Source organism: Schistocerca americana, chromosome 11 (assembly GCF_021461395.2).
Source record: "Schistocerca americana isolate TAMUIC-IGC-003095 chromosome 11, iqSchAmer2.1, whole genome shotgun sequence".
NCBI classification, from domain to species: Eukaryota; Metazoa; Arthropoda; class Insecta; order Orthoptera; family Acrididae; genus Schistocerca; species Schistocerca americana.
Genome location: NC_060129.1, coordinates 156,477,151 through 156,549,239, shown reverse-complemented (window position 1 = coordinate 156,549,239; position 72,089 = coordinate 156,477,151). Strand labels below are relative to the sequence as shown.

At 42.8% G+C, this 72,089-nt stretch overlaps 1 protein-coding gene across 1 annotated transcript; it reads right to left on the bottom strand.

Annotated features, from left to right (window-relative positions):
• Nucleotides 1-28,889: 28,889 nt before the first annotated feature.
• On the bottom strand, nucleotides 28,890-71,572 carry LOC124553421 (zinc finger protein 239-like). The gene is made up of 2 exons (XM_047127284.1): nucleotides 70,520-71,572; nucleotides 28,890-28,978 (listed from the first exon to the last, which is right to left on the bottom strand). Exons 1-2 carry the CDS (start codon nucleotides 71,439-71,441, stop codon nucleotides 28,890-28,892), a joined length of 1,011 nt encoding a protein of 336 aa, XP_046983240.1. The 5' UTR covers nucleotides 71,442-71,572.
• Nucleotides 71,573-72,089: the final 517 nt, after the last annotated feature.

Here is a 72,089-nt window from a genome sequence, read left to right as displayed (position 1 = left end):
CTGGTATGTCCGCCAGTGTCTGGTACACTGAACAACTCGTCTCCCTCCCGTAGGAGGCACGCAACACCTCTAAAACAGGGCCCATCCCACAGCACTTTGAACTCCGTCTCTGAACGCCAGTGCAGATAAAACCTTCATACATGTGCGACACGTGCCTCATATAAAAAGAGTGTTCCTTCTTATGTTCTATAAACGCTCTAAAATTCTGTACACGTAGTTTTTTTTCAGACCTAGTCTAAGGCTTGTTTTGAAAATGGCGAATGGTTTCTGCAACTTAACGGCTACAGACAAGCTAATGTTTTGTCAGTACTGTAACTTGTGTAGTGTTCTACATTTCTCATCTATGATCCTGGCATGATACTGTTCGTATTTACTAATTTTCTTTGACGAATAATATTTCGATTTGTAACTGAACAGTTAATTGTACGAAATACACAGTTAATATTAAACTTAGAAATGTTGATACTATGAACTGTAGTAGGACTGAAGAAACACAGCTATCGCACCTGTCTGCTAAACAACTCTATTTGTTCGAATCACTATATTTTTTAAATTTATTATTTTATTCTCGTTGCTGGACTTTATCTCTTACTCGATCATCTATCTATCGTGCACCAGACATGAAACGAGTTGCAGGGTTTTCATTGGTAGTAAGCTGACTAATTAAGAAACTAAGGTGGTCGAAAAGGGTTACAACAGATAAGGAAGTAAGTTATCACAAAAATATCCGTATAGTAGAACCAGGAACTGTAATACTGAGAAGAAAGGCCTTTCCAAAATTTCGGCTGTCGCCGATAATTTACAGCAGACACTCACAAGAATAATACTGGCACATAAAAGGAAATACGCATTGTTAGCAAGTTACTAAACAAGCAGACTTTTACCCCATCTGTTGCTAGACTGAGCTGCACTCTGCAGCATGTCTATAATCATGACTGAAACTGTTATGGACACCGAGAACAAACGTGTGAGCTGTAGTTGATGTTTCAATTCCTCACGAGTGGCGACAAGATATTAAAGAATGAGCAGCGACAAGACCTTACAGAGTTGTGGACAACTAGCCGTTTGTCTGGAAGCTAACTTTAAGCCCAACATTGAAGATATCTTCAGGGGAAAGTTCTCGTGAAAATCCAGAGAGATCGGAGAGGACGTGGCAGTTAGGTCGAGATGGTGGTGGGAGGAGGGGGAGGGGGAGCGAAAGAAGAAACTGGTGCGAATCTCTTCTGAGCACGTGGCGATGTTCGAAATGGTTTGCACCATTCAGCAGGCTGCTACAACGCCCCTGTCTGAAAGAGTTGCTCTCGCCTCTATTAAAACCGTGGCGCTTCTCTGCCGGCTTCTTTACGCATCACTGTCCAGCAGAACTAGATGCTTGCCCACAACAGACCAACGTATCAAGAACTGAGCCCTGATCTGTTGTCGCTGCCATTGTGTAACATCACCTAAATCGCAAATCCAAGCCTACACATCTCACAAATACTTCCTGTGTGACGACTATATGACCCAGTATCGCAGAACCACCTGACCTATCCCACTTACAAACGAAACCACCCATCAGTAGGACGAAAAACCAGTCCAAGTTGCAAATTTTTATTTTTTATTCATTCGATGATTTGTTTCGGACCGAGACCCATTTCCAAATCACCATAACATAGTCAAAAACGTGCAATGAACATTTACAGTGCATAGAGATAACTCACCGAATGAAGTTCTGTTCTGTCTACGAGGGTATCAACAGTTCCATGACGACTGCAGAGAAACGACGAATTTCTGCCTTCAGAGTGCAGTGTCGGCGTAACGTCACTCAGTCAAGCCTAGGCCAAGCATGCACATACAGAGCGTCGAGGGCCAACAACAGACACATATTTGGCACAGTTGTAGTAAACGTTCAGTGCTCATCATCTGCAGACCTGTACTGTAATGCCGCTCAGTGTTTTCAGCAGCTCCTGTGTATTTGGACCCCAATTAATACCACACGTGCTCACGCAGCCACAGCCACGAGGAGCTAAAGATAAGTGTATTGCTTTCCAAACAATAAGGCGTTCTGATCATTGACTCATTTATCGCAAATTTATTAAAAGCATGACACAACAACATGTGTGTCAGATGTCGATGTTAAGCTCTTAACGCATCCATTACAGTCATGTACAATCAACAGATAACTTCGAGTCACAGTTCTCTCACAATGCAAGGACAGTGCCCAATTACGTGGAGGAAGATAAGCGCTCGCAGTAAGGCCGCGGATCTGTTGCTCCATTTCTCTCTGCTGACATTGGCAGAGGACTCTCACTTTCTCATATCTTGGAATAATCACGGAACACCAGCTTACAACAAACTCAAATTAAGAAAACAGCAAACTCGACAATGTGGGGATTCCATCATCCAGCCATCCTCTGTACTTGGAAAAAACCCACTGAACGAGGCGATGCTGTGGTAAGCTGGTGGCTACAAACTTGATTTTCGACCAAATTTAGTTTCTCTGCGATGTCCCTACTCAGCGTAGGGTGAATGACACGACGGTTCCTATGGATGGACGCAGCTGTCCTGCTTCCCCGTTCTTCCCAATTCTGGGTTATGCTCTAATAGCTGTTTCACCAACAGGACGTTAACCCCTGATCTTGTTTCTTCCTTCGTCTTTCCAAAAGCCTTAGTGGCCCCAGTGTTACTTTCTGCCAATATAGCTTGGATCTCAGCACTCTCAAAAATTTACCATTCCTTACAGTCTTAGAACACCTTGCAGTCTGTATCATATCTGCAGTCTCAGACGCAACCTCTACCAGCTGATTAGATTGCCCTCTCTTCTGAAGTTCCTCAGACTTTGTCACAAATTGCAAACGTTCCATAAACGTGGGAAACAAAAGCAATTTTTCTCACCTATCCTCTGGATACCTAGGCTTCTGGTGCGCCTATACCAACATGTCATACCCACCCTCCACTTGCCACCCTTCTGTATCCTATTCGAGCGGAACTTCAGCTGGCTGGTTCTTCCTGTTCCAGAATAGTATGTAGACACTTACTCCTCCAACCAGCTATAATCCTAGCGTCTACGCTTCAATATGTAGATGATCCCGCTTCCAGCCTCCTGACCACTGCCATCCCTCCCTCACGCCTCCCTCTACACACATCAACTTGTCAATCATACTTCCCAGCCCACTCCAACACCTTGAATACATACCCCCTTTCTGGCTGGCACCTGCATCATACTGTATTACCCTCGTAGTAGTTATTGGGAACTGACTGCCAGTGACTTGCCAGAAGAAAGAGCCTTATCTTCACCATAGCACCATCATCAGCTTCAATGTACATGTGTTTATGTAGAGACGCTATGGCTTTCATTTTTTTGGAAACCTTTTATTCATTCTCCCATAAAAGCTCTACTGGCCTAACTTCGATAGGCTGAAGAGCAGCAAAGTGTCCGAACCTTGCGCACCACACGATAATGTGGTGGGAGTGGAATGAATAACAAAGAAAATGGAGTGTTTACGACAAAGTCGTGCATTGGGCCTTTCACAGAATGTGGGTATACATTTGCGCTCAACACGCCAATGAGGTATAGATTGGATGACCTGTAGCATATCAGTATCATTCTCCTTTGATTTGTACTCTGAACAGGAATAGTGCTCGAGGAAAACGACCATCAGGACTTCTCAGAATGCAGTAGGTAAAGCCGTCATCAAGCTGAAGCCTGGTTTGCTCACCACAGTGCTGTCCTACTGCAGGTTGTCGTCACTCGCCGTCTTCCTACTTCTGAGCTAACTTACCCAGTTAATAATTGTGGGACACAGTTAATTATTGGGTCTCCGAACAATTCTACAGTTCCAACATTTTCGATTTCCATAAATCAATGTCAGAGGTGAAAGAAGAGATAAGTGACAGAAGGAATATCGGGAGCAATGCCTGAATCCCAAATCTCTGGAGTTGTAATCCCACATTCATCCACTCAGCAGCTGAGGTATATATGTCCCAATTGCATTTATTGCTGCATTATCATCATTACTCTAGGTACAAGTGAGACGAAGTAATTACATTTTTCTGCGTGTTTTGAATGTATGCAAACAGACTATTAACAGTAAATCGTTCATTGTGGTAAAGCTACTTCCAAAATTGTCATTTACTGTATTTTGTTGTGCTTTTTCTCTACAATCTCGTGCTAACGAAACAAACTGGTGACAAATATGCTCCATCACTTTTTTTTACGCTGCGTGATGGGATCACTGAGTTCATGGAAGAAAGTGAAATATCACAAAGACGAGAATTCAGCCTGCATCCTATTTCTTTGTACAGGACGCCTATGGAGTTATGTCAAAAGAGTATATTCTATATGGACGTAGTTAGATATAAAAAAAAATACGTATCCAACGGATCAGTGTATGGACGATCACACCTTCCTCAGATATCTATGTGTCTCGCTGTCCCCCTTGCTTTATTGCGGATCGTTCTAGTAATTCTGCTTAGAAAGACTTCTTCAACACTTGTGTCAATTTTCCATTATCTTTCAACGTTGAGCCACATGAGGCTTTATTATTCTTCATATTCAGTTATTTGCGTGGTAAGATCAAAAGTTTGTCATGACGATTTCAAAAGGTTGTTGAGGTGGTAATGTTGGGATTTCGTGGTAACCACTTTAATGTGGCTTTAAATGCTGCAGAACCAAATAATCCGAGAATAAGTTGTTCATTAAGAAACAAACACATCTGAACAACAAAACGAGACTCAAGCTCCTTCCTTCTACAACCACACAAGATCCGTGATTGCCTTGTCATGGAGCTGAGATACTGAAAACTTCTGTTGTACAGAGAAATGGAAGTTCCCATTCATGTAAGCTTCAAAAGAATGTGGTCCTAACAGGTATTCTGATCACACAATGGCCCACATAAGGTGAGGTAGGTTCCTTTCCAACTCTTGGTAATATGGGTACTTTCCTTAGACAAGAAAACAATTTTTTCCTGATCAAACAGTGGTATATGGCACATTTATACGTAAACAACACTCTTGAGCGAGACATGGCAGAAGTCACCACAACAAAGTACGGTAGGTTACAAATCGTTGCTCCACACCATTGTCAGATAATTCAGTAACAACATGGGCTTAAATCCTTTCGTATTCATATTTTTTCAGTGTGGTCGTGCATTGTTGAAGAAGATGCTTGAAGTCCAACTACTTTTTTGCAAATGATTTTCATTGGAGACTGCTGATCTGATTAAGTGTGGGTGACACACGTTTCCTGTCACTTTTTATTGCTTCCAATACGTGGTCTGTCTTTGAGACAGCCTGAAAATACAGGACATTTATCTCAATCAGGCATGGCTACTTTACGAGGGGGACTGAGGCAAATGGTCTCATCATGCGTTACATACTTTTTCCTATCTGCGGACGTTCATGAACCCACGAATCCTCCACTAATCCCTCCTTTACAAGATGGATTCGGAACTCAAAGACTGCAGTGCTGAAACAAAAATATAATTCTGATAACGTTGTTTTTTTCCATGCAGGACTATCAATAAAACCTATTTACTTCCTTATTTTTACTATGTCAAGAGCGATGCAGGGACTTCTTGGGCACCCTGTAGATGAAATAGACGTGCATAGTAACAATGATACCTGTCTTTGTTAATACTCTTACTTTGTGTTGACATGCCGCCTCACATAGTTCCGGGTAACTGAACCAGGGTAATGCGGGTAAACGACGCCCAGGCTCGTCACCCAGAGAAGACTTTGGATTCAGCTGCCTGCAGTGTACGGCCACCACCTACTTGCTGTCGTTTTCTTGCAGACGAGGAGTGGCAGCTGGAGGACAGAAGCCACGATACGCTCTACGTGGACACTGACTGCGTGCAGCTGTTGGTGAACGCCCTGGACCACCCCACGTGTCCGCTGGAAGACCTGCCACTGGAAGCCGTGAAGCAGCGCGAGCAGTGCCGCGAGCAGCTGTGGGACGAAGTGGTGCAGAGGTCGCCCCACATACCCGTCACCAGCTACCTGGCCTACACGCAGAGGGCAAACGTCAACCTCTGTCTGCTGGCCTGGATGGCTGTCAACTCGTACGGCATTTGTCAGGACGTCCCGTTCAGTATGATACAGTCCGTGCACGATGCTCGCTGCTATTTCGATAGTCCTGATGATCAATCATGTCTGCAGTCGAACGCTACAGACGCCATCTGCTCTGTTTCCAGAGCTATTTTGTTGCTAAAGTGTCGCGACTTTTCCTCCATTAAGACTTCCCATAATTGTACGTACACTACGTTGGGATCTCTATGGGTCTATAGGAGGAAAAGTATACTGGATCAAAAGCTAACAGAACAAACACTGAACTACAAAAACAGTTTAACCAACGCCACCTTGAAATACAAGGATTTCAAAATTGACAGCTTGAAGCCTTTAGAAATGTCATTTATACTGATAAATATCATTTTCCGTTTTTCGACTGCCGGAGTATATATGTACCTTCCCCAGTTACGCAACTTGCCTGGAAAGATACTCTTGTCCTTTCAGATCACGTGCATAACCCAGATCCTGTGTTCTGAGGTCGTGTATCGTATGGCAGGCGTCCCTGACTTACCAACAGCAGTGCTGATAGACAGCGCCCTCACACTTCTCAGCTGTTTCTGGCTGAACTCATTCTGCTACCACATGTATTCTTGTGTTCGCCATCTCAGGCTTCCTAACCAGCTACTACCTGCTGAAGTAAGCCAGTTATTCCGTCGTGAGGTGCTGTGTGTGCTTATACCGTGGAGTATAGCATGTGTGGCAGCTGTTGCTTTGGAAAAGACGAGTAAATATTACCTGATCTACAGTCGTATAGTAGTCCTTGCAGGGATTTCAGTGTCTGTGACATTCAATTTGGTTTGTCTCGGACTGCTTGGATACATGTACCTACGTAATCGGTGCTCCATGCGGCAACTCGAAATTGTTGATAACAAGAAATTTGCCTCAAAGAAGGAATGTCTTTTTATGTCAGTTAAGGCCGTTATATTAAGTGGAACAGGAATTATTATTAGAATTGGGTTCCACCAGGCTCAGGGAATAGCGCAGTTAGTGTACTATATGCATCTAGTTACGATGGTGCAAGGACCAGTGCTCTTCGTCTGTTTCGTTTGCAATGGAACGACGCTCCCCATACTGAAGAACAGGATACTTCTTTGGTGGAACCCAACCAACATCCCTGCAGGTCTAGAGCTGTGTTCGGCAGCCGAGAGGAATCTGGCCAGGAGAAACAATGAACAGTCTCCCTTTTCAGAATCCTCGCTGTAGCCTCCTTCAGTATTTTTCGCAAATAACTGTCTCCACACTACACTGCATTAAACCCAGCAATAAAATGGACTCTACCTGGTATGACAATATTAAATGTCATTAAATCTGATATCGTACAGCCAGTACTTCTCTTTCCTAACGTCTCCTTCATTTATAGCTGTGTGCTTATTTGTGAGTGGTAGCCTCTGTCTACCTATTCTAATGCACTGAGACTACTCACTAAAATTGTTGGGAAATGCTTTGTGTATACAATAGGCTGCGTTAATCACACGGCCTGTTATATACAAGGAAAACGCAGCACGTTGTCGGAGGAATTCCCTTCGTCAGTGTCATCTACCGTGGCGATGATGCATTTCTGGACATATGTTCGTATGACGTTTTTTCTCCGTTTTCCGTCGAGGATCTCTCTTTGCAGTTTGTCGATTTTATTAATGTATAATGTATGATATTAGTATATATCATATTATGTCTGAAACAGAAAAATTTTCCATATGTGTGTGAAAGATGTACTTTTACATGATTTGTAATTCAAGTACCATGACAAGAGACATTCAGATACTTATAAAATGAAAAGAGAAGGGCCAATGACTGAAGTGATGTGTGCATGAAAGTGTAAATGGGTTTGTTGAGCTTATTAGTGGTTTGATTACATAGAGTGGCTCAAACAGGTATAGTAAGAAAGTAACACATGACTTGTTGTGCGAAATGTGGCTTGAAGTGAACGCAAAGTGTCGAATGGCAGAGTTATATGAGATTAGCATTATTGGGTTTGTGAGACAAGACGGTGATTTGTTAAGCTAGAGGTTTTGTAAGGGTACTATGGCAGATGTTAAAAGTTAATGTTCCATGTGCCACTCTTGGGCAAGGAAGAACATTACTTAAAGGCGTATTTACTGAAACAGTACTGTGGAAGGATAAACTTGTGCAAGTACTGTGAGTCCTGGAAAACATGTGCCATAGTAGCTTCACTAGAAGTACACAGTACGCAGAAATTGTTGTGATTCGTAATCAATAGACGATCTCCCATTTGTTCAAATAAAACCTGAGTGAGCAAAGTAAAGGAGTGTCTGTGTGAATTTAGTATCCAGCCCAACTGAAAATCCTGTGATAAATAGTACTACGTGGAGTGATTTTCGTGAATTTTGCACTTACCAGGCACCCGCAGTGTTAACCGCGATTTCCGTGCTGGACGCAGTGGAACCAGAGGCCGCAGCGCCACGAGGGAGGCAGGTGCCGGGTGCAGCCCGGCTGGCCACAGGGGGGCGCCGGCAGCTCAACACGTTCTGTAAAACCGTTTGACGGAGATTTGCAGGCCGTGCGCCTCGATTCTGTCAGCGCAGCGCCAAGCCAACCCTGGCCCGCTCTGCGTGACGTCACGAGAGCGCGCCGCGGCCTTCTCTTTAGGTGGTGGCGGCCAGAGCCGACACGGGGCGCACTGGGGCGCTTAGCGGCAGACAAGCGTCCTGCACCACCGGGACACGCGTAAAGTCGGTCCGACACAGTGGTCGCCAGCCGAGCCTCGACCCGCTGGAAAGTATCGAACCTCATCGCTCGAAAGCCAGTAGGTAACGGCCCTCGTGCTACCTACTTACCCCCAGGCAGGATCCCGAGTCCCGACCGCAGTACTGGGAACATTCACAGCCAAGTCCAGGAAATTACTTTCGACTGGCTGTACGAAATACACAGTTCAAACTCAACAGGAGGACGGTCACTCAAAAAACATTACTCCCAGATTTGGATAACAAACTGAGATTATCGCTATCCGAACGCGTTTTGAAACTCGAGAACACTGTGCGTCGCGACACAGAACTCCGCTCCAGAGCGCCCGCGACCCGCCACGTCGGCCACACGGGCGCCGACGGCCAGCTTTCGATTCCCCGAGCTCCGAGCCTCTCCACGAAATCCTTCTACACGTGGGCCTTTCAGCCAATCAGGAGCAGCAGAGGACTGCAAGCCCCAGTACTGGCCACTCCCTGCTGCTGCTTACAGCCGCTGCTGTCACGTTCTGGTCTTCAAAAAGGCGAACCAGCGAGCAGATATGGGTGGTCAGGGAATCACCTGTTACAACCCTTTCACTCGTGGGGTATCAAGCATTAACTTCTGCAACCGACATACCTATTAAGGGCTTTCCTCTGATATATCTGGAGACAAGCATTCTCGCAGCCGAAACTGCTTGAACTGTTGTTACATGTACGTAGATGTTCGACAGCACACGTGTTACTCAGACGATGTCCCCTGCAAAGTGCATCATGCGTAACTCGCGCCACTGCCGTCAAATGCAGCATTGTCAGAGCGACTCAGACTTGGGATCGGCAGTCTGCACAACCGCCACACTTGAAACAGGGACGACCAACTCGCATCTGCCGAGGCTAAAGGCACAGGACTCAACGCTGACTGTGAGCGCTCTCAAGCAGGGCGGGGGGACTATGGATCGCCCTGTTTCCGATATGCAACGTTTTCAGCGCACCAGACTGAAGCAGGGAACTCTGTCTCCACCAGATCTCCAGAAACGCAACGCTACGCGAACTAGCCGAAAACCCGGACAAGAAACCCGAAGTAAACAGGCAAAGCCACCACAAACACGATACTCCAATTACAAAAACTTTACACTCATCCAAATACATCTCACGAAGAACAAGGTTTACAACTGGTTGGATGCAGATTGAATTAAAGCACATCTAACACAACTTATGGTACTTTAGCAAACCCTGCAATAAACTATAAACTAAGAAGGTGGCAAAGAAACCGCCAAATCGTTGTAACCTGCACTAAAACAGTTCCCTGGGCCACCAAGTCGTTCATAAAAAAATCCGAAAAAATTTGCCAACATCACAACATACCCATCAGATATCGAAACCCGAGAGAACAGTTTGAGTTACTTACCGATCTGAAGCAACAGTAACAGAAATCACATCGCACGCCAAACAGAAAGCAAGAGAGAAACCACACAGACTCACGCTCGCCTATGTGATAACCAATTTTGACCGTGATACAACAAACGAAAAAACTGAAGGGGACCTAAAGGTACCGGGAAACTAAATCAAAATTCCCCGCTATTCCTTCCAGTCATCTATAGTTACAAAGAACCAACAAACAAGCTACTTGTTCACCATTTCAGAATGCACTGTGTACCTCACAAGGTTGGACTATTTAAACACTACCTCCTCAATAACAGCTACGTCCATATTGCAACACTTTCCCATAAGCCATGAAAAGCTGCGATATAAAATGAAATGAGGAGAACAGAGTCGAGCACATCGAATTTTTAATGGCAAAATAGACCCGAAACAAGAAGCACCAAACTACAGCAGCTGCAACACTGATAACGTTAATAGTGATGAGAGTTGCAAAGAAAGACCAAAACAGCCTGTCTCAGCAGACAAAACTGAAAACATTAAGCGCATTGATGAAACTATCACGGTCTTCGTCCAAGAATGTCACGAAAACAATCAAACGGAAAACATACTCTGAGTCTTCACTACAGCCCCTCCCAACATGATATTTGTAAGAAGGGATATAATAACAGCAGCTTCTAAAAAGCTCCTACTATGTTCTTTGGCGAACACGGATCCACGTCTATATCGCCATATTGATAGACAAGGAGGCCTATGCCCAACCTAGCCTGAGACACCAGGAAACAAGAATTAACCTTTACATTCAAGCCTAAGAAAGATGTTGCCAATATCTGCATTGTCAACACACTGGGTTTCTGCTCTAAAAACAAACTCCCTAAAGGCATAGTAAGAGAAAAAGAAGTTGGTATTATAGTCGCAGCACATACCTCATGAGCAGGTAGAGAAATCAATCTAGATAACTGTATCTGTCACGCAAACCAGACCGTAGTAGAAGCTGAGAGAGATGCTTCATAGTCTTTCATATAAAACACCACAACGATGTATCCTGCCGAGGAACCGCCAACTGATCTCGTTAATTATATACCCTCATTGTGCCCAGCTAAAGGAACAGGAGACTCAGGTTAGATCTGCGATATTTGCTGAAAAATTGAACAAGAAAGATATTAAACTTGTTGTAGCCATTTTGAATCACGCTAGACTCAGAAATGACTCGCCGCATTTTATCAATCACTATGGCACTTCTATCTTAGAACATATACTACGTACAACATAGCTATCCAGATTCTGAAGGTACACTGATTTTGGCGACTGTATAGCTAACGAATACCTCACATTTATTATGCTGTGAATCACAAAAACTAGGAAAAAACTTAAAACGATCATAAACTCACGAAATCGGATAGTCGAAAAATTCAGATTGATACGTTTTAACACAAAACCTAACGAATCAACTATTCAAACCACTCCTTAACACTCCTGACGTACATGTTGTTGTTGTTCTGGTCTTCAGTCCTGAGACTGGTTTGATGCAGCTCTCCATGCTACTCTATCCTGTGCAAGCTTTTTCATCTCCCAGTACCTACTGCAACCTACATCCTTCTGAATCTGCTTAGTGTATTCATCTCTTGGTCTCCTTCTACGATTTTTACCCTCCACGCTGCCCTCCAATACTAAATTGGTGATCCCTTGATGCCTCAGAACATGTCCTACCAACCGATCCCTTCTTCTGGTCAAGTTGTGCCACAAACTTCTCTCCCCCCCAATCCTATTCAATACCTCCTCATTAGTTATGTGATCTACCCATCTAATCTTCAGCATTCTTCTGCAGCACCACATTTCGAAAGCTTCTATTCTCTTCTTGTCCAAACTATTTATCGTCCATGTTTCACTTCCATACATGGCTACACTCCATACGAATACTTTCAGAAATGACTTCCTGACACTTAAATCTATATTCGATGTTAACAAATTTCTCTTCTTCAGAAACGCTTTCCTTGCCATTGCCAGCCTACATTTTATATCCTCTCTACTTCGACCATCATCAGTTATTTTGCTCCCCAAATAGCAAAACTCCTTTACTACTTTAAGTGCCTCATTTCCTAATCTAATTCCGTCAGCATCACCCGACTTAATTAGACTACATTCCATTATCCTTGTTTTGCTTTTGTTGATGTTCATCTTATATCCTTCTTTCAAGACACTGTCCATTCCATTCAACTGCTCTTCCAAGTCCTTTGCCGTCTCTGACAGAACTACAATGTCATCGGCGAACCTCAAAGTTTTTATTTCTTCTCCATGAATTTTAATACCTACCCCGAATTTTTCTTTTGTTTCCTTTACTGCTTGCTCAATATACAGATTGAATAACATCGGGGAGAGGCTACAACCCTGTCTTACTCCCTTCCCAACCACTGCTTCCCTTTCATGTCCCTCGACTCTTATAACTGCCATCTGGCTTCTGTACAAGTTGTAAATAGCCTTTCGCTCCCTGTATTTTACCCCTGCCACCTTTAGAATTTGAAATAGAGTATTCCAGTCAACATTGTCAAAAGCTTTCTCTAAGTCTACAAATGCTAGAAACGTAGGTCTGCCTTTCCTCAATCTCTCTTCCAAGATAAGTCGTAAGGTCAGTATTGCCTCACGTGTTCCAGTGTTTCTACGGAATCCAAACTGATCTTCCTCGAGGTTGGCTTCTACCAGTTTTTCCATTCGTCTGTAAAGAATTCGTGTTAGTATTTTGCAGCTGTGACTTATTAAGCTGATAGTTCGGTAATTTTCACATCTGTCAACACCTGCTTTCTTTGGGATTGGAATTATTATATTCTTCTTGAAGTCTGAGGGTATTTCACCTGTTTCATACATCTTGCTCACCAGATGGTAGAGTTTTGTCATTACTGGCTCTCCCACGGCCGTCAGTAGTTCCAATGGAATATTGTCTACTCCGGGGGCCTTGTTTCGACTCAGGTCTTTCAGCGCTCTGTCAAACTCTTCACGCAGTATCGTATCTCCCATTTCATCTTCATCTACATCCTCTTCCATTTCCATAATATTGTCCTCAAGTACATCGCCCTTGTATAGACCCTCTATATACTCCTTCCACCTTTCTGCTTTCCCTTCTTTGCTTAGAACTGGGTTTCCATCTGAGCTCTTGATATTCATACAAGTCGTTCTCTTATCTCCAAAGGTCTCTTTAATTTTCCTGTAGGCGGTATCTATCTTACCCCTAGTGAGATAGGCCTCTACATCCTTACATTTGTCCTCTAGCCATCCCTGCTTAGCCATTTTGCACTTCCTGTTGATCTCATTTTTGAGACGTTTGTATTCCTTTTTGCCTGTTTCACTTACTGCATTTTTATATTTTCTCCTTTCATCAATTAAATTCAATATTTCTTCTGTTACCCAAGGATTTCTACTAGCCCTCGTCTTTTTACCTACTTGATCCTCTGCTGCCTTCACTACTTCATCCCTCAAAGCTACCCATTCTTCTTCTACTGTATTTATTTCCCCCATTCCTGTCAATTGCTCCCTTATGCTCTCCCTGAATCTCTGTACAACCTCTGGTTCTTTTAGTTTATCCAGGTCCCATCTCCTTAAATTCCCACCTTTTTGCAGTTTCTTCAGTTTTAATCTACAGGTCATAACCAATAGATTGTGGTCAGAGTCCACATCTGCCCCTGGAAATGTCTTACAATTTAAAACCTGGTTCCTAAATCTCTGTCTTACCATTATATAATCTATCTGATACCTTTTAGTATCTCCAGGGTTCTTCCATGTATACAACCTTCTTTCATGATTCTTAAACCAAGTGTTAGTTATGATTATGTTGTGCTCTGTGCAAAATTCTACCAGGCGGCTTCCTCTTTCATTTCTGTCCCCCAATCCATATTCACCTACTATGTTTCCCTCTCTCCCTTTTCCTACACTCGAATTCCAGTCACCCATGACTATTAAATTTTCGTCTCCCTTCACAATCTGAATAATTTCTTTTATTTCATCATACATTTCTTCAATTTCTTCGTCATCTGCAGAGCTAGTTGGCATATAAACTTGTACTACTGTAGTAGGTGTGGGCTTCGTATCTATCTTGGCCACAATAATGCGTTCACTATGCTGTTTGTAGTAGCTTACCCGCATTCCTATTTTTTTATTCATTGTGAAACCTACTCCTGCATTACCCCTATTTGATTTTGTGTTTATAACCCGGTAGTCACCTGACCAGAAGTCTTGTTCCTCCTGCCACCGAACTTCACTAATTCCCACTATATCTAACTTCAACCTATCCATTTCCCTTTTTAAATTTTCTAACCTACCTGCCCGATTAAGGGATCTGACATTCCACGCTCCGATCCGTAGAACGCCAGTTTTCTTTCTCCTGATAACGACATCCTCTTGAGTAGTCCCCGCCCGGAGATCCGAATGGGGGACTATTTTACCTCCGGAATATTTTACCCAAGAGGACGCCATCATCATGTAATCATACAGTAAAGCTGCATGCCCTCGGGAAAAATTACGGCTGTAGTTTCCCCTTGCTTTAAGCCGTTCGCAGTACCAGCACAGCAAGGCCGTTTTGGTTATTGTTACAAGGCCAGATCAGTCAATCATCCAGACTGTCGCCCTTGCAACTACTGAAAAGGCTGCTGCCCCTCTTCAGGAACCACACGTTTGTCTGGCCTCTCAACAGACACCCCTCCGTTGTGGTTGCACCTACGGTACGGCTATCTGTATCGCTGAGGCACGCAAGCCTCCCCACCAACGGCAAGGTCCATGGTTCATGGGGGGGCCTGACGTACATAAGAAACAAAATTAAACAGTAGGGAAATTCTGTAGACCATACGGCACTAACCAAATGGATATGCTACGATTGGCTTCAACGTTTTCAATGACCTAATAAGAAGAGAAACCCACCAAATGATGCGCGAAGTAATCACAAGAATTAGGTCCCACAATAGCAGTAGTTTTTGGAAAGAAGTTCCAACAGGCTTCCAACAGGCCATAGCACACCATTTGCGAACAGCCATCCTTAATAGCAGATGAGAATGTCATTCATTACTCACGACCTCAAAAAAGTTCCTCAAAGTGCTAGAAAAACATTCATGGTCATCCATGGTATCCAAAATTCGATGAAACCGACGAAGAAATAATACTCGAAAATCCGAATGCAACCACTTAACATTCACTACTTTATAAGATTGGCGAATATGAAATGGAAAGAAAGCAGCTCAGAGACTGGAGGCACTGGAAGATAACAAAATAAATCACTCCCTTCACAAGACACCTGCCTCAAACACATCAGACGTTTCTTCATCGCGGCCATGAAACTGAAAATAGTCTCTCTAAAATAGAAGCAAGCTAAAATCAAGATGATTTCCCAACCCGAAAGACCAAAAAACAACACCAAATCATATGTTACCGTGCTCACAGTGACAGGGAAAGCTTTCGAGACAGACTAAAATTAATCAAGGAATAGAGCAACATAATGGCACAAGAACAAGCCGGGTTCAGCGGCAACCACAGCACAGGTGACCCGGTCCCAGGACTGAGCAGCAGAGCGACGCAGGCTGAACGCAACACGGCAGGCGCGACGCCGGCACGCTTTCTAGTGGACGGCGAACGCGCCTTCCATTGGTTGTGGCATGCTGGACTGCTCTTTGAAACGTTACTTTTGAACTTGGCATCCCAAAGTGTGCAACTTAATGAAAACGTTGCTGGAAACAGGTAAGTACAAGCGCTGCTTGGTGATCACCATTCGACAAGTATTACGCCAGCCGCAGAGACGCCACGTGGGACAGTCACGTCTCCACTGCTACACACCAACAACACGGCTGACATCGCTAAAGGTCGAGGATCGAAACAACAGCCCTGTACACAGACGACACTGCGTACTGTTGTCGCGGCCCGACATGCGGCAGAATTAACGAGCAGGTCAGCCCCTTCACAGACAAGCAGGAATCATCGCTAAACAAGTCGAGTAGGTTAAAATACAGTGGATCCACGAAATCTATACTTCAGCACCAACCTCTGATCTTCAAATACCCCTACTTTAAATAAATACGTATTCCTCACGTCATCTTCAGAGGTACTCTGACAGTTATCAACAATGAAGAAATACGCCAACCGGAAAATAAGATGTTATAACACAGAGAGATGTTGTTGCGCTCCTTAGTGTGAACACTGGTTTAAAAAATAGCTCTCCATTCTACTGTATAACTTGCAGGCCTCTTCATCTCCAAGTACATACCGCAGCCCACATCCATCCCAATCTCCTTGCTGTATTCACCAGCTGGTCTTCCTCTACGATTTTCACCCACACTTCACTTCAAAACTAAATTGGTTACCTGTCGACGTCTCGGAACGTGTCTTACCAACTTACCCTCCATTTGGTCAGGTTGCGCCTCGCATGTTCCCACGTTTCTCGGGAATACAAACTTATCTTCCATGAGGTCGGCGTCTACCAGTTTTTAGAGTCTTCTGTAAATAATTTGTGTTAGTATTTTACAACGACGAGTTATTAAACCGATAGTTCAGTAATTTTCACACCTACCAGCAACTGCTTTCTTTGGAATTGATAACATTACATTCTTCGCCTGTCTCATACGCCGGGCACAACAGGTGGGAGAGCTCCGCCGTGGCCGGCTCTCCCGAGGCTGCCTGTAATCCTGCCAGAAGACTGTTTACTCCCTGGACCTCGTTTCGACTTAGATATTTCAGAACACTGTCAAATTTGATCTCGTACTGTTACATCTCCCACCTCATTTACATCCATGACCACTTCCCCATCTGTAATATTACCTTCAGTGAGATATAACTGACATAACTACATTTGCTGAAAACAAAACCTATGTAATGTCATGACAGCAGAAATTCTAAATATGATGTAGCTATGCTATTGACTATACAAAGACATAGATCACTACACCATTCAGACAGCAGTTTCTCCCACATAACATAGCACTTACCTCCGACCTACAAAGTTATCTTACAAATCCCTTCGTATCATACTAGAGTTTAGTTCCTAAGCATTTGTCTTAAAGACTACCAATACAATGTAACAGGAAACAAAATGCCTTAACGATGGACAAATAAACGCAGGTGCTGCTTTTTTAAAGTAAGGTTCTAACCCACTCATAAGGCGAATGCCAGGACTCAGCTGTAAGAGTAACATCGTTCTCCAACCCGCCAGGATTACACGCTGCGTCAAAACCAAAGAAGAGCGTCAGATTAAAGATGAACACCGTCACCACATCTTTAAGTGCATTTCCGTTCAAAGAGTAACACGTTTGGTAAGGCACATTGCTGCTTGTACTAAACTTAAACATTTTCATTTTCACCTCTCCCCTGTCAACAGTGACTGTAATTTGGATCAGCAACTCAGAAACAGACATTCTTTGACAAAGTCAGTCTGAAGTAGTCGACGAATGATCTTGACATTAATCACATTTTATTAAGACCTGACTTATCAGGAGCTGCATTAAGTGATCTTATGTATTTCTAAAACATTAAAACTTAATTACGAAACCTTTTAATTTTCTTGATCGCAAAAACACATTGCTTTACCATTCATTACACGTTTTGGTTGCCAATCAACTATTGTTAGCTTGTAAAAGAAACAATAAACAGGGAATTGCCTTAGATTTAACCAAATTTAAGGAAGTTACGTAGTATTGCGTGATGGTATGCCAATCATGGTAAATACAATGTGGTTATGAATTCTGTAGGCTTGAACGCCATCATCTAATAGCATATCTTGGAACTGTGTAAGTAATTGGAAAGTACCTATCGGGTGAATGTGAATAGTAAACTGTTTTCAGATATTAAAGAAATAATAGAAATAATGAAAACGTACCATGCTGACTAATGAACTACATTTTGCATAGACTATTGGTTACACCGACAAAGTTACAGAGTGCAACTCTCAACATATAGTAACAATCGAAACACACTCTTTCGTTAAGAATAAAGGCGCTAGCCCAGCTTAAGAAGCGAAAGTAATTTAAGGAAGAGAGACTCTCTCTAGTTACTTATATCGAAAATGAGTATGAGCAGAAATTAGTAAGTGTAGCTGCCTTTTTGGCCCTATCAGCTGTTGTCGACATTGCTTGGTGAGAAGCACTTCTTTAGAAATTCACGATTGTGTCGTAAATTTAAGGTCTTACTTAACAACATGCTAAACAATAGAGCGTTTCATATCCATTCTCACAATGACAGATGCAGGGTACTTAAACGAAATGATAGTTTACTTCAAATGTCTGTTCTGAGTCACCAGCCACTGTTTGTGAACAAGTAATAATGAAGTTGACAGCATCATCTGTTTTTTATCGATGCGAAATCTAAACTCAGAGTGAGAACTTGTTTTAGTTCGTGGCAATGTATCCAGCTGTTCACCTTCTGTTTGTACAAATTGCATTCGTTAAACGGTAACAGATAAAAAACGATTCGTCGAGGGTCTTTACACACTCCACATGAGAGGAGGAGGGCCACATTCGAGCCAACAATTAATTTCTCCGAAAAGGCGATGAACAGGGAAAAGCTTGTTTCAGTGGTATTATTTTGTCGTGTCGCAGGGCGGCGCCGATCGAGAGAACGAAGATCACCAAAGCTTTATTTTACGGCGCCTGATTGCGTTATAGGCCGCTCGTTGGCGCATGTGGACTCACACCAAGTTTCATGCGTTCGACCACAGAGGTACACATATAGACAGCGGGTGCATCTATCCTTGCCGTGTTGACATTCGAAACCAAATGGATTAGACAGTTACATTATCTACACCTGGAATCAATTACTGATTTCAAAACTGATCTCGTTGTATTAGTGTCACACATGTAGTAAGTGAACTAACCTACTTTCTCCAACAGTCGCAATGTTAATGCGACAACTGTCCTTGTTACGTTTGGCCACGTAGAGCGACAGAAAACGTTTAAAAAACTGTCCTGACAATTCTTTATTTACACAAACTACAGAATTGCAGTAATTTGAGAATCCCTGTTCTTGTTGACTGTGGCTAATTTAGCTGGCCGCTTCCACAGAAGGCTAAATATTAGTTTCACGGGAAGCACATATTTTTCTGGCCATTTCCTCAGGAATGCGTGTCATTATGCTTTAAGAAGAAACATCCGTAGTATCCTGTTTTTATACGGAATGAAACGCTATGGCTTCTGATTAATCCAGTACATTACTTGAAGAGTAAATTCATGATAGTGGGTTGGAGAGAAACGTTCTGTCGTGTCAAAAATTTTCGCCATTCGTAGAGTTTTCGATCTGACGACCGACATAGCCTAGATCCGTACATTCATCCAACCCATGGATTTTGGAAAGTGTTTGCTGCGTAGCTTGTGCTATTCTGTTTTAACATATAAATGGCGTATAACTAACAGCTCGTTTGGAACAGTGTGGGCTACAAGTGCCAAACGCACAAATTTCCAGCGGTTTCACTTCTGTCTCGATACTCGAAACGCGCAACTTCTGTTGCCAAAGTCTTAACGATGTAGTTGCATCTTTCTCTGCAAAGTAGTTCTGCGACATCTTACACACTCCGGCCACGTATCACATCAGCATCAAAGATGCCTTGATGACGACAGAGAATAAATTTATGATTAATATCTGCTTCTACCAAATGTGCTGTGCACTCTCCGTCGTGTTTAAATAGTCCTTACTAGAAAACTGTAGTAGAAATTGGCGCGAATCGTACATGTGCATAACCTTCGAAAACCGTGACCCAATTACGGGAAACACAGTTGCTGTACTTGAATACGGTGTACTATTAGAATTTTTAATTTGTCATTGATACACTGACTTTTACATAACAAGGCGTGTGTTGTACTCTGAAGATTTCCATGAATAACGCACACTAAAGCCCTCGTCATCCAGGGCGGCGCTTCCGCATACAGACGCGGAGCGGACAGGACGAGTGGGGGCGGGGGTGAGAACTGCGCACGTGCCAGCAGCAGAGAGCGGGCAAACAAAGTCCACGTGGCCGAACTGCATTGCTAGGGGCAACATTCAGGCTCGTTTGCCTATGGTACATCGTATTATAGGTTCAAATCTACGAGGGAAATAGTAAATGTTCGAGAACAGCTGACACAGTTTTGTGAAGAAGTGAAGTACCATTTTTCTCAAAACGACATTGAAACTGCTTGCAATAATTACCATTTATTGCGATTATAAATGCATTATAAGTAGAAATTTAGTACACTACAAAATTAACTTCGAGCACAAACCGAAATCATTATATCTGCTTGACAACTGCTTCTGCTCTATGTCTAAGGTGTGTGTGTGTGTGTGTGTGTGTGTGTGTGTTTGACGGTAGTTGAGTGTAATCACTGCGTGTAAAAAAAGAATTAGTGGTAGAAAAGACTGATGTAAAAGACTACCGTAAGAATGGTCAGTAAGTTGTCATATTTTTCTTTGTTAACGGGCATTGTGAGTGTAAACTAACACGTTAGATGTTACAGTGAGAGACCGCATCGATAATCAATTGAACAAGCAAAAAATTAACCACCACCTGCGAATAACTCCAGGGAATCTGACTGATAACATCGAAAACTACCGATATGTCGACAGGTAACCATCATTGTCATTTTAGAGCCCTGTCCAGTAAGTGCCTTGAAAATGACAGAGGTTTACAATACGGTGGGAGAAGCTTAACTTCTCCTTGGCCAATACATTTGTAGTCTGCATAATTAAAAGGATACAGGTCCTAATCAGAAAGGCTAGGAAGTTCTCATTATTATGTATGCAACTGATCTGTTGAAAAACACATTTTTAAGCCATGAGTCTTTAAAACTAAGAAATATTACTTTGTTCCAAAGTCTAAATTGAAATACCATCTTCACTTGTGTTTGAGTCTGTTTCTGAACAATCTGGTATTAAATTTATGATGATAGGTTCAAGTCTTATATCAATCATCGTTTCCCTGTCAATTTCTTCTTCCTAGCACGCCACACAGACTATGCCCACAGTACAGGTGGGATGTTGTCTGTTGCCTCGTTGCTTATTGCCTCATGTACAAGCGATTCACTGTATGGTACCTTGAATGTTTTGTTTCTTTTTCTTCCACATAGTCTTAACACCCTTTGCCCAAATTAATTCCATGTGGCTACAATGACAGTGACACGTGAGTAAACGCAAAATGGTGTGACCACATTCATGTGCAAGGAAGTCGTGTGTGAACGTTCTGTCACGTGACTGGTACAGTATAAATTAACGAGCTGCAGAAGATCGACACGAGTCTAGATTATACGATGCTTACTATTTTAATTTTTAAGCTGGGGAAAAATATCCACATTTCAGGTGTTTGTACTTGATGTTTTTTTCTATAACAGTTTAACTATAATTGGCAATGACCGACTTCGAAGCGAGCTATGACAAGAATTGTGAATCACATCACGAGGCTGGCAGCGTTCATCCAGAATGGTAATCACTGCTGTTTTACTTGCACGTAAATACAAGTTTATTCTCAGAAATAAAACGAGAAGAGTAATAGTAATGCATAGTAATTGTCCGAAAACCTATCCCTATGAGAAATTTAAAACCGCCAGTACCATCAATAATTTTCCAGCACATCTTCTTGGAATCATTATAATTGACCCATGTTTCATCAAGGTAATACACTGTTGACCTACCTGCTTCTCTCGTACCGTGAATCTTTATATGGGATGTAGTTCGTGCTGCACCTCTATCATTTGTCTGAACTAAAAACTCTCTTCTTAAGGTATCTGGAACCAATGTCTTTGAAAATTCTTTACCTTGACGAAGCGCTTACCATTGAAGCCTGCGTAATTGTAACTCGTTTCTGTTATGTCAGGCATTCATCATTCACACGGATCTCTTTAAAACATCATTGTTAAAACTATCCATTTGTGTTACAGGTTCTTTGCGATTTCGATGCTTTCCGGCGACACGAAACCAACTGTTTCTACAGTTCCGACAGTCTTGACACTTCCCTTTACAATTCGCTTTAACAGTTCTTTGCCGACTCCACATGGTACTGGAGGCCGTTGTTGTGCTTTCAAATATCAACCGTAGGAGACGCGCTTTTAAATTCACGTTTGAAAAAGTTATAAATGAGTTAAATAATCCGCCTCGCCTGCTTGTGATGCACTTCACGTTTATTGCCGTCATATGACTTTTTTTTTTTTAATCGCTCTTAAACATTTACGAGATACACATTCACAGCTGTACTGCTGCAAGAAAATAAAGGAAAGAAAAAAATTGATAGTTGGGTGGACAGTTCGGTTGTGGCGAAGTGCGGCAACAGTGCTGCACGTAGGAGCGAGATTCTCGCTCCCTGCTGGAATGGAACTCGCTGCTAGCCGCTCGGAAAGAGCATGAATATTAGTGGCCGCCAGTGGCTAGTGGAGGGGATGAGGAGAACAGCTGAAAATTGGGCCGCCTTCTTACATGACACAGACAATAAGACTCTTCTGATTCGTCCAGACCGATGCTTCGACGTAAATATCGGAATTTCCAGCTACTATTAAAGTTTTGGAGCCAGTGCAGATACGGTTCTGGAGGAAGTACTTAGGTGCTTTCAGTTTACTCAGAATCGGTAACGTATTTGTAGTATATGAAGCTACGATGTCTTCTGGTCAGAAGAAACTGATAGCACCTCTTTGTTTCGACAGATTATACTTCACCGTACCTGCACGTACCACCACCGTGCCATACAGAGTATGTTACTCTTGTGCCGTAGGTTTATAGAGAGACCAGAAAAAAAAGAAACCTGATATCAGTATATTTAACGAAGTCATTCATTTCTGAGTACGTTACTCACCTCTTGCAGGGTGCACTGCTCTATTTGGGAGCTGAGGAAGCGTCGATAGCAGACTCTTGTCAACGGCTGAACCTGGAGGTCGTCCGTACTAGCGATACGACGAAGCGATTTCTCCACTCGGGGCAAATCTGTCTTTTAGTTTCATTGCTTAGGGGACAGACTGAAACGGCATAGCGTTGTCTCCCTTAATCCACAGAAAACACGATAAGAAATGTTACGTTCTTTCGATTAAATTACTGCTAAGAAAAGCCTTGGGATTATCGTCGTAATCGCAGTTCTTTCTACTTCAGCGCGCTGTAATTCGTCACGGTCACGTAAACGGACAATTAAAATGGCCCGGTGTTTACAATAAATTGCTGTGAAAACAGCTGTAGGCCGGGAAATTCCGTTACAGCTGGGAACGGTGTTTGTCGCGACGGCATTCTTGTGCCAGGTCCGTGCTCTTGTCGAGATGAACTTTAGTAGCACTTCAGCATTAATTCAGATAGGTCCATCGCCTTTTTTTTTCGTCTCCGCATCACTATCGCCGTGCTGCCAGACAAGGTGTCGACGTCTGCGACGCTGTTCCCCAAAGTCGGGAAGCACATGATTCGACGAACTGCTCTGCAGAACAGCCACTGTACAGGTTGAAATCATGTTTGCGAAATCTGATCTGTGCGGCCTCTATGATGACAGAAAAAGTAAAGCCCTTTCCTTATAGAAAGAAATCTGTCTATTCCTCGATATTTCGTTTTAAACAGTGCTCCAAATAGTTTTCCGTACAACGCCTAGCGAAATATTACGCTCAGATTAGGCAAGTATCAAACGAGGGAAGATGTTAGAAATATGGCGGGCTTCCCAGAATCAACTGTTCCCTTCGCTTCAGAGGTGTTACATATATTCAGATCTCGGGAGGGCGTCTATCGCTGACAGTATGGTGACGTCATAACATCTTACTCACATTGACGAATAAGTCACACGCAACACAGATTCACCCTCAGGGAGACCACTGTCATACATGGACATACTCACACAGTCATACAAATGTTGAACACATGCCAGAAGGCTAAGTTCGAAGCTGCAGTAAAATGTTGACCTAATGGACCTGCAAGCTTCTCATTAAAGTAACATTTGAGAATTAGCTACTGGTGCCCAAGTCAAACACACACATACTTCTGCATGAAGCCAAAAAGACAAACAATATCTCTATGCTTCACGGTTGAGACGTTTAACCACTCTCACGCCGTTTCCCTGAACAGAAAGGATGATAAATATTTTACAGTGATCGATTGGCTGATGGTCCATTCACCATTAACCAGAATTGTAACCACAGATATTCCGCTCACATAGACAAACAAAAATACTCTCGTGTAACAGTAGCATATTATTGTATATAACATTTTGTAACTATTGAAATTTGTACACATAGTGACAATTGACAGGCATGAACATAAGTCAGATAGAGAGATATAGTGTGCATAAAATGACAGAAATTTCGTAAGTGTACCTGTGTGATCGAAGATTATGTAACATAGTGTGCATCACCAAAAAAAATTGTTCCAAACTGACATGATGATTGGGAACCAGGATATCTTTAACATGAACATGTACATATAAAAAAAGAAGACTGAAAGCTATAAAGCAGAAAAATATACATGTATTTGACATTGAATTTCCAATCTCTAGTGTCCGAAGTAAAGTTTGGGGGGGGGGGGGGCGAATAAAAAGAATGTTTTCACTAAAAGCACAAATGTTACTGTGTTCACGCAGATGTCTGAGCAAGAAAAAAAAAAAAGAAAACAGTTGACCCTAACGTCCTTCGCATGCTAACGTCACACAACGAATCACGAATATTGCGACACTCGTGTGTGGAGCGGGATGGTGGTTCCTGGCGTGGAGAAAGCGGCGCCAGCTGGAAGCAGTGCGACTGGTGGTGTGGGCGACCAATCTAATGTTTCTGGGAACCAGGCGCGGCACCCGGAAGTTGCTCCAGTCATCCTCCACTCTCTGTAGCGGCACTGTCCATCGACAAGAATCTCGTGGGGTGGTACGACAGCCTATTGTTGATGTGCAGCACAGCGCGGTACGGTGGCCAGCACACGTACGGGCTGTGATTGTATTGAGGACCGCAAGAATCGGGACAGAGCCGTAGGACAGGTAGTTGGACGTCCTAAGACAGTACACTTGGTCTCATCTAGAACGAAAAATTGCAATACGGGATTCTACTCTTTGAGTGACTGCAACACTCGTGGATTCATCTGATGGAGGATGAAACCAGGATAGCAGATCGATCAACGTGGCTGATTGCTCGGAACTGCTCTCTGTAGGAGAGAACATAATCACGACAAACTGCAGTCCATCAATACCCGGCACAGAACTGCTTTGGGCGTGCAGTCCGGCCTATTATTGTGATTTATGCGAATTCGTGCAGCAACGGTAAACGGCGTCCGTCAGAAGTGCGCCTCAAGAGATCTCTCCGACTCTTCGTGCTGCCGCTGTCAGAGTACGCCCTCGTCGTCTGGCACCTCTCCTGCAGTGGAGTCCCCGTTTCTGCGTCACCGCTGAGCGGTGCCGTGCTGTCTCCTCGGCCAGCCGCCAACGGGGTCGCCCGTCCCGGTGGGATCCCGGGGTTGTGTCCGCCTTCAGCTGACCGGAGGCTGTCGGCCAGGTGGGCCGCCGCCTCGCTCAGCAGGTGGGCGGCACTCGCCTCTGAGCCGCCGCGGAGGGGCGGGGCGTGTCGTGACTGACAGCCGCCTCGCTCAGCAGGTGGGCGGCACTCGCCTCTGAGCCGTCCCGGAGGGGCGGGGCGGGGCGTGTCGTGACTGACAGCCGCCTCGCTCAGGCGTCTGCCTGCCGCTCGGCCTCCATTTACTCCACACCGACCACCGTGTAGCGTCACTTCTCGTCCAGCAGTCACTCGCTGTTCGCAGTACCTGCGTAATACTTACGACCTTTCATAAAGAGTGCCTCCTCAAAACTTTTTACTAAAACAGCATTCAGAATTTGTAAAGATCGTATTTTGTACATTCGATAAAACAAATTAATAAAGACGAATATTTACATGAATACAACTGTTACCCTAATACAACACAAAATTCTTATACTCTGCTGAGAGAGTTTATAATTAATGCTTACTGTAAAGAATAGTGACTTAACCTATGGGCCGATTGTTAACGACTCATTGAGATACAGAGAGGCTCAAGTACTCCACCCGTAACTCTAAAATACTGTACGTAATCCCACCTATGACATACCCGTCACTGGAGCATGCTCACAACTACTGCCGACTCTTTAACTTCACCAACTACGCTATCTACAGGCGCCACTGCACGTCCCTCGCCGTCTCGGATACCTGAGGCCTCGATCGATCCCTGAAACTGCTCAAGACATAGCGGACGCACACAAATAAACAATGAACACATATTAGACGAGATATAATTAGCTGCAATCGCCTTAGTAATGGAAATTAATAAAAATACTGTATGCAACTTATCGGCTACACCCGTTTACCATACATACTCCCCCGTCCTGCCCCGCTGAGACAACTCGGTGGATGTTGCTGTCTCTGGCGACGCCGATCGCTGAGTCGGTCGCTACTCATCTGACATGGAACTGGATGTACACAAACTTACGGTGGAAAATTTACACACACACAAAAAAAAAACAACACGGCAGACTTGGCAAGTTACAATGCAAGGACTCTACCTCTGTACACAATTTCTTGTAAATATCTTACTTTTAGACTTGTCGTGTGTGCTAGGTCTCACACCGAGACACCAGTTACCGGACTTGTTGAGGAATTCCATACGTTCGGCATTACACCGCTCACACGATAAATCCCGACGACCGCTGACGCTCAGAGACGTGACGTACCACCGTACGAGAAACTCGCCACACTCCAGAAAGGTGCAACGCGCTGTGGCGTGCCCAACACGCCAACGAAGAGAAAAGCCTCACTGAAAGTAGGTGCAACACCGCAGCTGTGTGCCCACGACAGCAGTGACAAATACCGCGCAAACAAACAAGTGGTGCCCGGAACACGGTCGGTATGCACCCAGTAGCTCTTCCTCAACAAACACTCAGTAATTGGTACGGTGTAAAGACAAAACACACGGGAAGGTGCACTCTGTGTTACCAATGACTCGGAAGAGTGGTGGCTCCCGCATGACATGGAAAGTACAGAAAAGTGAGTTAGACCGACCCTTCGTTTTCGGAGTTAACAAAGAATGCGGAAGGTCCACATGTCGCCTCGTAGCCCCTACAAGTTACACATGTACATGTTAAAGAATATAAATAAAATCAAAGTACCACACTTAATGTCTAATACGTACACAACAGAAAGATGTCTATCTTACAAATGTTTCCCTTTTGTTTCACACACAGGCAACACTTTTTTTCTGTACAAAAACTACGTTCTTGCGCTCCCCACATTTCAACATATGTAAACGGCTCTGTCCAAGTATTTGTGCGGATTTTCCACCCCGAGTCCAAACCGCACGGTCCTGGCTTCAAGCTCGCCCTCCATTTCTGTTTCGGTGATTGGAACTCGCGTTAGGACCACGTATTTCGATTCACTCGTCCCGCTCTCCATGTGAATCTCCGCGCCTCCAGCTCGTGTCGTACTGGCGGGTATCGTTTTGTCTCTGCAAGTTACTCTGCCGCCCCAATTTTGTCTCTTATAGTCCTGGCTCCCTCATGTTCCACGACGCTGATGGATGTTGTTATTGCGCGGTGCTCCACGAAAGTCGCCATTGTAATACTTATTTTGCCCTTTCCTTCCATCATGCGCTGCTTCTTTTTCGAAAATTAACTCCAACTCGCACAGAAGGCTTTTCAATGTTTCGATATTCGCTCCGTACTTTCCTACAAGCGCTAGCTGGTAGTTGCTCGGCACTTTCGCGAAACAGAACTTCATTATTACACCATCTCTATGTGGCACATCAAGAAACTGATTCTTTCTAATTAAAGCCTCGAAGAGGCCTGACGCCTGCGGATATGAACACAAAATGATTTCTTCTTTTATTCGGTCTTGCACTTGGCGCGATCAATACTTTGCCAGTAACGCGTCGGTGAATTCTGGGTACATTCGGCATGTACCTGCAACACTACGCATTTTCTCAGCTGCCGTGCCCTCGATGTGCCCGCAGATAAATTCTAATTTTGTTGTCAATGGCCAAGATATTAGTAGCGTGTTAGAAAATTGTGACAGCAAAATTTTTGGGTGAAGTGAGCCTCCATTTTCCCGGAAATTTTGGAATTTGAGGACCGATAAAATGTGTTTGTAATCAAAGTCTGGTACCTCTTGCACATTTCTACTGGGTGTAGTATCACACCCGCCCGTCTCTTTGACGCGAACTGACACCTCCTGGTTCTGCCCCACAATGATACTGGAACTGAGCGTCAGTTGTGGCGGCCGGGCTGCGGTTTTGCAGCCGTGCGCTCCCTGGGCTGCAGAGCGCGATTCGTACTCGACTGCGTCGCGCCGAGCCGGCCGCCGCCTCTGCACGCTGTGTACCAATTTGTACTCGGCGTTCCCGGCGTGCCACATCTTTTTCTACGCTTCCACACCTTTGGGTGGTACCCGCAACGCGTTCTTCAACGCTTTCCATTCTTTGCGTTGTGCTCGCAAGTGCTTCCTTCCACTGGGCTTTCATTGCATCGATTCCTATTGCATTCATGTGTCCAATTCGCCTAGCGATTCTTGCACGGTTATTTGCGGTTTTGGCCAATGTTTTGGCGTCAGCTGCCTCTACCCTTACTAATTCAGCATGTCTCTTCGCTTCGGTGGCCCTTTTCTTGGCTTCGACACTCGTCTTACCGACCTCCGCTATTTCATATCACATAATCGGTACTGTTTAGTTATGCGGCTCTGATGCAGCTGTCGCGATTTTGTATGTCGCGTGCTGGCGTTCCAGTGACGTGGCGGAATATAGGCGGATGATCGGGCTTGGGACTCATTTGTCCTCCTGTCAGAGGCAACCCGTATTCTATTCATTTACGGTTTAGACTGTACTGAAATGTGGTGAATTTTGCCTCTACGCCGCCATCAAGGTGTTTGATACCTGCTCCGAGTTCCCATGTTTGTACTGAGCAGTCAAGATGAACGGTACGACGGAGACGACGACTACACGGGAAACAACATTCAGATGGCGAAAATTTGGGAAACCGTTTTCCTCTAATGATGTGGTTACATGTTAAACGTTATTCGACTTTGCTACGGCGAACAAACGTCAATGTCTCGAGCTTCATAACTTTTACACTCATGGTCTGTGCAATGCAGCTATCCTCTGACGAAGCGAACTTATCAGTCTTTTTGTAATACGAAGTGGAGACATTAACAAGTAGTGGATAGTACGGAATCCTGGCAGACGCCAGTGGGGTCATGATGTGGGGGAGGGTGAGGAGAAGACTGCACGTAAAGGGATGTTCAAAAGCCTCGTGCACGGCCACTGAAGCGTACGCAGCTGATTGATTAAGCGATCAGGATTACGCTCGTTGCGGGAAGATGTGTGAGATGGGCAATGCTGCAAACACATTTCACCAAAAAGTATTATGCGTTTAGGCACGGCGACAAAACTTCTCAAACGCTACAGACCCATCCACACAGCCGTGCACAGGGGATGTTTTGTCTCCGGCCACTGTTTGCCGTAGCCCTCGCCACTAAACGAGAGGCTGGCTTATCTATAAGCACATTTCCAGGATCGATATCGCAATGTTACGTGATAAGACAGAACTGGTATTGGCAGATCGATTTGCAAATACTGCCCTACGTACTGTGTAGTAGCAGTCCTACTATTTGACGTTCACAGATACGCTCCCCTACGTAAGTATATTACTGAGAAGTCGGAGATTCGAATACCAGAGAACAATTCTATCATCACAAATGTCCCGCAGTTGTGTTTGTCCCATATTGCGCAATGACTTCAAGAGAGTATGTAGACGTGCAGTTCGCGCCGATCTGTGGTACAGCGTTGCGATGTCGCCTGTTTAAACACGACGAATGGCACGTCTAATAAGAGGAAATAAAAATGACAGCTTTTGTTTTCGTGGTCATTCAAAAACATTTCGGAATTGTTTTAGTATATACCAAGAATGTGAAACAGACTACGGTGGAATTTCGAGATGTAAGACGCTGCAGGAATATTATTAGCATGTTGCCAACAGAGAGCACGTGATCCGTTTGACGAGGCGAACACAAAGCCACGAGGAGTATAAGGTCTGCGCTCATAGCCCGGGCAGGTATCCGCCATCGGACAGATATCGGCCATTTGCACGCTTTCATAGAGCTTTAATACCTACACTAGAAGAAAAAGTGTCTTATTAAACGGAAAGAATCACCTCTTGACAAAATCATGGGTCTTTTTAGAGTACTTAATATATTATTCTAGTGAGAAGCAAAAAGGCCATGCTCACTCGATTTCACAGCTAGCACATGTGGCAATGCAGAGCCGTTCATAATGAATGAGGCGAGTGTGTGGGTGTTACGACGTCACCTTAGTGTATGAGCAACATCCGCCTGCAGTGGCCTTTAGATAATCAAGTGCTGTCCCCCCCCCCCCCCCTCTCCCCACCCAAAAGAAAAAATGCAGAGATACTCACAAACCTCTTGATAGTACGAGATAAAATAATAATAACAACTATTTCTTTTCGCGTCGCAATGGAAAACTCCATAATAACGAAAACATGTCAAGCAGATCAACTCTTACAACGCAAGTAAGGCCTGAATACATTCGTCTCCGATGCTGATTTGACGGCGGTGAGTTTCCTGCTCTGCTAATGGTGCATTTGCTTGCCGACGGCCACCAACACGTGTGAAAACAGAGAGGGTATTACGAAACCTGAATATGCTTAGGACGATAATCCGGAAAGAGAGTTAGCAAAAAGTATAAATATTCGCTGTAGTATTTTAGGCAAAATTAGTTACGTTATTTATATTCAGGCAAAACTAAGGTACATCAGTTCCGTGAAAAGACAGGCCGCACAGATGGGAATGTATAGCAGAAGCTTGCACCGGCACCGCGGCTGCCGTCTTTCCTTGAGAAGCTGCACAGGATCTCCGAGACTCGCAAACGTTTCAGGCATGGTGGAAGCAGTGCCGCAGACATCGACGCCTTCTTTGGCAGCACGGCTGCAGCCGGCTGGTCCAGAAAGAGACGATAGAGAGATTCGTCCGAATCTTGATTTCTTATTCAAATCTAACACGGCAAACACGCCGAAAGCATTTGTGTCCAGAATGCCGCTGCGAGGCACTCCGTTCCCAGTTGTAACAGTACTGCTTTGGCGACATTTCAAAAATTCACGTCTTTGTAATTGTTCGTTTATCTATTGCTGAAGAAACGAAAACCTCTGAACTAATCATGATGATGAGTCTACGAAATGTCTAGCTTTGGAAAGAGAACGATTATGGAAATTATTGTGGCTTATATCAGGTAGTATCATTTCCTGGTGACGAATACCAGGTTTGTCGCTGCCTCAGCGACCTATTGTTGCTGCTGGCGCTCCACAATGTCGGCCGTTTTAACTTTCTTGCGAATAATAACGGTTTTATGGAGAAAATGAAAACGGAAAAAGGATAGTAAATGCACAACCATCAGTTAAACTTTACATTTATCGAAGTTAGAAGCGAGTATACCATTAAACGATAAATAACGTTGGTGGAGCACACATGAATGTGTTCAATCTATATAAAACCACATTTAGACTTTGGCCTTCCACACACAAACTTGCCAAAGTTAAACGTTCTGTCCAATCGGAATAAATGCTACCGACATCCACTAATCATTTGTGGAGACATGCTTTCATAACACTTCCACCTCTGTATAGCAAACGATTGTATGCTATATTACGCACTCTGTTTGCATTTCAAAGCATTTCAATATTTTCGCAATAGTAATGGACGAGCTATAAATATTTATCGTCTTGTTTCTTCCTAACTATGATGTTGTATTCAGAAACGTTAAGTCAGCTTCGACCACCGGTTTGTTAAGAAGGAGTGACAATGATATATTGCTGTGAAACAGGGGGTAAAACTCGTATGCAGACGTGGAAAGTCGTCGTTCGTTGCAATAGTAACAACCAACCTCTGTGAGCTGCAGGAGACGCAGAATTAGCGGAAAAATAAACTCAGCCTCTATCTTTCTACGATCTGCAAGCGCGATCAAAAGTGCTCAACGTCAGTACCGTCTCACTATGCGAATCCGACGCCGGTTTTACGATTTTGTGTAACCCGTGCTGGCGTTCGGGTGGCGTCCCTTTTGGAAGTCAATCTGTGACGTGTGTGAAAAAACGCAAACGTAAGCAGTGGCGGTTGGGCGGGGTTTGGTCATCCTGCACTGTTACACATTATCAGACATGACCAGGTGCTGACCGCAGTCTCAATTCTTCGATTAAATGAAAGTGCTTAAAACCGTAAAATGATGGAATGCTGTGGTAGTGTTTTTTTCCTTCAAAATACAATACGAAATCCGGCATCGGTGACCATGTTTCGGGAGTCGAACCAGAAGCGGTAGCGGCAGATCGGTTTATAAAAAGCACATTCGTTAGCTGTTTGTAGAACTGTTAATTAGCGTTTATATTTTGTTTGAAAGAATGAAAGCGATTATTAACATACTGTTACTCTTTCGAAGCGGAAACACAGAGAATCAAATATCTTATTTTTACGCTTAACATTTCTCTTCCGTTCGACATTTATAATTTTCTGCAAAAAGATATCAGAATTTCCGTGTCCATTACTATATACAGGGTCCTTGAACGTTGTGTGACAGAATGGCGCCCGTAGACATCTTTTTCGCGCTGTTATTCCGTTTCAACGTCTTATTCCTTATATCAAAGCTTAATACGGCAAGTCGCACGCTGCCATCTGTCGGCCAGCGACTACACTGCGTCCTCTGTAACTCCTTCCGCAGTTAACTTCTTCTGCAACACGGGGCGCCATCAGAACGTCTTTCGATAGCGCTCTTTGGGGTGCGAATCACGCACTTCCAAGAAATAAAAACAGAACATTCGTACATAAAAATCTATCATAGTGGGCAACGAGGGAGGGCTGTAACCTATTTGTATGAAAGAAGGTAAAATGAGGCAACTGTGAGCCGACAAGACTGCCACCTCAAAGAAACGGGCGGCTGCGATTTTAAATCCGGCTCCACACAGCACCAGAGAATGTCGTATAACGCAGTCAGGAGCCGTAGAATAAATTTCAGACTGTTTTCGTTCTCGAGCGAAGCGTTACTCAGCGCTTTCAAATAAGCAGTAGCGTATTAGAACATGAAATAAGTTTATATTTTTTGTTTCTTTTGAAAATAATGGAAAGAAGTACATTCTTTTTTTCGTCACATTCCAACATTACCTGAAACATCATTTTTTTCCTGAGAGGAAGAAATTGATTTCAATGTCTGAAGCCACTATGTTTCCTGCGAGGTGCACTTTTCAACTACTTAAAATATAACGCAGCATTATTTTCTATTTAGTTCTTCAGTAAAAAGGCACCAATCGTGGCATGGAGTAACAAGAGGCATAAGCAGTTAGGTGCGACGATGGAAGATACATTATCTGAATGGAGAAAGAGCCAAATTAAAAACCGGCGGCAGTCTTCAGAGAAAGCGGTCGCGGATCACGTGTTGCGAGCGATCGACTGTCTGGCGAATCTTGAAACGGAAAATCTGAACTACATCGACAGCAGCGGGAGGCAAAGGCCGGGCAAGTTCTGTTACGTAGGAGGACTACCCAGAAATCTGTGGGCGGCGATGTGGCACCGGGTGGACAGATTAAAATCGGCGTAACTGGTCAGTGAGTGGGACACGTTACTGGAATGCATCTTACAACTGGCAGCAGACGCGAAATGACGTCTGCCTTTTGCGTAGAAGATCACAATCGCAGCATTCATTCACACTATGCAGTACTTAACTCGGTTCGCCCTATTACTAAATATAATGAATTACATGCAAAGGTAATTGTAAAATCATTCCTGTGTCGGAAAAAGAAATGCTCTGGCTGGAGGAATTGTTTCCAGGATGACTGCGTGGTAGACGCAAGACTGCTTTCTCGTGATAGCATTGCGCTGGTTCTTTACCTAAAAAAAAATACTAGAGTAGTAGTAGTAGTAATAGTCCACTTCGTCATGAATTAGAGGCTCAGTTATGTGTAGTTCATAAGAAATAGTACAATTCCGTTGTGTTTAAAATGAAACTTGGCAAGTACGATAACTATAGTGAGTTTGTCTGTGGAGGGCCCAACTTAAAACCTGGGTTTCTCTAATTGCTGGTAACTCAATCGCATGACGAAAGTTATCATTCAAAATGGTCATCGCATTAAACTACCAGAAACGTAGTGTTTGATTCCGAGTTGCCTCATTCGTTACTTCTTTCTGTTTTCATTCCTTTAACAGAGCCCCAGTTACTCCGGAGAAAGTCCGAATCTAACTGCCATCATCCCGTAGCGCCAGCAGCAACAATCGACCGCTGATGCAGCGACAGAGCTCTGTGGTCTGCGGGAGACGGAGAATTAACGGAAAGATAAGCTCAGCTTCTACATTACTATGATCTGCAATTGCGATTAATGTCCGAATGTGCTTACAACCAGTACAGTGCGAATCTGGTGCTGGTTTCGTGATTTTGAGGATCGCGTGCTGGCTTTCCAGTGACGTGGCGGAATATAGGCGGACGACCTGGCTGGGTGTCATTCAGTGACATATGTGTAACGAACGTGTAAAGCGAATATTTGAAACAGTGCTATTTGAGCGAGGTTTGCCATCCAGCAACGTTATACAGGGCGTGGAGAAACAGTTTGACCAAAAAAGGAGGGCGGAAGGACAGCACGAAACATAGGAATGTGTGTATGGTGACTAATAGTCGTTAATGCATATTTTCAGCGCTACGGAAACGTAATTTAAATCTGCCATACTGAGGCCCTTGTTCAAAATGATAGGTATTTTCCAGAAAATGTATACGTAAACAGAATGTTTGCACTAACCAGTCGTCACGATAACAACAAGATAAATTTCAAGCGTCACAAACACGTGTATCGCATTTAGCTGACGAACGAGACAGTACTTCTTCAGAAATGAGGACAATCACATGCCCATGTTTCTTGTTTGAGTATATTTAAAAAAAGTGAAAAATGAGCCACCACTTAATTAACAGGAGTATGTATAGAGAATGTTCTAACTGACCACCGTTTTCATGCTGCCGCAGCGCCTTAAATGTTTAACTGCGACCTGTATTTTCTATACTCACATTCCTTCGCTTGACGCTCTCTTTGTGCCCTACGCATTTGGTGAAATAGTTTTTCCGCCCTGTATATGCCAGACGATGCCTTACAGAATGTTGTTCGAATTCTCAGGAGTCCAGTACACTTAATCGTTCGTAGGATGTTCTAACAACGGCAAAATGTCAGAATGCGTCGGTAGCGATCTGTAACTTTTAAGTTCAGTAGACAGTAACTATGTAAAAGGAAATGTGACACGTATAACGAGGCACTACGGAATTAGACGTGCAATATGTTTTCTGATTACAAAAAGTTCTCTAATGGAGCGGTAACCGCATAAATGTCGTGACAAGCGTGTGTGTCACGCTATTATGGAGCAACGTATGAGACCCCACAGAATCGGTATTAGTGAAAGCATGCACCGTTGGTCAGTTGCCAAAGCGTTCAAAATTAAACAAAACACTTAACTGGGTCTATGACATTGGAACTATCATCGTGAATGAAGACGAAATAAATTTATAGTGTCTATGATGTGGAAGTGATGATTCAGAGACTGATGAATACGGTGAAATTAATTTCTCTCTCTCTCTTTTTTTTTTTTTTTTGATAAATATCTACGACACTATGCAACCAAGTAGCCGCTATTCCTTCTCCTGACCGGAGGCAAACACTATTCTACTTATTAACTGTTTTGACAATACTGAAATGTGGTGGATATTGCTTCTAGCCCTGCACCGAGGCGGGCTAACAGAATCGGATACCTGCCGCGAGCTTCCATGTTTGTACTGAGCAGTCAAGATGAAAGGCGCGGCAGAGACATCGACTACGCGGGACACAACAATTAGATGACCAAAATTTCGGAAACCAATTTTCTGTTGTGGTGGTTACATGTGAGACCTTAATAGATTCCACTAGCCGGAACGAACGCCTGCGGTACGTTCCAAGCTTCATACGTTTCACACCTATGGTCTCCGCTGAGCAACTGTCGACGATGAAACAAACTTGGCGGTGTTTTCGTATTGTGAAAGGAAGACGTCAACATGTAATGTAGAGTACGAATTCCTTACGGACGCCAGTGAAAATATAAGATGGAGAAGTGTGAGGAGCAGATCACACGTAAAGGGATGTTCAAAAGTCTTATCTAGGCCCATTAAAGCGTTCTTGGCTGCTTTATTAATACACCGGAATTACGCTCGTTGTCGAAAGAAATACGAGGCGGGCACTGGTGGAAGCGTTTTGCACCTGAAAAGATTAGGCATTTAATTGTGGGCAGGAGACTTGGAGTAAATTCACATTCCCACCGCTGTACGCAGGGTTAGGGGATGTTTTTGTCACCAGCGACTGTTGTGAGCCGGAGGCTGTGCCACTAAGCGAGAGGCGGCTGTGGTTGTAGGGACACATCCAGCATCGATATCGCAGATGTAGAATGTATTAACAGTCCTAGTATTTTACTGTCACTCACAAAACGATTTGAAGGCCGCATACACCTCCCCAAATACGTATATAACCGACAAATCAGAGATTCGAATACTAGATAATAATTGTATCATAACGAATTTCCCGCAGATGTGCTTATCCCATACTGGGCAATGATTTAGAAAGGGTACGTAGACATACAAACCGCACTGGCTCGTGGGACAACTTTGCGATATCGACTATTGAAACACGAGTGATAGCACGTTTAATAAGAGACAATCAATATACAATAACTTTAGTTTTACGTGATAACAATAGGACACTACGGCAGAGTTTCGAGATTGGCCGAAGGTACGGAACACGGTTTGTGTCCAAAATTTTGCACAGGCCGGCGTGTAGCTTGTAACGCATTCAGGCACCGTGAACAAAGCTCTTGTGGCGTTGGTTCTCGCGACCGGCTCTGCCCAGCAACAGGACAGAAGAATATGGATGACAAGTTTTTTTGTTTTAATTTTCTGCCGCCTTCTCAGTGAATTACTGTTTGACTTGAACGTGTTCTTTGTCCTCACAGGTGCAGTGTGTAAAAGTTCTGGGTAGATATATTTTAATCTGTTTCCAGTTACGATTGGAATCTGTCGAAACAGAGAAGCAACTGGTGGACTCTCTGCGTTTATATTCCGCATCGGCACAAAGATGATGACATTGTCGACAATTTTTTATGCATCTTCACAATCGATGTCTGTTGACAATATAGACGCTGATAATGCGTATATGACTAAGACTTGGCCGTGACTCAAGATGAATCTTTCTAGCCGTCAGAAGTCTTCGTAACCTTGGAGCGTAAATACGTAACAACTCCTACCACACAAAGCGTGTTATCCAGATGAGCGCAATAAAACAGAATCTCATGCATTAACTGACCCGGATAAAAATGTTACGACGGTGTTTTTTGGCGATTTCTATACTTGTTTTCTGGAAGATTTTCTGACACAACCTCCTCCTCTTCCTGTTCAGAAATTTGGGACAGCATCAGCTGGAGGCAGCTGTGACAGAAGGCCAGCCATGAATGTGCGGACTGCGAGACAGCACTGTCGGGATGCTTTAAAATGGAGCAGCTGGCCAGAGGCTAGGCGTGTGATTCGCATGCTGGAACGGACGCGCATCTGGTGAATGGCGGGCGACGCGATGTGCTGCTGTGGCCAGTAGCAGAACGATCGATTAGATGTACGGCATTTATTTCTTTTGATAACATATTGAAGCAGCAGCAGAACAAACAGTACACCACTTAAACGCTAAAACTTAATAACAGGACAATTCTTTTGCAATACTAAACGCATCGTCTTAGTGAGAATACTGTAAGGCCGAGCTCTGTGGAAGGCAGGGGCTGCACATGTGGCGCTGCAGAGTCGGCCGAGATAAACAGGGCGAGTGTGTCCGTGTTGTGACGTCACGGTTGTGTACCACGTAACGAGGCCTGCCGCGATGGGTACAGAATGTGCGTCCACTTTCCAAACTACGTGTCTCTACATCTGCGTATTGTGCGTTTCCCGGGCTGCGTGGGCGGCAGTGAATTATCAGCACTGCTTACTATACAAGTGCTTGCAGACCGTCTCAAACACACGTGAAACAAAAGTCGTTACAGTCTGCCCGGTGGCGGAGCACTGAGGAATGTTTGGACACTGTTCTTTAAAAAGGGAGAATTTCAACCCAACTGACACCACAAGCTGCGCACCAAACCTGATTCAAAATCCTTGCACGGGTTGAAAGCAGGGATGCGTGTCGGTCGTCAGGTATAAAACGCTACGAATGGCGAAGATGTTGAGACGACAGGATGTTAATTTCTAACTCGGTATACGGGCGTCCTCCATCAGTAACGTATTCGGTTCTTCACGCTTCATCTCTCGATACTGTGTCGGTATCTGTACTGGAGTATGCAGAGATCGTAGCCTCTTATTCTGTGTAAATTCGGACACCACGGATGTTATTTCTTAAGGCATAACAACACACGTCACACGTACTCCTGAAGGAACGGCCAGAAAACTGTATGCTTCCCGCCAGGCCGATATTTGCTCTTCTGTAGAAGCGGCCAGCTAAATGAGCCACAGTCCAACATGAACAGGAATTCTGTCGTTTGTGTGTGTGTGTGTGTGTGTGTGTGTGTGTGTTGGGGCTTATGGGCGCTCAACATCGAGGTCATCAGCGCCCTGACACACATTAAAAGGGACGAATGTGGACACACCTAATAAGACTGAAAAACACACTCAAAGAAAGCAGCAAAAGAAGGAAAATACTATATAAGAAAGTAAAACTGAAGGAAAGGGAAAACATAGCAACAAGAATGCCACAGGAAATTGTCATTGGCTGGCCACTGACATAAAATATGGGCGAGCTTGTCACACAGTGAACAAGTTAAAATCCACTCCCTAAAATCTTTGTAAAAGCATTTGACATGGCACAGAACTGTAAAACTTTAACCACGTTGGTCCGAGTGTTGCCTAAAAGAGATGGCAGGTCCGCCGGCAAGTCAGCCGCGGCCCGCTGGTCAGAAAATAAAACACAATCCAATAAAACGTGGCGCACAGTGGCCTGGACGCCGCAAGCACCACACACTGGAGGGTCCTCCCGCCGGAGCAGGAAGCCGTGCGTCATAGGGCTGTGGCCTATTCGAAGCCGCGTGAGGAGAACCTCGTCCCGTCGACGGGGCTGAAAGGAAGTACACCACACACGCGTTGTGGGCTCGACTACACGGAGCTTATTGTCAGCCACTTCCAGCCACTCACCCTCCCACCGACGCATGACTCGTGAGCTCAACAGCTAGGTGCGTGCAAGGGGATAGCACACTGAGATACTTGTGGATCGAGACACCCCTCCTCGGCTGCGAGATCTGCCCTTTAATTCCCAGCAATGCCGACATGCCCCGGAACCCAGCAGAAAGCTACAACCTTCCCCAGTCGCTGTAGTCGGAGGAGGGCATCCTGCATGGTCTGGACTATTTTGTCTGCCGGAAACAAACGTTGCAATGAGTAAAGGGCACTGAGTGAATCGGAACAGACAAGAAATTTAGGAGAGGAAGAAAGTCTCATCTGCTCCAGTGCCCGCAAGATCGCAGACAATTCTGCATCAAAGACAGTAAAAGTCTGAGGCAGTCGGACCTTGAGGACGCGATGCGGAGAAACAACTGAGCAACCTACGGAATCCCCTTGTTTCGACCCATCCGTAAAAACAGCTACATAGTCGTGGTGCTCAGATAAAATGGGAGAAAATGCTCCATTAAAAACGCTGGCAGGAGTGCAATCTCTCTTGTACTGCAATAAATCTAAAATCACACGGGGCCTCTTCAGTAACCAGGGTGGCAGGCGGTTAAAACCTTGGATTTGGGGTTGTACAGACTCCACACCGAGGGACTCGAGCACACGTTGCACACGTATCCCAAACGGCAACGTAGCCCGGGGACGGCGGGAAAAAAGGCGGTCCAAAGGCGGACGGGCAACAAGACGGTGGGCAGGCGAGCTGGGAGCTGCAAGAAACTTACAGGCCTGGCGCACCAGCAGGAGCTGCCGCCGGATGGTAAGTGGCGGTTCGCCAGCCTCAGCACAGAGGCTGGTACGGGGCTGGTCCGGTAAGCAGCCGTGGCCAGTCGGATCCCAGCACGGTGGACAGCGTCAAGGATCCGCAAATGAGACGGCCTCGCTGACCCATATACTGTGCACCCATAGTCCAGCCGTGGGCGCACAAGAGCTCCATAAAACTGAAGGAGACGCGCCCTGCCCGCTCCCCAAGACCTGTGGCTGAGGCACTTGAGGATGTTCAGTGCCTTCAGCGTTCTGGCTTTCAAGTCACGTAGGTGTGGCAACCTGGAGTCAAAAATTAGGCCCAGAAACCGCACTGTGTCTCTAAAATGTCGGACAGTATCCCCCATATGCAAGGCAGGCAACGTAAAAAGACGACGAGAACGGTTTAAATGAACACAAACACACTTATCGGCAGGAAACCGAAAACTCGTCTTTGCAGCCCACTCCTCTAACCGCCGCACTGTTAGCTGCAATTGACGGCTCGCGGATGCAACACTGGAGGAGGAACAGAAAACAGCAAAGTCGTCCACAAACAAGGAGCACTGTACTGGACTCCTCACTGTAGACGTTGTACTGTTTATGGCTATGGCAAAGAGGGTAACGCTTAAAACACTGCCCTGGGGGACACCGTGCTCTTGCTCAAAGCTGTCGTTTGTGAAAATAACGAATTGTCAGCACAGTGTGTCAAACGTTTGCTGTCGTTCCACCTGGCTCAACGCAACAAGGATAGATACCGGATTAGCACTGCGAGTCTTGGGGAAATTAGCTTAGCTGAATTGCTGCACGTGTGACGCTAATACGACACGGAGATGCGTCGTTGAAATGAGTGCTTAATACTGCAACTGTCTTATCCACCTTGTTTCGAACCTCGACACGGCAAGGATAGATGCACTTGCCGTCTACATGTGTGTGTCTATGGTCTAAGGTATGAAACGCTGTGTGTGTGTGTCCAAAGTTTCACGTGCGCCAACGAGCGCCGTACAACGCAAACAGGCGCCGTAAAATACACTCCTGGAAATGGAAAAAAGAACACATTGACACCGGTGTGTCAGACCCACCATACTTGCTCCGGACACTGCGAGAGGGCTGTACAAGCAATGATCACACGCACGGCACAGCGGACACACCAGGAACCGCGGTGTTGGCCGTCGAATGGCGCTAGCTGCGCAGCATTTGTGCACCGCCGCCGTCAGTGTCAGCCAGTTTGCCGTGGCATACGGAGCTCCATCGCAGTCTTTAACACTGGTAGCATGCCGCGACAGCGTGGACGTGAACCGTATGTGCAGTTGACGGACTTTGAGCGAGGGCGTATAGTGGGCATGCGGGAGGCCGGGTGGACGTACCGCCGAATTGCTCAACACGTGGGGCGTGAGGTCTCCACAGTACATCGATGTTGTCGCCAGTGGTCGGCGGAAGGTGCACGTGCCCGTCGACCTGGGACCGGACCGCAGCGACGCACGGATGCACGCCAAGACCGTAGGATCCTACGCAGTGCCGTAGGGGACCGCACCGCCACTTCCCAGCAAATTAGGGACACTGTTGCTCCTGGGGTATCGGCGAGGACCATTCGCAACCGTCTCCATGAAGCTGGGCTACGGTCCCGCACACCGTTAGGCCGTCTTCCGCTCACGCCCCAACATCGTGCAGCCCGCCTCCAGTGGTGTCGCGACAGGCGTGAATGGAAGGACGAATGGAGACGTGTCGTCTTCAGCGATGAGAGTCGCTTCTGCCTTGGTGCCAATGATGGTCGTATGCGTGTTTGGCGCCGTGCAGGTGAGCGCCACAATCAGGACTGCATACGACCGAGGCACACAGGGCCAACACCCGGCATCATGGTGTGGGGAGCGATCTCCTACACTGGCCGTACACCACTGGTGATCGTCGAGGGGACACTGAATAGTGCACGGTACATCCAAACCGTCATCGAACCCATCGTTCTACCATTCCTAGACCGGCAAGGGAACTTGCTGTTCCAACAGGACAATGCACGTCCGCATGTATCCCGTGCCACCCAACGTGCTCTAGAAGGTGTAAGTCAACTACCCTGGCCAGCAAGATCTCCGGATCTGTCCCCCATTGAGCATGTTTGGGACTGGATGAAGCGTCGTCTCACGCGGTCTGCACGTCCAGCACGAACGCTGGTCCAACTGAGGCGCCAGGTGGAAATGGCATGGCAAGCCGTTCCACAGGACTACATCCAGCATCTCTACGATCGTCTCCATGGGAGAATAGCAGCCTGCATTGCTGCGAAAGGTGGATATACACTGTACTAGTGCCGACATTGTGCATGCTCTGTTGCCTGTGTCTATGTGCCTGTGGTTCTGTCAGTGTGATCATGTGATGTATCTGACCCCAGGAATGTGTCAATAAAGTTTCCCCTTCCTGGGACAATGAATTCACGGTGTTCTTATTTCAATTTCCAGGAGTGTAAAATAAAGCTTTCGTGGCGTTCGTTCTCGCGTTCGGCGCTGCCCAGAGGCATGACAACAATATCGCTGGCGCAAGAATTTTTTATATTTTTATCACCTTTCCAGTAAATTAGTTGTTAGTTTCCATACGGTGCTCTTCTTCACAGGTGCAGTGTGTTAAGGCCGTTGAGAGATCTTTTTCCTTATCCGTTACCAGATACGAATGCAGTCTGTAGAAAAACAAGGACAACAGCTGGACACATTGCCACGAAGTAAAACATGTTCTCATACTGCGATGATATTCCACGTCGATGCGAAACAGACGACGCTGTCAACTTGTTTATTAAACCTTGACAATCGATGGGTGGTGACAACATATCTGCTAATCCTATGTGCTTGTTTAAGGTTCCGCCTCGGGTCGAGAGGAATTTTTCTAGCCATGATACGTTTTCAAAGCCGTGGAGTGTAAATAAGTTCCATCCCTTACCGCTACGCATATTCTGCACCACGTGTGTCATTAAAGTGAGCATAATATAAGTAGCACAAGCATTAACTGGCTGGGATAAAAAGGTTCTGAAGGTATTTTTTGACGATTTCTATGCGTGTTTTCCGGAAGATTTTCTCACAGAATGGTCTCCTTCTTAGGATTGTACGATACCATCAGCTGGACGCAGCTGAGACACAAGTCCATCCATGTAGGTGCGGTGTGCGAAAGAGCACACTTCGAATGCATTACAATGTTACAACTGCCGGCGACTAGATGTGCGATTCAAGTGTGGGAATGGACACGCATCTCGCAAGTGGACGGCTACGCCAGGCTCTGCTGCTCGTAAATATTAATCCCAATTAGCGAGTCACTCTCTATCAGATGATGCATATACATTTTTCCCCCGTTTTCGTTTGTTTCAGAAAACCGCCATTATTCGCGGGAGACTTAAAATTGACATCGTTCCGCGTGGTAGCAGCAACAATCAGTCGCTGAGGCAGCGACAAAGCTCTGTCGGTTGCGGGACATGGAAGACTAAAGGAAAGAGAAATTCATCTTACACATTACTACTGCCTACATTTGTGATTAACTTTTAAATATGCACATAATCGGTACAGTGTAATTACGCGGATCTGATATTGGTTTCGTGATTTTATGTGTCGCGTGCTAGCGTTCCAGTGACGTGGCAGAATATGGGTGGCAGTCACCCAGCGTTCGTAAGAAAAGAAAAATTTAAGCTGTTGTGATTTAGCGAAGCTTGCCATCCGGCGTCGTCATACAGGGTGCATAGAAACAATCTGACCAAACGTGTATCGTGGAAACGCAGCATGAAACACAAAAATTTGAGTATAGCAACTAGGCTTCGCGATTGAATATTTTGGCGGCACCGGAACGTAATTAAAATCCCACACACGAGCGTCTTGGCTCTAAATGATTGGTAGTTTACAGAAAATGTATACGTAAACACAGGCTGTGTGAACTAACCAACCGCCACCATGAGAACAAGATAAATTTAAAGCGCCACTTACACGTGTATCGCACTTAGCTGACTTAGGACACAGCACGTTTTTAGAGATGAAGAGAATCAGATATCCATGTTTCATGTTTCAATACGTCTTAAAAAGGTGAAAACGAGTAAAAACGAGCCGACACTTATAGCTATAAGTATGTCATAGCAAATGTTTAGACTGACCACAGTTGCCATGTTGGCATAGCGCCCGAAATATTCAACTGACACTTGCGATACCGAAATTCCTTCATTTGATGCTGCCTTTCTGCTCTGCACTTTCGATTAAATTGTTTTTCACCACCCTGTTTGTTCCTGACGTGACGTGACAGTAATGATCGAATTCTCAGCCATCCAACACATTTCGTCTATGGTAGAAAGTGCTACATACGGCAAAATGACGGAATGCATTACGAGCGATTTATAACTTTGATGTTCAGTAGACAGTAACTACGTAAAAGCACATGTGATACATTTAACCAAATCGTTACGAAGCGAAGTATAAAATAAGTTTCTTGATTAGAAATCATTGCCCACAGTGGGCAATGATTTCTGAGGAGTATGTAGATACACAAATCGTGCCAATCTGTGGTACAACTGTGCAATGTCCGTCATTTAAACACGACGGATAGCACACTTCAGAAGAGGAAATAAAAATGATAATTTTGTTTTTCGTGGTAAAAAAAACATTGCGGGATTTTTTTAAACATATAGCAAAAATGTGAAAGAGACTACTGTAGAATTTCGAGATGGAAGACGCGACGGTAAGATTGTCAGCATGCTGCCAACAGAGGACAGGAGAGCCGTTTGTCGAGGCGAAGGCAATGCCTTAAAAAAGGTATTTTTGCGCTTATCACCCAGAGAGTAAAACACAGTCGAACAGATTTCCGCCATTTACACGTTTTCAAACTGTATTACACTTACAGTAGAACAAAAATGAGACGCTTTGAAATAGCGAAGAATTTACTTACTTACACGGCTAGCATATGTGGCAGTGCAGAGCCATTCGTAATGAATGAGACGCGAGTGTGGCTGTCATGACGTCACCATAGTGTATCAGCAAGAGACGCCTGCCCTGATCTTTAGATAATAAAGTACTGTCGCAAAGAAACTGCATAGATACTCACTAAGCTCTTGATAGTACGAGACACAATAAGAACAACTTTCTCTTTTCCATCATCATTGTCATCAGGACAATCATAACACTCTCTTAATATGTGGCCGGAATATGTAAAGGGCCACAGCCCCACTTCGCAATGGAAAATGCTGCAATAAGGAAAACATGCCAGCAGTGAGCTTGAAGAAACACGGGTGAGGCGAGAAAAATAATACGTGAGGCGTAGAGATGCAAACGGTTGCATATACACCGATAGATGTTTTTATGGCGTTTTAAAGGTAGACCCAAACAAAAAGTGCGCCCTTGACATTCCCTAACTTCCTAAACAGACGGGACTTTTCGAGTGCTAACTGTCTTTTCTTGCCGGCCGAAGTGGCCGTGCGGTTAAAGGCGCTGCAGTCTGGAACCGCAAGACCGCTACGGTCGCAGGTTCGAATCCTGCCTCGGGCATGGATGTTTGTGCTGTCCTTAGGTTAGTTAGGTTTAACTAGTTCTAAGTTCTAGGGTACTAATGACCTCAGCAGTTGAGTCCCATAGTGCTCAGAGCCATTTGAACCATTTTTTGTCTTTTCTTAGTGTGGCCAATAACAGAGTAAGCTGTGTATGTTGCAGAATACATGTAAAATTTTGTAAGTACCTTTGTAGGTACGCAAATCACGATGCTGGTTTGACGACGATGAGTTTTCTGCGCTTGTGATGATGCATTTGCTTGCCGACGACCACAAGCACGTACGAAAACAGTTGAGGTATTACGAAACCTGAGTACATTTAAGATGAGTAATGCGAAAAAGCAGTTACTAGTAACTGTAAATATTGGCTGTGGTGTTGTACGCAAAATTAGTTACCTTACTGATATTCAAGTAAAACCGAGGCCTATCACTTGTGTGAAATGCGGAGGAGAATGTACAGCAGTAACTTGTAGCGGCACGGCGGCTATTGCCATAGCGTTGAGAGATTACAGAGGACTCTCAAGACTTGTTTACGTTTTAAACAGAAGGGAAGCAGCGTCGCAGACGTCGACACCTCGTTTGGCAGCACGGCTGGTGTCAGCTGGTCCAGAAAGAGGCGGTGGAGAGATTCGTCCGAATCTTGATTTGTTACTCACGTTTCACCCGGCCAAGAACGGCGAAAGTGTGTGTCAGAAGAATGTCGCTGCGACACACTCCGTCCCCAGTTTGAACGGAATTTTCGGCACAGTGCTGTTTTAGCGGCATTTAATAAATATCTCGTCTTTGAAACTGTGGCTTTATGTAATACTGAAGAACTGAACGTCCTCGAACTGAGGAGAAATGCATTAAATAATTGACGGAAGATTTAGCCTTGGAAAGAGAACAATTGTGGAACTTACTGTCGGGTTATAGTGACGAACACGATAGCTACTTTCTGTTGGGATGATCGACGACTTTTGCGATTCGCTTTCTCCTCCGTGCGTGCGACATTCAGACGGTGTTTCACGACAGCAGATCGTTATCACCGCGTGTGAAGGAACCGGTGGTCGACCGTCACGTGACATGTGTGAACGCAGAGACAATAATAATGAACCCAGATGGTGATATTTTTTTATGTCTCCTCCGTCACAATCATTGAACTGTTTTAATATGCGGGCAGACGGTATAACGGAGCACGCATCATCTGATGTTGCAAAGTGCAAGTGTTATAAGAACGCCAGTAGTGGTTACTCGAAGCCAGTATCGGTTTTGAGTGAAGAATAGGATACATTGTTTCGTTTGGGAAGGAAGATAACTTTGCGAGTTTGTCTGCGAAGGCGTAACTCTAAACGTGGGTTTACGTAGCGTAGTTGCAGTTGTGTGTGCCCTACCGACGTAACTCACCGTTTACAAGTTTACTCGCTTATTACTGTGCCGAACCCAAAGTCTGGCTGGTGGTTGCACATTTATTATTATTTCTTCCCGTTTTCATTTACGTCAGAAAGGAGCCATTACTCGCGACAGACATTTCGGAGCGTTGGCAGCAACTGCCAGCCTCTGAGGCACCGACGAAGCTCTGTCGACTGCAGGAGACGGAGAAAAAATGGCGGAAAGAGAAAGTCAGATTCTATACTACTGAGATCTGAAGGAGCGATTAAACGTCTTCAGAGTCAATACAGCGTCAGTATGCGAAACCGAAGGCGGTTTCACGATTCTCTGTAACCCATGACGAGGGCGCTAACCGCATCCTCAGGCGTCGAATATTTACTCTTTCACAGTGTCGAATGTGCTTCGAAACAGCTGAATGATGGATTGCTGTGATATCGATTTTCATTTTTAAAGTGCAATAAAAAATCCGGCAACTGAAACCGCATTTCGACGATTGATACGAAAGTGTTGACATGACGAATCGGAAGTGGTATTCGATCGGTTCATGAAAAACAGATCTGCTAGCCGCATGCAGTACTGTTAAAGTGCGTTCCGTCAGATTGTCTCCAGTGTCCGGAGCCACCCACTCCAGATCTCGGGCTGGAGCCCGCCGGTACCTGCCTTAATGCCGCCTTTGCGGCTGAGCGGCCAGCCCTGCCGGAGGAAATCCCAGAGCCGGCACATCCGGACCAACACTCAGGTCCCACTGTGAAACGTCCCCACCTGCCTGCCACTCGGCTGGCGCACGCTTCAGCTTACTGCGTCCACAGGGCTCGGCGATCACTGTACTAACAGCAGGTTCTGATGTTTGCATCTAACGAAATTGTAGATCCCCAGATATGCCGTCGTCTGTCGCTGAGCAACTGCGGGCCAGATATTTACCCAAGCGTTCGTCTTAAACTGTGTTCATGTATTCTCGCTCAGTGTAGACGCGGAAACTCCGCTAACGGAGTTCTGTCTGTACAGGAAATGAAAGCGCCACATGTGTCGTCTCGCCTTAGAAATGACCAACTATTCCGAGAGGAAGTGCATTAAACATTTCGCACTATCTCACACTAAATCGCTGCACAGTCTCCACAGCGCTAACACAGTGCAATCTCATACCGAAACGCCGAAAATTCGGCGTGTGCGCCTGACACACTCCATCTGTTGTTCTCTGCTGCTACGGTCCACTATTTGAGTAGATTGAAAACCACTCAAAACTCCTTCTTCGTTCTTCACACAGTCAAACACGCCGGTATTGACTGCACACATCTCTTCACCAAGGTAACGACATATATACTCCTCGCATTTTAAATGAATTACCGGCATTTTTTAAACACCGCGTGCCGCGCGTTTAGCGGGAATATCAACTCGTGAAACCAATCGAGGGTGCAACGGATTTGTGTACACTACAAACGAACCAATATTTCGGCATCTTGTACACACGTGTTTAAATTGTCGCATTGTACCCAGAGGAAACTACAGCCGTAATTTTCCCCGAGGGCATGCAGCTTCAGTGTGTGCACGGAGAGCTGCATCAAACCAGTCTCTGAACTGAAGACCACAGCAGCAACAACACAGTGGAGGGAGGCTGAACTTGTATTTCAGCCGATAATTGCGACTGTGTGTGTGTGTGGAGAGATGCCGAACGATACTAGTGGCCTGCGATTTGCTTATACTGGCGCCAAAGACCGCGCACCTGATAACTTCCGATCACTCAAGTCCAGCAATGCTGCGCCTTATCAGCACTTGGGAGACTGGGCAGCACAAACGATTCGCCCCTGTTTAACGTTGCGCCTGTTGGCCGTTCAGATAGAGACAATAAAGGTCACACTAGATTGAGATAATTTTTTAGAAATACGTCCACGTCTGGAGCATTCCTTACAGGTCATTCTCGAATACAGCAACCTTTCCTGGGCCGTTCGCGTGCATTAAATGTGCTTTGACCTGTTTTAGCAGACGCATTATGACCAGCAGAAAGATTGAGTGCGTCAATGAAACACTGCTTGTGATATTCGATTGCCTCGGTACGGTAGCGGATGGGGCCTCTCCCGTACTAGGTCTCGTGTAATTCGCCCACCCGTCGACAACTGAACTGAAATGTTGCCGTGTGTGTTGCCACATTTCCCAGGCTTCAGTGATGACGGAACTGGGGTGTGCAACAGCAAGATAACTTGAACTGAAAGAGACAGGCGTATCTTTGTGATGGTATTCCGTAATTTGAGAGCGCATTGGAAGCCACAATACTCAGAGAAATAAGCAGGCAACATTTCCGCACGACACCTTCTCTGGCACCATGAGGATAGTGACACAGTGCCGAAAAAAAGGCGATGGACATTTTCAAAATAATCCTGACCTGTTACTAAAGCTTAACTCGCAAGAACACGGGCAGCGTCTGACGCAAGAATGCCGTCGCGAGCAACTCCGTTCCCAGTTGTAACGGAATTTTCGGCCCAAAGCTGTTTCCGCGGCAATTTATAAGCACAGCGTCATTGTAATTGTCCGTTTATATAATACTGACGTATTACAGAGCGGTGAACTGGAAAGAATTGCTATTACGATGATGACGTGAAGGCTTTTCTTAGCTGTAGTTAAATCGGAAAAACGTACCATTTCTTACCGTGTTTGCTGTGAATGTTGTTTCAGTCTATTTCCCTAAGTAAATAAATAAAAAAATAAAACAGAAGATGTACCCCGAGCTGGTAAATCACTTCATCGTCTCGCTAGTAGGGAGACCTCCGGGTTGAAAACAGAGATTTAGCCGTTGAGAAAAGTTTGCTACCGTTACTAACTAGAGACGCTTCCTTAGTTCTGATATAAAGAATTACACATAGCGATAGGTGAATGACATACACAGAATCGAATGACGTCGTTAAATATACTGACACGAAATGTCTTATTTTTTTTCGTGGGGTTTGTACATGCAGGAACAAAGAGGTGCTATACTTTCTTTTGGCCAGAAGACAACATAGCTTCAAATGTTACCAATTCTGATTGAACTGTAAGCACCTAAATAGTGCGTCAAAAACCATATCTGCTCCAAAACTTTAAGAGTAGCCGGAAGTTTCGATGTTTACATCGAAGCATCGGTCTGAGCGAAACAAGAGTCGTAGTATGCATCATTCATAGACATGTTCTCGAGTACGGCAAACGCTTTACTACATAAAATTCATTGTGTCACTGACAAATTAAAAATTCTAATAGAACATAATAACTCTTGTACAGCAACTGTGTTTTCCGTAATTGGGTCACAGTTTTCAAAGATTACGTACATGTACGATTCCCGCCAATTTCTAGTACAGTTTTCTAGTATGGACTATTTAACCGCACCTGGGAGTGAAGAACACATTTGGTAAAAGCAGATATTAATTATATATTTCTTCTGTGCCGTCATCAAGGCTACTTTGATACTGATGCGTGGCCGGAATGTGAAAGATATTGCAGCACTACATCGCGGATGAAGGTGCAACTACAAAGTTATCACTTTGGCAGCAGAAGTTGCGCGATACGATTGTTGTGGTAGCTAACGAAGCTATGGAAATTTGTGGGTTTGGCACTTGTAACCCCCCGTGTTCCAAACGACCGGCTAGTTATACGCTATTTATTTGTTATAAAAGTTTATTAAAGCTGTAGCAGAACAAAAAGTACGCCTTTTAAACACGTAAACTTGATATAGGAGGAATCTATCAAAACGCTAAACGTATCATCTTAGTGAGGAGAGTATAAGGGCAAGCTGTGGCGACGGTATGGGCTGAACACGTGGGGTTTGAGAGTTGGTCGTAATAAACAGGACGCGAGTGCCAATGTTGTAACGTCCCGGTTGTCTATCATGGAACGCGATGTGTATGGAACACAAGTAAATTCCCTAAAGTAGGTGTCTACAGCTGCATACGCGTTTTCACGGCTGGGTTGACAGTGGTGAGTTGTCGGTACTGCTTAAGATGCAAGTGCTTGCCGACCACGACAGACACACGTGGAACAAAAGTCGTTGCAGAGGCAGCCATTTGTTATTCTAAGCGAACCAATAGCAATAATAATTTTTCCGCCTCATCAAGTCGCTCCACGATCAATTCAGTAATATCTGAGAAGAAATAGGCCAGAGGATTAGGCAACTTGGCAAATACAGCATCTAACGTAAGAGTGGATGCAACAGTACCCCACCGGGCTGGCTCTCACCATCTCCCTGAAAGCGCAAATCCCGATCTTCAATCCTCCTGCCATCCAACTCCAAACACGCAAGCTTAACCTGTAATGTGCTCAACAAAGTTCCCAACCCAACGGTTAATTTCCAGTGATGATCTTCCGAAGCTAACGTGCCTAAATCCGCTATCTGATTAGTTAAATGCATTAACTGTGCTTGCACCCTATCCAGGTAACTGTCACTAGGTTGGCTTCCCTCCAAAACACAAATAGTTTGCTCAAAGCCTCTAACAGCCTCAAACAAAAATTCAGTTGCTGCTCCTGTCTCACCCACCACCGCCGACGTGACGTCAACTGGATGAAGAACGGCAGCGCGCAAACGGGCTACTAACTCCGGAACACTGCCCTCAATCGTTTGGCGCCTTATTGCCTACTTGTAAACAAGGTGGTCCTTTCTGAGCAGACACTGTCCGACTGCCATTACGATAAACACCTGAAACAAGTAACAGCCTAAACAATATGGTTCCACAGAACACAAAAACAGAACAAGAGTGAGACTGACAGCAACTGGAATAGCAAACACAAGCGAAATCATGCTCTGCTACCAGTGAGATCCCCTGCTATACCCGCACTACAGGACAGATAGTTCAATTTGTGGAGAGGGGCCAAAACGAGTCGCTGTCAGTTGCACTCGAACATACTACTTTATTCATTTTACAAACATTACAAGAGTAAAGAAAACATTAAAAACAGAGGAAGCCAAACATTAATTTTAGAACTTAATTCCCGGCTAAATGCGCCATTCAATCTCACTCCTCAAGGGCAAAACAACTTTAATTTAAAACCGGCTGAAGACCAACCACTTAAGACTCAAAAAGAAGAATTTGAATTTTAAAAGGCAGAAGGCCTCATCTTAAAACATTTCTCTAAATTAAGCTGAAGGTCAAAACAATCTCATGCCTTAACAGCAAAAAATCGGCTGAAGGCCAATAACTGAAGACTCAAAAACAGAAATTTGAATTTAAAAGGCAGACGGCCTTATCTCAAAACTTTTCTCAAAATTAGGTTAAAGGCCCAAACAATCTCACGCCTTAAGGGCAAAACAACTTTAATTTAAAGTCGGCTAGAAGCCATACGCAAACAAACAACAAGAACAAATAAGAAAAAATAGCACATCAAACGGCGCTCAGAAGTTTCCAGGGTTCGGCCTGGAACTCAACTACTAATGCTAACTTACGTGAGACATGCAGTCGGTACAACAATTCTCAATACGACGGCAACCCAACTGACAGGCAGTCAGTGGACCAAGAGAAAGGATAACTTCCGCTCCACCCGACCAGCACACAACGGGGAGTTCAATGGAACACGCAGAAGGTATCGGCGCCCGCAACGAATTACATCTTCAACTGTCAAACTACATGCCATGCTGGACAGCCACAATACGACGAGGAAAATACACTGCCTGAGTTTACATCAACGGCCAGGGCAGGTAACAGGGGTGTTATCGGCCACAAGGTAGAAGATTCCGCTGGTGCACTTCAATTCTAAAATAATCGATTTAAGTTAAACTACACATGACGGCAACTAGAATTTCGCCAACTTGAAAACACACGTTGTTGCTTGCGGGAATGTTCCAACAGTCCACTACGACGTCAAAGACACAAAGTGAACAGGTGAGGCTGGCTGGTAGATTAAGTAAAGACTCGTGTCTGGGATCGGTCAACCACGGACCCTGTATCAATGGGAACTGCCCATCACATTCCGACTGCATGTGGACCGCACCAGCAGGCCCGGCCAGACACGCGCCACAGGGACTTCCTCGCTGCTCCACGCAAACCAACCAATGGCCCGCATGGCACAGCCTGAAACTATAAGTATGAGGCCAAAGATACTACAAGGATGTAAATATCGATACACGCTGCTGCTGCCACTTGCAGAGAGAGAGGATAGCAGCATGATCGTGATAACTGCAGGACACTGAGCACAGAATAGCAACCAAGGTTTAATGCAAGGCAAAAGACGAACCAGCCACGGCCCAATTACACTACTGGCCATTAAAATTGCTACACCAGGAAGAAATGCAGATGATAAACGGGTATTCATTGGACAAATATATTATACTAGAGCTGACATGTGATTACATTTTCACGCAGTTTGGGTGCATAGATCCTGAGAAATCAGTACCCAGAACAACCACCTCTGGCCGTAATAACGGCCTTGATACGCCTGGGCATTGAGTCAAACACAGCTTGGATGGCTGCCCATTAAGCTTCAACACGATACGACAGTTCATCAAGAGTAGTGACTGGCGTATTGTGACGAGCCAGCTGCTCGGCCATCATTGAACAGACGTTTTCAATTGGTAAGAGATCTGGAGAATGTGCTGGCCGGGGCAGTAGTCGAACATTTTCTGTATCCAGAAAGGCCCGTAAAGGACCTAAAACATTCGGTCGTGCATTATCCTGCTGAAATGTAGGGTTTCGCAGCGATCAAATGAAGGGTAGAGCCACGGGTCGTAACACATCTGAAATGTAACGTCCACTGTTCAAAGTGCCGTCAATGCAAACAAGAGGTGACCGAGACGTGTAACCAATGGCACCCCATATCATCACGCCGGGTGATACGTGAGTATGTCGATGACGAATACACACTTCCAATGATCACGATGTCGCCAAACACAGATGCGACCATCATGATGCTGTAAACAGAACCTGGATTCATCCGAAAAAATGACGTTTTGCCAAACGTGTACCCAGGTTCATCATTGAGTACACCATCGCAGGCACCCCTGTGTGTGATGCAGCGTCAAGGGTAACTGCTGCCATGGTCTCTGAGCTGATAGTCCATGCTGCCGCAAACGTCATCGAACTGTTCGTGCAGATGGTTGTTGTCTTGCAAACGTCCCCATCTGTTGACTCAGGGATCGAGACGTGGCTGCACGATCCGTTACAGTCAAGTGGATAAGGGTGCCTGTCATCTTGACTGCTAGTGATATGAGGCCATTGGGATCCAGCACGGCTTTCGGTATTACCCTCCTGAACCCATCGATTCCATATTCTGCTAACAGTCATTGGATCTCGACCAACGCGAGCAGCAATGTCGCGATACGATAAACTGCAATCGCGGTAGGCTACAATCCGACCTTTATCACGGTCGGAAACATGATGGTACGCATTTATCCTCCTTACACGAGGCATCACAACAACGTTTCAGCAGACTGCGCCGGTCAACTGCTGTTTGTGTATGAGAAATCGGTTGGAAACTTTCCTCATGTCAGCACGTTGCAGGTTTCGCTACCAGCGCCAACCTTGTGTGAACGCTCTGAAAAGCTAATCATTTGCATGTCACTGCATCTTCTTCCTGTCGGCTAAATTTCGTGACTGTAGCACGTCATCTTCGTGGTGTAGAAATTTTAATGGCCAGTAGTGTACATTGAGGCTAAATGCATTTGACAGTAAGTGGGCAAATTCTAAAGTAGTATTGCACACCTTATAATCAGCAGCATGACAGAGTTGAAAATATATAATTTACGCACTGTTTCTTGTCACTCTTACAGCGAGTATTGTGGACTAGGAGGAATGGGACGTGTACTGAAAGTTTTATGTTGATACATACTTTGACGATATTTTTAAGCTTTCATACAAATTTATGTTGCCATAAGAGATTTATGACGATGATGACACTGATGACAATAATGAAAGTTTTTAAAATCTTAACGAATTATTTACTTTTGAATACATTATGGGAGAGGCAGTGATCAATGTCTTACAAATATTCACTATTAAAAACAGTCTTGATCACGATTTATTTATCGAGGTGACCGGTTTCGACCACTACTGTGGTCATCTTCAGACCTACAAGTTGTATACAAATCTTTAATTAGAGGGTTACATACATTTAAAAAAATACATAAAGTTATAAAGCTATAAATCATGAATTACCATTAAGTAGGAAACTCTTTCTGTTGGAGAATCACTACTGGAGAAACCAGTGCACGTGTTACTTTATATAATGGAGGCTCCGCCCCCTTCTGATGGCATGATGGCATTACTAACCAATGAGTTATAAGTCGAAATACAATTTTAAATTTCTTATTGAAAAGAATATTGTCAAGAATTAAAAGTAAATACACACTAAACTTAGCTTATTAAACAGCTATTGTCAATTAAGAAGCGTTAAAAATATTTAAACGTGTAGGATAAATGAACTTCGGTTTGGCAGTATATGGGATGCCCTCTCAAGGCCTGTTAGTGAACCATTTGGAACCACTGGTTGCCATGGTGAAGTTGGACACCGTTCCAAGGATGAGGTAGCAGGCTTCTTTCCACTGAAGTTGTTGTAAAGTCGATAGGCCAGCTAGTGGTTGCCATGGTGAGGACAAATGCCAGTGCAAAGATGTGGCAGCAGGCTTCTTTCCAACGAAGTTGTTGCGAAAGTGGAATGGCGAAGAGTGTCACGTCAAACGATGTATTATTGAGCAGCAACATGTCTTTATTGAAACGATTTTCAATGAGTAGGCTGCAATAATCTTTAGCTGACATGTATACTACATGCTGCACAAATACGATACGAAGTAGTTGTCCATATATATGAAATATTGTCAATGAAGTTGGTATGTAAATTACATGTGACAATTTTTAAAAGGCATTGTTATTCATGAAGTTATATGCCAGTCTTATAAACAAATAAAAATAATGAAAATGGAAGGAATTTAAAATTATAATATTATAAGCCATAGTGTCAAAAATAAAAGGATGTGAATTAGCAATATACAGTCTAAAAGCATATAAGCAAAAATTCTAAAACAGATCGTCAGTCATAAAATAAAGTTTGGTGAAATAAAATTACAATGTAAAGATAAAATATTTCCTAAAAGTCTTAATAATCTTAAAAAAACGAAGGACAGAAGAGTAAACAGACTAAAGGCAAATCATCGAAATGCTCAAAGAAATGTTTGTCTTTGAACTGAAGTTGTTCATTTAAAACAGATAATGGATTACTTTTGTGAAGTGATAAGATTTCAATTCCTTCTAAAATATTTAGCAGTGGTCCTTTTGGCACAGTATGTAATATTTTCAAATTGTTAGAAATACAACCCTCAGAATGATTGTATCCATCAAGATGTTGACCAAATATTGATTTGGTACGTGCAGTACCAGTAGTATGTTCTTTGAAACATGTTAGAAAGTTATGGCCAGTTTGGCCAATATACTGTTTCTCAAAGTCATTACATATTATTTTGTAAACGCCTGACTTTTGGTATATATTTGAGTCCCCAATTGTGTGTTTCAGTTTCATCTGCAGGGAGTTATTAGTTTTAAATGCTATTGTCACGCTTGTGTTCTTAATTAATTTATTTATTTTACCTGAGATAGGTCCCATGTATGTCATTTTTGTAAATCTCTTCCTGGAATTTATAACAGCATCATTTGTTTCTTGTAATTTTTGATATAACAGATCAACCTGATGTGAATTATAATTGTTAGCAACTGCTATCTGTTTTAATGTATCAATTTCCTCCTGGATTGCATCAGGTTGAGGAGGTAATTTCAGTATCGTATGTATCATAGTTTTAAAAAATACCATTTTGTATCTTAATGGATGGCATGATGTAGCATTTATTGTTATGTCAGTTGATGTGGGTTTTCTATAAATAGAAATATTATGTTTTCCATTCTTGTTTGTAATTGTGAAGACCAGTAAATTAATACTATTGTTACTTTCGTGTTCTACTGTAAATACAAGTTTTGGGTGTAAATTATTTAAGTTGTTAGCGAAAGCATCAATTTCTTCCTTAGAACGGTTATATAATAGCAATGTATCGTCAATGCATCTTTTGTAGTATATAATTTTTTTTTGTTATTTCTGCATTATTTTTGAAAAATTGAATTTCAACATAATTGATGAAGATATCTGCTATAGTGCTAGCCAGTGAATTCCCCATTGCAAGTCCATCTTCCTGTATGTATATTTTATTATTATATGAAAAATAATTAAAATCTAGAGTAATTCTTAACAGTTCAATGAATTCTACTATTTCTTTGGGGCTCATGATTTTGTGATACGTTAAGTTAATATAGTATCTTGAATAGGTATATTCATGTAAAGATTTGTGATGTCCAACGATGCAAACCTTGCGTTTTTTGGAATATCCACATCATAAATTAATTTTGTTAATTCAAAACTGTTTTCAATACTATAATTTTCTTCATAAATGTAAAAGAATTTTAAGATTTGATTAAGCTTTTTGTTCAGGTTATAAGAGGGACTGTTGGTACTATTAACAATTGGATGAATTGGTAAATTTGGTTTGTGTAATTTGATTTGTGATCTCAACTTAGGTAAGGTGGGGGTTCATAATTTTAAGTGTTATTTTACCTTTAGGTGAAAGTAAAGAGTCACTATCATTAATCAGCTTTTCAGTATTTGTTTGAAATCTTGAAGTCGGGTCTTTATTAACCTCAGTTATTCCATTAGCGTCAAAAAACTGTAAAGTCTTAAAAACATAATCATCTTCACTAACAATGACAAGAGTATTCCCTTTATCTGCCCTGATTGCAATAGATTTATTAGTTATTAACTTCTGGTTGATTTGTTTTACAAGTTTTAATTCATTATGATGTTTATTTTTATCTTTTTCATTAGTAATGACATTTTTAGTTTTATGTGCAATGTCACATATTTCAGACCAACTTAATTGTGCATGTTTTGTAGCAACCCTTACGTCAGCAATCACAAGTTTAATATTTGCATTGCTCAATTCTGGAGCTAAATTATATTTTAGGCCTTTGTTTAAAAGTGTTGTCTCTGCAGGAGTAACAGTAAGTTTGGTTAGTTTGCTTACTCTTGGATAAAAGTTACGTACATTTGGTGAAACATCTTATGAACACACATTTTGGTGACCAACAAGGGCTGCAATTTTTGTATTATTCTTACTAAGAATAATTTCTTGTACTGCATCAATTTTGTCATCTGTAAAGTTAAGTAACTGTGAAAATATTAATGGTGACAACTGACTGCTAATTTTTAAATGTAAATTGTACATTTCAAGATTTAATGCATCTTTTTCTTTATATGCATGTTTAATTTCAGATCTAATCCATAAAATGCTACTCTTCTGTCATAAAAATTTTTCTATGTTTGATCTGGTGTTAAAACTAATTGTTACATAATTAGGAATCACATGATTCATTAGGCATTGTTTGTTAAAAGAAATTTTGGAATTAAGTTTCATAATTTTAGTGCATAAACCTCTAAACTTCTTGCAATCTCCCAATAGATGACTTGGCAATAAATTAATTACTTTTGAATACATTATGGGAGAGGCAGCGATCAATGTCTTACAAATATTTACTATTAAAATCAGTCTTGATCACGATTTATTTATCAAGGTGACCAGTTTAGACCACTATTGTGGTCATCTTCAGACCTACAAGTTGTATACAAAGCTTTAATTAGAGAGCTACATACATTAAAGAAACTACATAAAGTTATAAAGCTATAAAACGATTCCTCCATTATATATAGTAATACGTGCATTGGTTTCTCCAGTAGTGATTCTCCAACAGAAAGAGGTTCCTACTCAATGGTAATTCATCGTTTTATAGCTTTATAACTTTCTCTATTTTCTTTAATGTATGTAGCCCTCTAATTAAAGCTTTGTATACAACTTGTAGGTCTGAAGGTCACCACAGTAGTGGTCGAAACCGGACACCTTGACAAATAAATCGTGATCAAGACTGTTTTTAATAGTTAAAAAGTTAACGAATTGTGTTACAGATACACACACACACACACACACACACACACACACACACACACACACACACACACACACACACACACACACACACACACACCCAGAGGTTTTCTCCTCTGTGCTGGTCTTGAAACTCCTAACTCATATTGCATTTCCAGATATCTAGCTAGCTGGAATAAGCAGAATATGTGCTGTTGGTGCTGCACATTTTTCTATATTTATACTGATTAGCACATGCTAAAATGTTCTTCTGTAGCACGCTAGGGTAGAAGTTGGCACAGAAACAGCTAACTTAAAAACCTGTGCAGTTAGCATGTTTATTTATATGTAAAAGTAGACTTCGGAATTTTCCTTTGTGTACCGAGTTGAAATCCTAGATTCACGTATTTTACTGATCACGTCAGTTAAGCATAATCTATTATTGATTGTATTAATATCCGTTTGTATTTTGGTCTATTGTGAAATTCGAACATCGCGAGTGTCACAATGAACGCCTACTGTTATTGTTAATTCTAGGCTTAAACTCAATTTTGCTCTTATAAGAATTTTGAGAAGAGTAGGCCTATCCTTTTGAAAACAATCTTTCTCTAATTGCATTGTATAATTACTTGCGAAATACTTTACTTGTGAGAAATTTCAGTCGCTTACAAAACTGTATTTTCGCAAGTTACCTGTGCGAGCGTTTTTGGATAACTTATTTCGTAGAAAATCAATGTTTGTTATTCACAGTTACTGCCAAAGAGTAGATCACCCCAAATTTCACCGTATATCGACGCAAATAAATGCGCATTTTTGAGAATTTTCAGAAGCTACTTGTCCTGTGCATAATCTAGCTTGTTGTAAATCAAAGTTTGTGATTTAGGTACTGTGGCAGACATATAATTTTCCATTAAAGAACGTACATGTTACCTACATTTTTTATAAATTAACTTCATTTTCAAATTTCCAAGTAGCTATAACTAACCTTAAAAAGTTTACTCTTGTCTTAATAGAAATATCGCTTTCTATATTTGCTTCAGTTCTTACGGGAATTAGTAGCTTTTTAGCTCAATGGACATAAAACACAACCAGCAGGCTTAATTTGAAGTTATTTGTTCACTTTCCTGCAATACATTGCGCCAGCCAAAATTGAGCCCTGGAGTGAATGCAGTTCAAAAAATGGGATGAGCTGGTTGACTTTTGTAGGCAGCTGGAAATCGCCTTCACTACTGTCAAAGGACTGTCAGCTGCTGGTAATTGGATCCTCTACTGCCTTCCAAACTCATCTCCTGATGTAACCAGAAACTTCAAACATTCTGTGGACTTGAAGTACTCAAAGTAGGTGTCTATGTTGCAGTTTGATGTTACAGCAACGGAAATAATGGCAGAACTGAAGTGATGAATAGAGCTGGTATAGATCCTCGTGTGTTTAAAACAAAAGCTTTTTACACCATCGACGAGAGCTGGGTCAAGAAAGCTAATGGATCAATGTCTGACCTGCAAATATGGGCCAGAGAAATGTGAAGAGAGAAGAGAAATCTGGAGGATGTATCAGTATGGACGATTTTAAAACTGAGGTAAGCTTATTACATGTAGAAGTATGAGCAGAAAATTTTTGAACCTCATTTTCTCTGTTTTAGGTTTCTCACATTATTATAACCATTCAAATTTCTGGCAAAATAATATTCCTGCATATTTTATAACATTTTTCCGTTTAAACACAGCTCCTTTTTTACACATGCAAGATTTTAGATTTGTACATTAATAAATATGGCTGTAATGATTTTTTAAATAAATGTTTACATTTTCCATTATATCTCACCTTAACGTACAGCAAGTATTTTAGAGCCCATGTCTCCTATGCAGTTTTTCTTGTTATGATATGTACTACTGCCTCTCAAAATATGGAATACTAGTTTCTAAAACACTGTACACATTTGTTTCTGAATTCGTCCCCTTTACTGTATTTTCTTCTTTCATTTCTTCTCTTGTGGACTAACAACTGGCTAATAAATTTTCAAATTTCTACCATTTTTTAACATATTCTAATTTTTGCACAGCATCAGTATACTCATGGTAAATGTATTGGCACTTTGTACTTCTAATAAATTTTGATTCACACAGTTAAAATAATTATTGCTTACCACATTCATCCTCAGTATCAACACAGCCTTTTTGTGTTATTATTACTACAGTATTTCTGAAGACTCCTTCCATTACGATTGTCCAAGTGTTTCCAATATTTTCTTTTTCTGAGCATGTTACTTCAACAGTTCTGCCAGATATGGAATATGACAACCACCCTGGATCACCTAATGGCCAGCAAACCTTTTCTTATGGATAGAGATTTTTTTTTTTATTCCGTTACTGTAATATAAACCAACCTCAGATCTGAACAAATTATGCTGCCCTGTAATTTTATGTCCCTAACAATATCCCTTCACCTATACCCTGGCATATTCAAAAGGGTGAAAGGTTAAGAATGTACAACTCGGTGTGCTAGACCAAACAAGGATCCCTAGATATTAATAACTTTTGTCTTTTCTTTTTTCGTTACAGTTCTACCTTCTGTGCTCAATCATAGCTCGGTGCATATCCTAGTACAGTAGAGTTGATTTAGTCCGATATGCTTGTGAGTTTTTTTATTTACTTGTGCTAAAGCAGACATGGTTTGTGCCATCTACAACAGCCTCACTTGTGTTTTATCTCTTGTCACAAAGCGGCAACCCATCCCTATTACTATCGAGACTGGCAACTTCATCTTTCCTGGAGTGCCCAATATAAACTAGCACTGCAATAACTGCAGACTTCTCTGACTATATTCATGACTCTTAATTGGCTCTCAAACAATCACGCAACCATCAACTCTATCTTGCCCACAATCCACCTGGTGTTCTGCACTGCAGCAGCTCCTATATTCCCAAAAATGATGCTGATACAATTTCATGCTAGGATTTCATTAGTTTCTCTTTTTGTTTAAGCACAACTCTTAGCTGCTACTATCAATCATCCTTTTAGTGTTAGCTAAATTTTCATACACTGAGTACTTATATTTTCCACCAAATCCTTACTTCCCCTGTTCTTGCCCGAAGGAATATCAAACTGTTTCTATTAAGTGGGTTGTGCATCTTCGTACCTGCAAAATGATGAGAATTAATCCTATGATTGTGGCATTCCATCTAGTTAACCATAAAAAGGATGCAGTGCTGGGTTTATTTCGTTGCTAATATCACTGTACCAAAAGCTGTCTTGTCATGTTTCCTCCACTAACATATGAATAATCTTCTTTTCTCTGGACATTAAAAACAAATGATACAGTTTTTTCTTACTGTTACCTTTATTACATTATTTATTTATTTATTTATTTATTTGTCATTTCAAAAGTACCGAAATGTCAAAAATATATATAAGTGTTGACATAATTTTACACAAAAGAGGACAAAAAATTGGACACTTCAAGTGCATTTGGTCTTGCATGGTGCAGGTGGTTGGTGATGAGGAACACAGCAGATTGGTCTTGCATCTCATTGTGTTTGACCGTAATCAAATCCTTTGGAGCGATCCATTCTCCCAAATACCGACATTTCTCTCGCAGTCGCGAGATCCTTGCCACATACGGATTCTCGATGAGAGCCTCAGTAGTTGTCAAGAAGCTCTTTCTTGATTTCTGCATCATATAGTGGATGGGCGTTCTTCGTTGTAGCCTTACTTTTCTCATATCTCGCAGCTACCTGACGTCTCATTTCAGGAGGATCTTTGCCAGCGAGGCAATGGAGTTTGTCCACAGGACTCATTTAGAGCCTCATCTGCGTTCCTGGTATGACTGGACTTGTACCATACTGAACATGCAGTGGAACAACATAGAGCAGGCGCACTTGAGCTCACAGTGCATGGATTAGCGCACAAATGACGTATGTGTCAATTGTCGCACTGTTTTATTTCTGGCTGCCACTTTCTCTTTGGTGTTTAGGCAATGCTTTTTATATGTTAACGCGCGATCCAGTGTTACTACAAGATATTTGGGACTAGGATTATGTTCGAGTATGATACCTCCCCAGGATATATTTAAGGATCCATTTCCCTGTTTATTCTTGAGGTGGAAAGCGCAGATATGAGTATAGCAGGATTAGGTATCAAGTAATTCCCATAATAGTAAACAGTGAATTCTTCCAAAGATTTTGATGGCGCATCTTCTAGTCTCAAAACAGTCAGCCTGAGTAGTGACAGTGCAGTCAACAGCATAAATAAAGCTTTGAGCTCCTTCAGGGATAGGTTGATCGTTGGTATAATAGCAGTGCAAGCACATTGCCTTGTGGCAGCCCATTTTTCTGAGTTCTCCACCTACTTTTCTTACCCTAAAATTCCACAAAAAATCTGGAATTCTGGGGAAGGTTTCTAATATTGCACATGCATGTGAAGTCTTTAGTTATGTCAAACTTTATTCAGAAGGAGCCGATGGATGATCGCATCACAAGCTGTGGATAGACGGATAAATACAGCACCTGTAATGTGCCTTTTCTCATATCCATCTTCGATATGTTGTGTTAAGTTTAATATCTGAGATGTGCAGCTCTTCCCTTCTCCGAAAGCGGTTTGCTGTGGCATTAGAAGAGGCTTCGCCTTTTTAAACATTCTCTGAAGAATGAGCCTCTCCAGTATTTTGTGGAGGTGACAGAGTAAAGAGACTGGTCTATAATTTTTGGAATCTTTCCTATCCTTCCCATGTTTCGGTATGGCAATTAATCTTGATTTTTCGCCATACTTTAGCGATCTTGCACTCTCGAATACAGTTGCCCATAAATTGCAGTAAGCAAAGCATTTTAGCGGAACCAAACTTCTTGATTTGTTCAGCTCTAATGTCATCCAGTCCTGCTGCTTTTCCCTATTTACATTTATTCAGGGCTGAATTCAATTCTTCAACAGAGAAATAAGGAGCTAAGATACTATTCTCTTGGTCTGTTTGCCTGAATAATTGTTTCCTCTCTATATTTCTGGATTTAGTTGATCTGCCATTAATGGGGAGTTGTTGAGCAATTTGGTCTTGTTTAATATTAAAATATGTGTTGACCTGAGTGTTATCATTACTCAGGCGATGTAACAGCCTCCAGGCCTTTTGACTACTTTTACCCAGTGCCATTAATTGTATCCATTCTTCTCTGTTTGCCTCAGATATTGAAGAGAGGGCATTCTGTGCATGAATTGATGTGGCTGCACTAAAAGGGTCTTCTTCAAACTTTCTGTAGTACTCTTAAAGAAGAGTGGTCGTTTCAGGTGTTATACCCATGATATAGTTCATTCTGCATCCCCTTAGAACTGATGCTCAGAAGGAGGCATTAACGACGTTAACAAAATTTTTATATTGATCTATCACAGGAGCTATAGTTACAATTTTCTCATGTAATAACTTTGATAATTTCTGCCAATCAGCCGTTTTGAAGTTGTACCTTCATGTGAAAGTGATTTCTTGAGGGCTTACTTGTGGGAGAACTTGACACATAATAGGTCGATGTGTATTCAGTATGGGCTTACAGACGGATTTAGTGCAGGTATGAAAAATACTTTCACTAACAAAAAGCAGATATGGATTATAGCCAGCATTCACTGAAGAAAGAATGAGGTAGTTTGCTGTCGTGAAGAAGTGAGAAATGGAAAGTTTCAGCCCACAAGAGGACAACCTCACCATTTTGATCCTCTTGAGTGTATCCCCCAAACATGGCTGTGAATGTTGAAATCACATACCACAATAGAAGCTTTCCCTGTAATAAAATGTTCAGGTGGGGTGAAGAAAAAATCTGTTGCTGGAGGTTTATATGCTGATGTGACTCTACTGTTACTCAACAACAATAATTTCAATATTGTTATCATCTGACTGATGAACACTACAGACTTAAAGGTCAGGTCTTATAAGGATGGCGCTTCCATACTGTGCATGTTGTGTTTCAGCAACCAGTTTTATTCCAGGAACTGAAGGACGTCTCTGCTGGGTGTATGTGTGTAATTCTTGAACACACAAAATATCACAGTGCTTAGTGCGGTACGTCTTGCAAGAGTTGTTGCTTGCAGGGAGGTATTCCGTCAATATTCATGGATATTATAGTCAACACTGGCCCAAAAACGATCACTGATTTAATGTCTAATACTTCTGATGTGAAAGGATCAGTCTACTCATAATTATTCGTAGTAATGCAAATACTTAAGAAATGTCCCATAACATGCTTTATGGCAATATTTGTTGAAAATCAACTAACCTGAGTATAACTGAATAGAGTTAACTAATGCAACCACCACAGGGGGATACTGGTGTATGTCAATCTGTTATTTATGAGACAATGTATGAATTACATATATCTATCTCACGTGCCATGCACTGTAACCTAAGATATGAAACTATGTCGATGTGCAACTGCATAGCTACAACTTGTACAAATTTATGGGTATAAATGTATGAGAGAGTTACACCTGCAGTCACATGTGGCACACTAGCTAACTTCCCCATAGTAAACGTAGCCACATTAAACTTAAATAAAAAATTTTAGTAGCACAAATACTTACACACACAAATCCAAATAAGTAGCATGAATCTGCAAACTATTTCCACAATTTTATATTTTAGTGAAAAGTAGCTTTTTTTAACGTTATATGAAAGCTGTATCATCTTCCAACAACCTCCATTCACTCAAGTAATTTCAAACAAAAAGTGCTCTAATTCTTCTTATAACAATATTTAGAATAATACTTTCTTGATTTATGATTCAGTTTGGCCTCAAGTGAACACTAATGTTAGTCTTGACAGATGTCTAACGGTACAGGTTTTGAAAAGAACCATTTTGGACAGGAGTGGAAGGTAACAATTATCGTATCAAATGATTTTCCATAGAACATTTTGGTTGGCCAATGCCACCCATATTAGCTTTAAGTGAATGGTAATATAATGGCGTGTGACGAGGGCCTCCCATCGGGTAGACCGCTCACCTGGTGCAAGTCTATCGATTTGACATCACTTCAGCGACTTGCGCGTCGATGGGGATGAAATGATGATGATTAGGACAACACAACACCCAGTCCCTGAGCGGAGAAAGTCTCTGACCCAGCCGGGAATCGAACACGGGCCCTCAGGATTGACAGTCTGTTGCACTGACCACTCATCTACCGGGGGCAGAGCAATGGTGATAGTGTGAAGATAGTCCATAGAGCCTTCATGGCATTTACCAGATATATTTCAGCACAAAACGTCTAAAAGTGGTCAGGAACATCATATGATGATGGCAGTAATAACCAGTTACTAATAATATTTGTTTTGGTGTTATCATATAAATACCACATTATAACAATTAATGGCACTTTGTCAAAATAAAGTACTATTACCAATATCTCTCATTCCCTTTGACATTTGAAATCCGATTTTAACGTATCACTGTGGGTTCTTTTACTTAATTTCTGTACAAAATCTTCAGAATCAACACAAGCTTATTTTCAGTGGTGAGACTATTAAAATAGGATAGTCGAGTCAGGATTTAAGCTTCATGAGAGTAGCAGTATTGTGTTTTGTGAATTCAGAGCTCTGTTCTTACTTGAATAATAATAGTAATGATTTTTGTCTCGGCAAGCGTTACAGAGAGAACAAAATATTTTCTGTTATGATTAAAGTAAACCATCCGCAAAGAGCGCAGTACCAACAGGAACTGTAGTAGAAATATGTAACTAAGTAGCTGGACAGAATAGTGTAACAACATTACTATAACGAGAATGACACAATTTAAAATCCATGCAATTTCATTCCAAGTCACAACCGAAATATCTCATCAAGTGTGTGAAGAATGGGAGCCCACAAACTGCAACTAGATCAGCATTCCCTAAATATTTAAAAGCCACTGCAGTATTACAGCCCAGATAGCAGCACACTATTATGTTGCAAGAACCATCATGACAGATACATACACATTTCGGTAAAAAGCCACACAGCTTAAAGTGTTTCAAAACTCAAAAATGCCTATCACTTAAAAACAACTGTCTCAAGTTATTAAAAGTATGACAAAACTTAATAAACGAACTACCTTACACCAATAAGAAATTGGTAGTAAATGGAAAAAACTGACCAAAAACAAACATTATGAAGTGTAAGACAAAGCTTTAGTAAAGATTTCTGAAAACGTCACATTTACTCAGAGAAATTATGGAAAATACACACTATGAAATCATGTTTAAAGCAGATAAAAGACAATTAAAAAATCAAATTAAAACAAAGCAATTAGAAAGAAAGTACATTTGATAAATTAACTTATTACAATAAAAATTATGCATTTGGATTAAATTCATAACCTAGAAATCACACTGAGCTCTTTCAACTGTCCTTGTGTTTCTACAAACAATTGGAATTATAATGTGATGTTTGTACAGTAGTTACATGATATTTAAAAACAGACAAATAATTAAAAGATTTGATGCATAAAATGAATCTTCATTAACTCAGAATTATGTACAGAGCTTCGTAATACAATAATTTTTCATAAGAAATACGGCACTTGAACTGGAAATAGCGTATCGACATAAAATTTAACAAAGCAGAAAAATTGAATTACTACACAATTTACCAAAAGACCCTTTTTGTGAAGATACACTGTTGGTGCAAATCATTATACCCACTTCCGTAGGAGGAGTGTTTGCTACCCAGCGGCATTGTGGTTATGTCACGTAGTAATGAAACTATACAATCAGAAATGCGTGGTTATCATTCTAGTGACAGTATGTGAAAAAATGTCATAAATAACTTTGTCAAAGAGCAGATGGTTTTGCCTGGTGCTGGGTAAGTGCATCTCAGAAGCAGCGAATGTGGTTTGCTGTGCAGATGCTTCTATCATGAGCCTCTATGGAACATTGTTGAAAGATGGTGAAACCACAAGTTGACAAAGGTTGTAGGATGCCCATGCGTTATCTAGAACAAGCAGATCAGAACCTAGCTGCTCTGTAAAGTGGGATAGATGGCAATCTGTGGAGACAGGAGAAAATGCTTGAGCAGGCTCGAGAGTTTCAAGCTATCAAGCAGACACTGTTGAACATGAGGCCTCAAGTTATATAACAGCTTTGTATTCCCATGTTGATCTAACTGTTGTCAGTTACAATAGCAATACAGGGTTACTACAAATGATTGAAGCGATTTCACAGCTCTACAATAACCTTATTATTTGAGATATTTTGACAATGCTTTGCACACACATACAAAAGTTCCTCCCACACTCGGCGCAGCATGTCCCCATCAATTAGTTCGAAAGCATCGTTGATGCGAGCTCACAGTTCTGGCACGTTTCTTGGTAGAGGTGGTTTAAACACTGAATCTTTCACATAACCCCACAGAAAGAAATCGCATGTGTTTAAGTCGGGGGAGCGTGGAGGCCATGACATGAATTGCTGATCATGATCTCCACCACGACCGATCCATCGGTTTTCCAAGAAATGCCGAACATCATGATGGAAGTGCGGTGGAGCACCATCCTGTTGAAAGATGAAGTCAGCGCTGTCGGTCTCCAGTTGTGGCATGAGCCAATTTTCCAGCATGTCCAGATACACGTGTCCTGTAACGTTTTTTACCGCAGAAGAAAAAGGGGCTGTAAACTTTAAACCGTGAGATTGCACAAAACACGTTAACTTTTGGTGAACTGCGAATTTGCTGCATGAATGGGTGAGGATTCTCTACCGCCCAGATTCGCACATTGTGTCTGTTCACTTCACCATTAAGTAAAAATGTTGCTTCATCACTGAAAACAAGTTTCGCACTAAACGCGTCCTCTTCCATGAGCTGTTGCAACCGCGCCGAAAATTCAAAACATTTGACTTTGTCATCAGGTGTCAGGGCTTGTAGCAATTGTAAACGGTAAGGCTTCAGCTTTAGCCTTTTCTGTAAGATTTTCCAAACGGTCAGCTGTGGTACGTTTAGCTCCCTGCTTGCTTTATTCGTCGACTTCCACGGGCTACGCGTGAAACTTGCCCGCACGCGTTCAACCGTTTCTTCGCTCACTGCAGGCCGACCCGTTGATTTCCCCTTACAGAGGCATCCAGAAGCTTGAAACTGCGCATACCATCGCCGAATGGAGTTAGCAGTTGGTTGATCTTTGTGGAACTTCATCCTGAAGTGTCGTTGCACTGTTATGACTGACTGATGTGAGTGCATTTCAAGCACGACATACGCTTTCTCGGCTTCTGTCGCCATTTTGTCTCTCTGCGCTCTCGAGCGCTCTGGCGGCAGAAACCTGAAGTGTGGCTTCAGCCGAACAAAACTTTATGAGTTTTTCTACATATCTGTAGTGTGTCGTGACCATATGGCAATGAATGGAGCTACAGTGAATTTATGAAATCGCTTCAATCATTTGTAATAGCCCTGTACAAACAGGATAATCGAGATTGGACTGCATACCTATAAGGAAGTGTCACATGTTGGGGTAAATGACATTTCTTTCAGACGAGGTCAATGGTTGTGCTAAGATATGTCATTATCCAGATTAATAGTTGTTTCATACATGCACCACACAACAGGTGCAGGAAGATGGAGGCAGTGTCATGCTATGGGGGATATTGATATAAGGTGGCACGAAAACAGCTGGTCATAACTGAAAGCACCATGACAGATGTGGAGAACATGAACATTATTGCAAACTTATCACTTAATGCTAGATGTATTTACAGAGAGTGACAACATCTAACAGCAGGATAACTGTCCAAATTACAAGGTAAGAATCACACTGCAATGGTTTGAGCAGCATGATGGCTCACACTGTTGTCTTTCCCACCCAGCTCACCTCATTAGATCATGAGGAAATGAATCTGGGATGCTATTGCACACCAACTAGACAGCAACAAACCGATAGCCTACAGTTAATGGGAAAGGTGTGAGATATGTGTAGACTTATAGTCCAATTTACAACTGAAAAACTAACGAAGAACTAATGAGTCCATACCATAGAGATGCACTGTTGTATTGTGGTCTGTAGGTGAATCAAAACGCTCCTAGGCAGATGATTATACTTTTCCCTTATCTCTGCATACTTGCCACCATCAGTTATTTCCTAATGGATGCAGATTATTGATCATACAAATAGCATTACTATTAAAGAGGCATACCTCAATAATATGTTTGCATAATCAAGAGATTTTTGTATTTTTGTCCATTCTTGAGATAAATATCCTACATTATGAATGTGTAATAAACACTTTTCTGCTGTCGCCTGGGTAGTGGATACAGCTTCATGAAGACTGAAATGGTAGTTTCTTTCAAATAATTAGCAGCATACTGGTACATTCTCTTGAAGAATATGGGGTCCTGATAACTGCACAGAACTTCTTCTCAAACGAGTAAAAGATATCTCTCAATGCACAAATTTCGGGTAGCCCGATCATTAAAGCATGGAGCATTTGCAACAAAAAATCACAATTGTGCACTTCATATGTTGTATTTAGTATCTAACTTCTTCGAATGTGAAGCTGCGGAAATGGATTTGTCATATTTTTTGTGACCTCTCTGTAGCATATGCGAACAATTTTCATAAAACACGTGGTCTTCTATGAACATGTGTAGGTCTACAGACTTCAACAATACTTTGAATGGTCTCCATATAGTGTGTATTAATTTGTGTCTCCTGAGACTGCCCCACTGAGTAAAAGATTTTCCACAAATACTACATTTGTAGGGTCTCTTTCCACTGTGTATTAACTTGTGGGCCTTGAGATAACTCAATACATTAAATAATTTACCACAAGTATCACATTTGTGGGGTTTCTCTCCTGTGTGTATTAATGAGTGGGTCTTGAGATTGCCCGAATGAGTAAATGATTTTCCACAGACATCGCAATTATGTGGTCTCTGTCCAGTGTGTATTAACTTCTGGGTCTTGAGATTGCCCGAATGAGTAAATGATTTTCCACAGACATCGCAATTATGTGGTCTCTGTCCAGTGTGTATTAACTTGTGGGTCTTGAGATGGCCCGACTGAGTAAATGATTTTCCACAGACATCGCAATTATGTGGTCTCTGTCCAGTGTGTATTAACTTGTGGGTCTTCAGATGGCCCGAGTGAGCAAATGATTTTCCACAGACATCGCATTTGTGTGGTCTCTGTCCAGTGTGTATTAATTCATGTTTCTTGAGATTGCCCCTTTCAGTAAACGATTTTCCACAAACATCGCATTCGTGGGGTCTCTCTCCAGTGTGTATTATTCTGTGTTTCTTAAGATTGCATAACTGAGTAAACATTTTACCACAAACATCACATTTGTGATGTCTCTTTGCACTTAGCACAGTGTGGACATGTACATGGTCACTTGAACATAAAATTCCACAGTCATTACATCTTTCGAGTTCCTCTTCAGCTTCTTTCACAGTAAGTGTATTACATATGTCATTAAAGGATTTTTTAAAAGTTTTCCTGGGTACCTTGTACGAAGGGGGCTCCTCAGTCTGTTCCACGATTCCTTCTTGTACACACTCGAAGGAGATATTGTTTTCATGATCATCACTGCATTCAAGTTTCTCACTGTTGGTAGCAGATAATGCTTGGGCACACTCCCTCACTCTCAAATGTTCTTTCAAGCAGTCATCAGCGGGCAATACCTCACCACATGACTTACACACAAATGCAGGTGCCTGCACACCGTCAATGTGGATGAAGATATGCATTATGAGTCTGTATTTTGAAGGGAAGCTCTGTAGGCAGAAACTACAGGTAAACTTATGGAATTCCTTTTCCCTGATGCTACAACTTAATCTTGTGCCACATAAGCCGTCTTCTTGTGAAGTCTGTATTTTGGTATAGTTGTGAGACACACTGAAATCTGTTGACTTCTCTGGATATATCTCCAGCTTGCCATTGACTACTCCGTGATGTAATGTTTCTTGATATGAAATGTCACAGCTGTCATCAGCACTTTGAATGAAACTGAGGAAGGAGGAAAGACGTGTGAAATGTTGATTTACACAATACAAAACAATAGTTCACCATCCACAAAATTGGGGCTTGTAAACCAAAAGATAAAAATGTATGGCCATCACAGATAACTTATTCAGTAAATGTAAGTGATTTAAAATTGTCATGACATTCTACCAGAGTGACAGAATTTTCCTAATATGAAATGTTTTTATAAAGCAAATCATCACAGGAAACTGAATAACGCCCAGTCTCATTCAGTGCTGACTGGGTTCCTTTATTCTCTAGTAGATTCTATTATTAAAAGTCTTGCAGTATTTTTAAAATACTGTTCTACAATCCTTTACACCAAATTATTACATTTATTAGAAATAATATCCTCTAGCTTTTGACATAAAAAT

Coding starts and splice junctions, on each gene's coding strand:
- LOC124553421 (XM_047127284.1), bottom strand. CDS start 71,441: ATGCATATCTTCATCCACATTGACGGTGTGCAGGCACCTGCATTTGTG. Junction 28,979..70,519: donor CCACAAATGTGATACTTGTG/GTAAATTATTTA, acceptor TTTCCCGTGTAG/TCGTCGTCTCCGTCGTACCG.